The sequence below is a fragment of the Scomber japonicus genome, chromosome 15, assembly GCF_027409825.1.
Source record: "Scomber japonicus isolate fScoJap1 chromosome 15, fScoJap1.pri, whole genome shotgun sequence".
NCBI classification, from domain to species: domain Eukaryota; kingdom Metazoa; phylum Chordata; class Actinopteri; order Scombriformes; family Scombridae; genus Scomber; species Scomber japonicus.
Genome location: NC_070592.1, coordinates 2585319 through 2657407, shown reverse-complemented (window position 1 = coordinate 2657407; position 72089 = coordinate 2585319). Strand labels below are relative to the sequence as shown.

General features: G+C 37.4%; 2 long non-coding RNA genes across 2 annotated transcripts; both read left to right on the top strand.

Annotated features, from left to right (window-relative positions):
* The first annotated feature begins 13654 nt into the window (after positions 1-13654).
* Positions 13655-57325, top strand: LOC128374403 (uncharacterized). Its single transcript, XR_008322987.1, has 3 exons — positions 13655-13672; positions 55897-55953; positions 57259-57325. It is a non-coding gene; the product is annotated as an uncharacterized LOC128374403 (long non-coding RNA).
* Positions 57326-60348: 3023 nt separating this feature from the next.
* Positions 60349-60790, top strand: LOC128374404 (uncharacterized). The gene is made up of 3 exons (XR_008322988.1): positions 60349-60411; positions 60644-60725; positions 60756-60790. It is a non-coding gene; the product is annotated as an uncharacterized LOC128374404 (long non-coding RNA).
* Positions 60791-72089: the final 11299 nt, after the last annotated feature.

Below are 72089 nucleotides of genomic sequence, written 5' to 3'. Positions count from 1 at the left end.
CTGTTCAGAAGTGTTTTGAAAAGAGGGAAAAGAAAGTTAAATCACTTGTTTGTTTGTTTTTTGACTGTGTGGCGGGGCAGGAGTTTAAAAGGGCTTCAGGGCACGTCTGTGTCTGAAGTGGGGATGCTTGCGGGGTGGGGGGTGCTTACAAACACCTGTTTGGTTGTTTGGTTGTTTTCTTTTTTGTTGTCGTATTGTGGTTGTTGTGCTTTTTTTTTTTTTTTTTTTTCCCCCTTTTGTCACATGTACTACTCATATATATTACACTGTAATCTTTACTCACTTTTGCCTTAATGGAAAGTAGACACGCAATGAATAATATTCGCTTCATATCATGGAATGTCAAGGGCGCAAACCAACCTACTAAGATAAATAAGATTGTTTCTCATCTTCAAGTTCTGAAAGGAGATATAGTATTCCTGCAGGAGACCCATTTACATAGTGGTGAGACTATGCGAATCAAAAGGAGTAGGTGTTCAGCCAATTATATCATTCAAAATTTAGTGCAAGAGCTAGGGGTACAGCCATATTGGTCCAAAATAATATTCCATTTATAACAGAAGATGTTATTGAGGACTCGACTGGCCGGTTTGTTATTGTGTCAGGGACACTCTGTCACATCAAAGTCATCTTAGCTAGCATCTATGCACCTAATTGGGATGATGAACGATTTATTTCAAGGATCTTTACTTCTATTCCCAATATTGAAACATACCACATTATCATTGGTGGAGATTTCAACTTTGTACAAAATGCTGATTTGGATAGGTCTTCCAATAGACCGCACTCCATCACGAAGTCTGCTAAGCTATTAGCGTCTTTTGCAGAAGAGCTGGGCTTGACTGATCCATGGAGGCGTAAATTCCCTGAAAAAAAAACTTTTTCTTTCTTCTCACATGTCCACCACACCTATTCTCGAATAGATTTTTTTTTATAGATAAAAGACTGCTTTCAAATGTTTCCTCATGCGATTACCATAGCATTGTGATCTCAGATCATGCTCCCACCTCACTAGACATAAACTTCCCAGATCACAACCGTTCTTTCAAACCATGGAGATTTAATTCAAATTTGCTTGCCAATGATTCTTTGGTGGACTTCTTAAGATCAAACATTGAGCTATTTTTTGAAATGAATGACAAACCAGACGTGTCGAGGGGCACCTTATGGGAATCCTTCAAGGCATATTTAAGAGGCCATATAATTTCTTACACAGCCCACCTCAGAAAAATTACCATGTCTAGTCGAACTGAGCTAGCACAAAAGATTCTGGAAATTGATGATAGCTATGCAAATAATCCGGACCCTGCACTTTATAAAAAGCGTCTACAATACCAAACAGAGTTCAACCTTCTAACCTCAAATGATGCAGAAATTCAATTGCTTAAGTCGAGACAAAGAATTTTTGAGTCAGGGGACAAAGCTGGTAAACTCCTTGCTCAGCAAGCCAGAGCTGCGGCAGCATCTAGGTTCATTCCTAGTATTAAATCTTCATCAGGCGCCACTACCACTGACCCAAAGTCTATAAATGAAACATTCTCTAAATTTTACTCTGATCTATATGCCTCCAGCCACCCGAACACCAGTTCAGCAAGTGTGTTAAACACCATCGAGTTTCCTAAAGTGGATCAGGAGTTAGTTGAAAGTTTGGCTGAACCGATCTCCACATCTGAGATTATGAGGGCGATAACTACATTGCAGAGTGGAAAATCACCTGGTCCAGATGGATACACAGTAGAATTTTATAAGAAATTTGCCCCACTTCTCTCCACAGCTCTAAGTGACATGTTTAATGAGGCTTTGTCACTTGGCCGACTTCCTCCTACCTTGACCAATGCCACAATTACTCTTCTCCTAAAAAAGGACAAGGACCCCTTACTTTGTAGTAGCTTCAGACCCATATCATTATTAAATGTGGATTACAAAATTCTTGCTAAGATTTTAGCCCTCCGTCTTCAGAAGGTTCTGCCAGAGATCATTTCAGCAGATCAAACAGGCTTCATGCTGGGGAGGCACTCATTTCACAACACCAGGAGACTCCTGAACATTCTGACCATGCCGAGCGCCAGCACCCCTGAGATAGTGGTGTCGCTGGACGCTGAAAAAGCTTTTGATAGGGTGGAGTGGGAGTTTCTTTTTGAGATGATGGATAGATTTGGTTTGGGCTCAGGTTTTATATCATGGGTAAAGTTGTTATATTCATCCCCAGTAGCATCTATACAAACAAACAACGTGCTCTCACCCTCTTTTCAACTTCAACGTGGCACAAGACAGGGGTGTCCACTGTCCCCCTTACTGTTTGCCATAGCCATTGAGCCCTTGGCTATCTGGCTGAGATCTGAAGAAAATTTTGAGGGCATTTTACGTCAAGGAACAGTACACAAGCTATCTCTGTACGCGGACGACTTGCTTCTGTATGTGTCCAACCCTTCTACCTCTCTCCCTGTAATTCTAGATATCTTAAAACAATTTGGCCAACTGTCAGGATATAAACTAAATTTTGGGAAGAGTGAGTTGTTTGCAGTCAACAACTTAGTAGGTAAATTGCCAAACCATGTAGCCCCTTTTAAATGGGTGGACCAAGGTTTCAAATATTTGGGTGTTTTTATCACTGGGTCATTGGCAAATACTTTCAATAGCAATTTTGTCCCTTTGCTTAAAAAAGTTGAGGAAGACTTCAATAGATGGTCTACTCTACCTCTCTCCCTAGCTGGCAGGGTAAACCTAATCAAAATGACCATCCTCCCAAAGTTTCTTTACCTATTTCAACATATCCCGGTACTTATATCAAAGAAGTTCTTTGCCAAAGTAGATAAATTAATCTCTCATTTTCTTTGGGGCAATAAACCAGTGCGCATGCGGAAAAATATACTGCAGCTCCCTAAACGGTCTGGGGGGCTAGCCCTCCCCAATTTTATACATTACTACTGGGCGGCTAACATTCAAAAACTCCTATACTGGACAGTCGAAACCACCGCCAATCAGCCAGCCTGGGTCCAAGTGGAATTTTCTTCCTCTAAGACCTCATTACAGTCATGGTTATGCTCCCAGCTTCCTATGTCAACAACTGAAATTAGTGTTAACCCCGTCGTCATTCAATCGTTTAAAATATGGATGCAATTCAGAAAGCATTTTAGCCTGCAACATTCTTCTATCCATGCTTCAGTGTCCCGCAATCATAGTTTCAAACCATCTATTATGGATTCTGCCTTTCAACTCTGGAGTGACAGAGGTATCACAGCTATCAAAGACCTCTATGACAATGGTACCTTCATGTCCTTCACCGACCTGTCAGCCAAATTTCAACTTCCGTCTGCTCACCTTTTTCGTTTCTTTCAAATTAGGCATTTTGTACAAAAAAACTACCCTAATTTTCCAGGTCTCCCTCCAGAGACTTTGGTAGACACACTTCTGAAAATAAACCCCGATCAGAGGGGAGCTATTTCTTTTATCTATAAAGCCCTTGATTCCACCTTCTCTAATTTTCCCCAAAAAACCAGAGACTCATGGGAGCAGGACTTGGGGCATATTGAAGAAGAACAATGGGACCATATTCTGGAGTTAGTCCATGATTCCTCCATCTGTGCCCGGCACGGACTGATTCAAAGTAAACTAATACATAGGACCTACTACACTAATCACAGATTGTCCAAGTTTTACCCCAATGTTGCAGATGCTTGTAATAGGTGCAACCAATCTCCTGCAGACCTCATTCACATGTTTTGGTCGTGTCCAATGCTAGCGGACTTTTGGTCTAAAATATTTGACACTCTTCACACGGCCTACCACTGTGTAGCAAACCCACATCCTTTGTCTGCCCTTTTTGGTATACCATATGGCAACACTCTAACTGCTGAAGCACAACACTCTATGGCCTTCTGTACCCTGCTTGCCAGGCGCTTGATATTACTTAACTGGAAGCAGGCTCTGCCTCCGTCACATGACAGATGGATTAAGGAGGTTCTATATAATCTAAAACTTGAGAGGCTAAGATTCTCCCTTAGAGGCTCCTTGAGGAAATTTGATAAAACTTGGAGACCCTTGCTCTCCATCATAGACTCCCTAGACATCATACCTGATGAGTGAAATATTCTGAGTGAAATATATCATTTAGACTCACAGTGTAATTAACCACTAATGCAAAGGGGTTTTTTTTGTTTTTTTTGTTAGTGTTTATTTCTGTTGTTGTTGTTAGTTTCACTTTTGTTAGGTCCTGTTTTCCCCTTTTTTTTTTTTTTTTTTGTTTTTTTTTTTTTGTTTTTTTGTGTCTGTCACCTAAGAGTAGGGGAGTGGGATTTCAGGTAGGGGATAGAGATGGTATATTGGAGGGAGGAGGGAGAGGGGAGGAGGGAAGGGGGGGTGAAAAAATGGGAAAAAATGTGTGCACTGTCTCATATGTTCAAGCACTGTTTCACATTGTATACACGTTGTATGGTTGGTGCTCAATAAAACATATGTGAAAAAAAAAAAAAGTAAAACTCACCATTCACCATCATTTTTCATTCATGCCGCTATATTGAGTAATAATCATATCATATTGTATTGTAAATTCATCATCTATTCTTTGAAGTGATGCAGGGGATTATTGAACAGTAGAGCCACAATGTCAGAAATTTGACTGATGAACCAATAAACTAAGTAAATACATATTTCCTCCTAAACAAGGAGGTGGTGTCCCTGATAACGAGAGCTTATAAATTTAAACATCCAAAATTTCTACATAATACTATGATGCCCCGTGTGAGGTGTTTTTTAATGTCACTGTATTCACTTCAAAGAAAAACATGACGATTGAATCAACACCGATGGCATATCTCTGCTGTTGCTGACTTTCTGCTTGTTGCTGGTTAGTGTGTGAGCATCTTTCAATCTTAAAACCTGTAAACTCATGATTTAAACTAAGCATTTGAACTGTGAAGCTGAATGAAAATTAATTTTCTACGCGACACAAACAGATAAACAATGGAGGCGATGGTGTACTTTCTGCTGTATGTGGCTTTCTGTCTCACACAAAGCAAGAGAAGAGAAACCAATCACTGTAACGCTGTTGTTGCTATTTAAAAATTCCGCCTTGTTTCAAGGTTTGAAAGTCAAAATCAAAAGTAATCCATGCTGCGGCCATTTTTCAGTTCAAGCAGTGGTCAGAGGTTAGCATAGCTTTGGTTAAGGTTAAAGAGATCTGTACTTTTGGTGCATTCCTGCAGAACTTTCTCAGCAAACCACAAACCACCTACACACTAATGAAAGTGACGCACACAAAAGCATTCAATATCACTGTTTCTCTGTGATGACATCACATCATACGATACTGCAGATGCATTCATGACACTCTGCAGTCAGCTTCAGGAAGCTTCTACATAAACTAACTACAGTAGCAGGATTTCACTCCAAACGTTCAACTTCTCAAATCCATCGGTACATGTTGGAGCTGAATCTGCATTTCTACATACACTCATCTCAAGTGTAACATCAGACATCATAAGAGTAGTCTGTATCAATATAAGATCAGCTGAGTCAATGCCTTGGTTTAAAAAGCTTTTATTTTAATGTTTTATCTCTCTGTTTGACCAGTAATTGAAATCCTGCTTTAGTTGCATTTTCTGTTAATATTTATTGTTCATGATCTTTCATTTATATTTTATGGTTTTGTATTGTTTTTGTGGCCTTCTTGCATTTATTGTATTCATGTGGACAACGAAAGTAGAATACAGAGTTTTCCCACAATTCACCATCATGACAAACGTGACTTTGATACCATTGTGGTCAGATACGTGACTGTGATGTTCTGTTGAAACCACCAAAGTCTAAATATGTCTGTTAAACACGTCTCTAACTGTGTTCACTCTAAACGTGGTGGTTTGGTTTTTTCTTTGTGTGACAGCTCTCACTGTTCAGTTTGTTCCTGACAGTTGTTGAATGTCTTTTTGTTTCTTTGCTAAACATTAGTCACTGTTTCTATCTGCTCCTTCCACAGATCACCTTTCTGTTGTTGATGGTAAGTTTACTTTGAGTTTGTTTGACCTGCTCGTTACTCTGTTAGTGATTATGTGATAAAGAGATATATTAGAGATATATTTCTCAAGATTTCAAACTAGAGCTAAAAGAGACTAAATACTGGACTCAGACCAGGTGCATTTATAAATGCCTTCATGTACAAATCAAACGACCCATTCATCCATTTTCTGCCATTCATCCAGGGTCCAGTCATGGTGGCATCAGGCTGAGCAATGAAGCCCAGACATCCTTCTCACCAGCAACACTCATCACCTCCTGTTGGGCGATCCCAAGTCGTTTCCAGGCCAGGAGAGATATATAATCCCTTCAGCATCTTCTGGGTCTCCTCCCAGGTGGATGTGCCCAGAACTCCTCTAAAGGGAGGCGTCCAGGAGGCATCCCGACCAGGTGCCTGGACTACCTAAACTGGCTCCTTTGACAGCGAAGCAGAAGCAGCTCTACTCCTAGCCTCCCCCAGATGTCTGAACTCCTGACCCTATCTCTAAGACTGAGCCCAGACACTCTCTGGAGGAAACTCATTTTCACAGTTTGTATCCATGATCTCATTGTTTGTGTCACTACTCAAAGCTGGTGACCATAGATGAGGGTTGGGATGCAGACTGACTGGTGAATAGAGAGCTTCACCTTCAGCTCAACTCTCTCTTCACCAGAACAGTCCAGTACTACATCACTGCTGATGCTGCACCAATCAGATCTGAGGACAAACTACATACAAGATACCCCCCACCCACACACACACACACACACACACACACACACACACACACACACACATAATAAAACAATCAAATATTTTGAAAAATATCAGAGAGTAAAACTTTAAAATCTTCAGTTTAAAAACAATAATCACGAATATACAATAAGATCATTTAAGGTACTTTCTAACACTGGAGCTATAAGTGTTTAACATGATCACACTGTGTTCTTATAAAGGAAACATCAGTGTTCATTAACCAGAAACAGAAAAAGACTTTTCAGAAGTGATATACCACCATTTGAAGCTGAGTTCCTGTTCCTCTCTCAGATAGAAACTGTGGTCACTGACTGTCTCTTCAGTCTGGTTCAGTGTGTTGGAGGATGAACATCTACAGCTGCCTGTTGGCCTTACTGCTGGCCTGTAATGTGACAGCAGGTAAGAATTTATCTCTCATCATAATAATGTTTAATAATCATGTTTTTCTTTATTTTCACTGCTGTTTTCAGGCTGTAAGAATGCAGCAGACACATATAAAGTGTTTCTGGTGTTTTACGTATCGTTCATATCATAGTCTGAAGGTAAAGCTCAGTTTCTTCATACAGAGTTTAACTGATGTTCTGTGTCATAGTTTTATTGCCTGCAGCAAAAAGTGTTTTATAGAGATTTTAAAGCTTTGTTGGAGCATGTTCAAGTTCATTATTATTATATTTGAATAAAATTAAAAGTTCTTTGTTGGTCACGTACACAAAGCTCAATACAATGAGCAGTAAAATGATGTGATTAAAAACTAGATTAGTTTATAGCTGGTAAGTTAAATAATAAAGTAGAGCTCTGAGATCTACTGACTCAGGTCAGATAGTTGAGCCCAGAACTCTGAGATCTACTGAATCAGGTCAGATAGTTGAGCCCAGAACTCTGAGATCTACTGACTCAGGTCAGATAGTTGAGCCCAGAACTCTGAGATCTACTGACTCAGGTCAGATAGTTGAGCTCAAAGTTCAAACAAAACATGGTGAAGCAGCTTTTAGCTGTTACGCTGCACACAACTGGAACTACCAGCAGAACTGAAATCATTTTTAAATCCAGGTTAAAAACATTTCTCTTCTCCTGAGCTTATGATTGAGCTCTTTTAAAGCACTTTACATTTTAATCTTTCATTTGCACTCTATGTCCTTTTAATGATTTTAAAGCAAATCATTATTTTATGCTGCAATCTTATATTTAATGCTCTATTCTAACATTTTATTTCTCTCTTTCTATTTTTCTGTACTTTGTTTTTATTATTTGTGTGGGGGGATGGGGGGTTAACTGTATGTTTTAATGTTTCTCAAATTACATGTTTTTCTGTTTTATGTAAAGCACATTGAGTTGCCATTGTGTATGAAATGAGCTACATAAATAAAACTGCCTTGCCTAAAGATAAAAACTGTAAAAGATGAAAAGTAGATCAAAGATAAAATATTATATTACATATATAGTATATTACACTATACCCATACAAATGAATATTAATATAAACATATACTAACATAGTAAAAATGAGTGATAATATATGATCTTAAACACTTGATCACATGTATGATGTTAAATATCCACAGACTCACACAGAGACCAGAGACTGTGACGCACAAACAGTTTGTTACCAAGACAATAAAACCACACAGAAAACCACAAAGAGTGATGCAGTGCACTGTGACTGTGTTCAATAATATGTCAGACCCCAAAAACCTCTGACACATTTACTGATGGTGTGAATAATGTGTGAAGTTAGATGTTAAAGTGAAGTGATGCTTGAAGGTCTTCATGTTTCATGATTAGCAGTTAGCACTCGACAGCTAAATGTCCTTAATGTTGACATTCTGAAAATGGATGTTTAGTTATTATAAACTGTGTTTCTGTTGCAGAAATAATCTGTCAAGGAGTCGAGGAGAGGAACTTTGCCACCCTGCCTTGTCCTCACTCTGTGGAGGGTAAAGTGACGTGGAGCAGAGAGATTGATGGAAGGAAAGTTGATATATTTGCAGTTGATGGAGACAGAGAGATAAGATTCAATGATCCTCAGAGACGATACAGTTCAACAGCTGATAAGTCACTGATCATGTCCAGACTGTTTGTCTCAGACTCTGGAACATATTACTGTAATAATGAACCAGCTGCTGAACTGACGGTGATCCCATCAGGTAACATCAGACTCTGTTAAAGTTGTTCTGCTTTCTGCTTTCTCTTCTTGTTTCAGAGTCTCTGAGCTCAACTTTTCTTTCTCTAAACTTTGATTAAATACAAACATTAACTTATTAATGAAATGCTGCATTTCAGAGGTAAATGTGGTTTTAACCTCATTCAATTTTGACATTAATTTCTTGTTATTGTTCTTATTTAAATATTTCTGTGTATTTTTCTGTTAGTCTTTTTATTGTTCATGTGATGTGATTTACTTTGAGATAAAAATGTCTTTAAATTACTCTTTTATATTATTTCTATTTCTATTTTCCTTTAAAAGAGCTCATCTTGTTCAGTTACAGATAACAGCTCAATTAAATTATTTTCTCAAAAACTTTATTAAGGAACTAATAACTTACACATGAAACATGTAATTTAATTTTTTTATGTTTTTACTTAAAGGACATGTTCAGAAATTATTCAAGTGTGTCTTAAACCGACAGTCAAAGAAAAAAAGTTTTGATTGAAAAAAGCAGTTTTTCTGTCTGTAATGAGTCTTCCTGTTCATACTGAGCATTAGATCCTTCATCATGTTTACAATGGAAGTGATGGAGGACTAAATCCACAGTCCTCCTTCTGTGGAAACTTGGATTTAAAAGTTGATCTGAAGCTAATATGAAGCTTCAGAGTCCAAATGAGTCAAATCTTCATCTTCTATGTTTCAACGTTACAGTGTTTTTAGTAGCAAAGTCTTTTTGTTACTATACTTCCACCACAGCTCAACAGGAAACACTAAGAGGGAATCTGATGCTAAAAACACTGTAAATGTGTCAGATATCACTGATATGACTAACTCACACTGTTACCATAGTAACTATAATAACTATAGTAACTCACACTGATGAAGCTCAATAGAAGCTGATCATCTACTTTAAATGACTGTGTGGACTCACTGTGGATTTAGTCCTCCATCACTTTACATTGAAGGAGATCTTTTAATAGTCAGTATGAACAGGAGGAATGATTACAGAGAGGAAAACCTCTTTACTGTTCATATAAACACCTGACTACTGGTTTATTAATCCCAGTAAGGCAGCGAGCAGCCGACCCAACAAGTGTAAAAGTAACAGAGCATTACTGTGATTAGTAACTGTAATATAATTACTGAATATCAGATAGTAATCCATCACACTACACATTACTGTAAATGTAATATTACTGTGGTGTTACTGCTCAACACTGTTGGCCAATATATTAGTGCAGCTGTAAGTCAGACATTAATACAGTCAGAGCACTTTTAGTGACCTCACCACTTCTTCACTTTACTGTAGAAACAGAAGTTAGTTTCTTGAAGAAAATCTTGTTTTGGAACAAAACTCATTCATGTGTCTGCTGACTTTATCCTGAATACATTTATGATGACATGTTATAAAACATGTCTTACTTTTTACTTTCTGTTTGTTTGTTGTTCACAGGAACAGAAATCCTCCAACCTACAGAGAGGTCCAACATCACTCTGACATGTCCTCATGATGATGGAGGGTCACATGTTCCAACATGGAGCAGAGAGATTGGTGGATATCAAAAACCAATCAGGCTTCATGTTTCAACTGTAACCAAGACGTTGATGTTTCCCAACCTGCAGCCTGCTGACTCTGGACTGTACCTCTGTGATGGAAAACCAGCTGTGTATCTAAATGTGATCAAAGGTGAGTCGTCTGAGAGACAAGAACTCAAAGATATACACACAAATATGAAGGAGAAGAAGTTATTTAAAGGAATAATCTGACATCAGTATTTTCTGTTGATCAGTGTCAAAAAACATGAAAACCCTCTAAGAGTGAACACTTTTTACATTCACTGTATATTCTGTATGTAAAATATTTACATAAACATCTTGTAAATGTAAAATAACTATAATAACACTGAATGGTGTTTTTCTCCATAATGATCATTTTCCTTCTGATTCTTTATGAGAACATGTTGTACGGTGGTATTACTACTGTTACTGAAGTTAAAGATGTCAGTACTCCTTCATCCTTACATGGATACCACATTCATATCTGTCCATTAAACATGAAGCTGCAGCCAGCAGTCAGTTAGTTTAGCTTAGCTTAGCTTAGCTTAGCATAAAGGCTGAAACAGAAGGAAACAGTGAGTCTGGTGTTACAGAGAGTTATATGCAGAAATATAACAACACACAAGGCTGAACAAGAGCAAATATAACCAGTTCAAATAAGAAGGAAATTTTAATGCTGCTTCAAATGAAACAAACAGTTTCCTCTACATTCAACTGCTTTAAGTCCTGAGTTTATAACTCACCACAAAACTGGTCTTCACCTTTTTCCCTGTTTCACAATTCATCATTTCGTGACTTTCTGTGGTAAAATGTATTTTGCTGTTCTGTTCTTTATATTTCCTCCATCTCACACAGAAGAAAAGAGGACGCCAACAACCTCTACTACAACACTTACAAGAAGACAAACAACAGCAGCAACAACAAGAACTTCGACTACAACAAAGAAACCAAGTAAGATGAAACAGATGTCAATGTTAAATTATTGAACAGATTAAAAGTTGATTGATCTAAACAAACTAAACAGCAGAAAACATTTTAACTGCAGTTATTAATCAAACAGATGCAGAGATATCAGAGCCTGGGAAACTTTTAACACTGTGTTCAAGTGAAGCTGAAGTTTCTATGTGAGAAGTCGAGTTCACAACATGTTCAACATTCAAATGGTTTTTATTTATAGAGCTTGAACTGTTGATGATGACTCAGCACTAATATTAAAGTAGCATCGTCCTTTTTTAAATACTGTGAATCATTTTGTGACTCAGTGACAGTTCCTCATCCAGATCACTGACCTACATTTCAGTGAGTACCAGTCAACGGGTGTGTTTATAACTCACCACAAAACTGGCCTTCAGCTTTTTCCCTGTTTCACAATTCATGATTTCATGACTCTCTCTGGTAAAATGTAATCTGCTGTTCTGTTGTTTATATTTCCCCCATCTCACACAGAAGAAAAGAAGAATTATTTATAGAGCTTGAACTGTTGATGATGACTCAGCACTAATATTAAAGTAGCATCCTTCTATTTTAAATACTGTGAATCATTTTGTGACATTCAGTGAACAACTGTAGTGAAATATATTGTCTGTCTTGTAATACATATTTTCTCTATCCTGCACAGAACGTAAAAAAACAACAGCTTCTACAGCATCACCTACAACATCAGCACCATCTGCAGACACAGATATGACTACAACAAGTAAGTGAAGAAACTCAAAAATGAAAAACATGGCGCACAATCAAGTAATCAACACTTTAAATTCAGTTATTAAACAAACAGATGCACAGATTAAGAGTCTTACAGAGGTTTAATGTTGTGTAGTAAAATAAATCTTCTGCCCTGTGATATATATTATTTCTATTCTACACAGATGGAAAAACATCGTCTACAACAACTTCTACAGCATCAGCACCATCTGCTGGCAAAGGTATGACTGTAACACATGAGTCACATCAAGAAACCCAAAAAGAAAATTAGTAAGATAAAAAAAAATGAAAATAAATAAAGGACTAAACAATAACGTAATTAACACTTCAAATTAAGTAATTAAACAAACTGATGTAGAGATATAAGAGTGTTATAGAGGTTTAATGTGTAGTAATAAATATTTCCTCTATTCTGCACAAAAGTTAAAAAACAACAACCAAGTTAAGAAACCCAAAAAGTTAAATATTTATTTTCTCTAACAAATAGGATGCAACCATCAATTTCATGTAGATACAAATCCACTAGGGGTGCAACGAATCAAAAAACTCACGGTTCGGATCGTTCCTCGGATCAGAGTCACGGATCGGATCATTTTTCGGATCAGCCAAAAAAAAATAGACGAGCGCGAGTATAAGGAAACAGACGTAGCACGAGAGGCAGCAGTTATCGTTACAGTAGTCACCGAAGTCTAGCCTACTTTTATTTTCCATGCCCACTGTTCTACGTGTTGTACACTGAGGACAATAAATCACAACGAGCCATAGTTTGCTTATTGAAAAGGGAACTGTTGCAGACTTTTACCCAGAGCGTGTTAAGTAGCTCTGTCCCTGGAACTAGCAGGAATGGTTACAGCTGTGTGTGGACTGAACATGCGCACATTTTTTTTTTTTTTTTCATAAATCAATCCGCGTATCATGCGTGTGCCGAACCGAAATAGATGGTCCGAACGGATCACGGACCAATGATGATCCGTTGCAGGCCTAAAATCCACTGTATGTAATTATACAAATTATATATATACTATGTATCAGTGGAGCATATTTAATGTGTTTAACATGTTTTTTCCTTTAAGGTGAGTTGCCTGAAAACTCAACTCTGCTGTGTTTAAAATCGTTCCTTACATTATCCGGCGAGTCTTGAGTCGTAACATTAAGGAGATTGTTTGAAATGTGAAGAACACTTCCTGAACCAACAACTCTGTTAGATGGCACAACAGATGATTCCTTAATGTTTCAGCCTGATTTACTAAAACCTGAAACTAGTCAGTCACTGAGAGTTTAGGAAGAACTTTACAAATAAACTTAGTGATGGATTTATGATTAGCTGGTGCAGCCGGCTCCTGTACTGATTATGAATGTTGGGATGCACTATGTCTGTTTTACATTTTTACTTTGTCTTCCACTTTCTGTTGAAGGAAAGACTTTTGTTTTGATGGTGAGGATAGCTTTTACGTCTGTCTTCATCATCATCATCAGCATCACCTGCTGTACCTGGAGACGAAGATTTAAAAGACGAGGTAAATAAAGTCTGACCTGGAAATTTACCATCACATTCAATTTTGATGAATATATGAAAGATGCTCGTAAATTTAATGTTTATGGTATTTAATAAAAAGTATGATTGCAATACATTAACCTAACCAAACATTTACTTATGCTTCACTCAGAGTATGGTTTATTTGCTTTTTTATACTTAAAATATATTTCTTACTTGATGTCTCTTTTAGGAAATGTTCATATGTATTGTTTTGTTTTTTTTATTAATAAATATTATGAAATTAAACCATCAACTTTCATGTCAACATTTTGACTTTAGAGATAATCTCAGAACTTTTTTTTCCTGTCATCTTACACTTCCATACACAGAAGAAATGATCTCATTACACTTTAAAGATGAAAACTGAAACTATTTTAAATCAGAGAAGCTGTTTGTTTTTCTGTATCACCAACGATGATGTCATGCTACACCTCTATGCAAACATCATTTTATGAGACATTTCTTTTTATACCTAGTCATCAGAGTCAATCTCAGAGTTTAAAACAGGTTATTAATAGATGATTATTTAAAAATTAAGTTATTCGCTCATTTTGTTTTCCTTCCTGCTGGGACAGAGGAAGAATACCCGATCTATGATGACATTCAGGATGGAGGACTGCAACTTCAACAGCGTGAGAAATTAGAAATGTTCTTTTTTTAAATTACAACTTCCTCTTTCTGTCATGAAAACATCAAATCATCTTGATGCTTCTTTTTGGCAGGTGTGGAAAGTTCTGGCGGACCTTCTACTACATACTGCATGGTGGATTCCCCAGGTAAATGATCAGATATTTTCCCACCTTTGACACCAAACTTAAGTATTTTTTGTGTGTTTCTTGGGAGAGAGCGCACACTCTATAGAATTTAAAAAATTTACTTTAGTATCTTGTAACTCACCATCTTGTAACCTTCGTGCTGGGACAGAGGAAGAATACTCGATGTATGACGACATTCAGGATGGAGGACTGCAACTTCAACAGCGTGAGAAATTGGAAATGTTCTTTTTTTAAATTACAACTTCCTCTTTCTGTCATGATTGAGACTGTTTTCCTATCCTACGCTGTGCTCTATGTGCTGTCACCATTGTGATCTTTAAATCATTCAACTGTTACTGAGAGGAACTTGCAATATTAGTACATTATCATTATACTCAAATCAGAAAGTTTCCACAGCCTCTGAGAAACTTCTAAAAGTCTCTTCTCATCATCTGGATAAAAATATAATGAATACAATGCACACCAAACACAATTTCTTGCCTGGTTCCTCAGGTGTAATTTAATTTCTTACTTTAATCAAATAAAGACGGGAGCCATAACAAACAGTTACATCCCAAAGGCTGTTTTAAATCATTTACACCAACATGATGATGTTTTATCTACTACATGAACATTATTTTCCTTTTTTAAATCATCAAATCATCTTTATGCTTCTTTTTGGCAGGTGTGGAAAGTTCTGGCGGACCTTCCACTACATACTGCATGGTGGATTCCCCAGGTAAATGATCAGATATTTTCCCACCTTTGACACCAAACTTAAGTATTTTTTGTGTGTTTCCTAGGATAGAGCACACACTGTATAGAATTTACAAAATGGACTTTAGTATCTTGTAACTCACCATCTTGAAATTGTGAAATACTGCTGTCATCACTGAGAGGTGTGGCTTATTTACTGTGATGGCTGAGTCAGTTAAGATGCAGCATACAAAGTTTTAGCCTGCGTTTAGCTGGTGGTTCTGGTCTCGGTCCAAGGCGGGGGGTGATTGGTCTAGTCAGCAACAGCAGAGCAATCAGGACGCTTTCTCTTTCTGCTTGACAGTCACACACACGCAGTCACTCACTCCAGATTCAGGATTATTGTATCCAATTTTTGGGCCTCAGGGAGCCGCTATAAATATGCAGTAAACTTCCGGGAGAGTTGGGATGTCTGATGTTAGCTCACAGCCTCACAGAGCTGCTAGCTGTCTTTTCCTTGTGTCATTAACTCTTCGCCAGGCTTCAAGAAACAAATTATCCAAACAGCATCAGCTGTTATTAAAACCTGTTTCACCTTAAAATTAGATCAACTGATCAGTCACTGAAATTGACAGTCAGCTCAAAAGTTAGAATAGTGTATGAATACCTGTAGTGTGAAAGGTCAGGTAGTTCTGTATAATAAATGTTTGTGTGTAAATGTTTTAAAAGGTGAATCAAACCAAAATGATGCCACATGTTACACCTTCCCTGATCTTCCACCAATGGGCAACAGAACTGGTAAAGTCTGAGCTGTCATCTACATTTACAATTTTACAGTTTGACCAGATGTTGTAGAGCTATATCTGTGGTTAAACACATAATATATGAATTATATTTTGCTTCTTCTTACAAATACATCTCTAACTAATGAGGTTCCATATTTCTCAAGCTGAATGATCAGAAGTGTTTCTTACTGAAACTCGAGAACAAATAACTAATACCTGCATTTTGTTACGTCAACATTTTGCTTCTGTCGGGTTTAAAGTTTTGTAAAAATGTCTGAAAGTTGGTTTGTTGAAAAAAAAAGAAAGAAAAAGAAATGCTTTTTAATAAGTTTTGGAAATCAAAACTGTTTCAGTGGGACTTTAGTATATTATATTATTTTTTTATGATAGTCTTTATTATTCTTAATTCTAAAATATTATAGTTTTTTAACTGAACTGTTTCTCCTGTTGATGTATTTGTTTATAACTTAGCAATACACATCTGTACAATACAATGTTCATTCTGCATAATCACAGCATTTATTTCCCTTTTTTTGTTTTATTTTCTATAATCTGAGCAGTGAATGTCTGTCTGGGTGTAAATGTGCCTGTTCTATATTAATAAATAATTTTTTTTACCATGAAAAATGTGTCTCCATTTTTCCCAAATATGAAGAGTCTCAGAAAGGCCACTAGATGGCGACATTGCTCCTTGCTCTAAGGCCCAACTTTCTACCAGATATCTTTAAAATCAAAGAAGTGGCTTTTGAGATATTATCATAAGTAACAGACAAACAAAGCTGGAAGACATTAACATCTATGTCATGTTTCTCATCACTGTAACCATTAACATAAACATAATGCTCTATTTTAAATGTGAGACACTGACTGATGAAAATGCAACACAAGTGAACTGAAAATATCTTTAATCATCTTTATGTTTCCCTTCTCTCTGTTGCAGCTCGACAGATACAGAAACGACACACAGCAGAAACAGAAAATCATCTCTGATCCTCCATCACACAGAAACAAGAGCAGTAAAAACTGACCGCTCAACAGTTTGCATCCACATCCAGTCTGTCAAGAAACAGTCATTCAGTCTATGCGGTTGTTTAGGGCCACAACCACTAGGGGGGGGGGGCACGATCAGTGACTTTATATTTTGCCAGCTCTTCACAATACAGTGCGGTATAAATGATAAACCATTACATTTAAGCCCTTCCCAAACGAGTTAACACAATACCGATTACGCCTATCACTGCCATATCAGTCTCTGTAGTTCACATTATCTTCAGTCTGTGGAACTTCTCTCTTCGTCTGCGAAGAAGCTAACTTCCGGTTAGCTATCTGCTAACTTCAACGCGAAAGAAATAATTTAATTGTGCGGCTCTTCAAACTGTCCAGATGTTACCGGACAGATGGATAAATTCTGCTTATAACGATACGAGTCGTTTCGCGGGAGTTATATGATGTTCAAACTATTTATTTACTGTTTTATAGCCGCAGCAACGAAGTCTGTGTAACCATGGTAACTGAAATACACAGTAGGTAATGCTACGGTAAGGATGTTATAAGGACTATTAAGACTTACATGACTTACATTAATTTAATCAACTATATAAATGTGATATTTAAACACTTGTGGTGTTTTAATGTTTCATAAATCACTTTTAAATCCAAATGAAGAAGAGAGGAGAGCCTCTGCTGTCCAGGAGGGAGAGTGTGTGTTTCTATCAGCAGCTGCTCTGAACGGCCAAAGAAGAGAAAACTGGAAATAGAAAACTATCACAGTATAAAGGTTTGTTATTGTTTATTGAATCTGATTAAATGAGCTGACAGTCATTTTCTTGCATATTATTATTTTTAGCTGAAACATTTAGCACATCAGTAGGACTGTCACCTCATTTATAATTCATAACGGCGAGCTTTACTAGCACCCAATGTTCTCTTCTAACATTAAAGTGGTGGTTTGATTTATTATTTGTATTTATATCGATCTAACCTCGTGTGTCGTGTGTTTCAGGCTAACATTATTTTTCTAGTTATGTTAAATTGTATTTCTGTAGAACACATTTGGACATATTTAGATAACTGGATCATTTGAATATTTTGATAAAATTGTATTTGTTGTGTGGTTAATATATAAGTCTGGAAGATACATGTAATGTACCTTTGTAATGTCTTCCAGCCTATATTTAGATATGAATAATAATGTAATGTATAATCTTTTCTTTGCATACTGCAGCAGGAGCATGTAGCTCATCAGCTGACTGCTGCAGAGGGAACATGGTCAGAGACTTCAGGCTCATCTCCTCCTCTGATGTGACTGCAGCTCCAGAGCTCATAACTGCTGAACCAACATCCGGTACCAGCACTACCTAAACATCCATTACACACATTTAATACACTTTGGTTTTCAACTAAAGTCAGAGAGTTGTTGTTAATTCATGTTCCATCTCTAGTGTGTGTGTTCATGTTGGTTCAGTTATAAGCAGTGTGTGTAGTTTGGTGCTTGTGTCTCAAGTGTTTTGGGGCCACAAACTGAATTTTGTTTAGGGCCACCAAAATCCTAGGGCCGGACCTGCAATGACCATATTACAGCGCAGTATGAAAACAGAATATACTTTAATAATAGTCACAAAACCTATCTTACTGTAGTGATATTGGCTTACTAATGGGTATGGGCCTGAGCAGGTCTGATGAGACCTTTCCCCTGGTGGAGGTCCCCTCACTTTTCGTTGCTGTGGTGACGACGGTACCGTGTGGTGTGGGTTGGTGCATATAAGGGTGTTTATTATTTGTCACCTCTCTTGTCTAGTTCCCCTTTGCTCCAGGAAGCCCCCCACTCAATTTAGTATTTGGCAGTTAAATCTTGTTAGGGCCTTTTGGACAGTGCAGTATATATTTTTATGTATGGCAAATTGAACTAATTGTTTTCTAATATTGTTAATAAAGTTTGTATTTTGTAGAATCATGACCTTGCTTCCAGTGTTCAATTCGAACTTGTGTAACCTTTCTGTTCAGTTTCAGGGGTCGTGGGCTCCATTTTAACGATCTATACCACATGGCTATAGATGGCATTTAGCTGAAAAGAAAGTTGGCTGATGAGCTGCTAACCTCACATTTAATTCATATAAAGGAAGAATATGAATATATAACCAACCAGTGTGATGAGTGTAGAGGTGTGTGTAGTTATAACCAGTGTGATGAGTGTAGAGGTGTGTGTAGTTATAACCAACCAGTGTGATGAGTGTAGAGGTGTGTGTAGTTATAACTAACCAGTGTGATGAGTGTAGAGGTGTGTGTAGTTATAACCAGTGTGATGAGTGTAGAGGTGTGTGTAGTTATAACCAGTGTGATGAGTGTAGAGGTGTGTGTAGTTATAACCAGTGTGATGAGTGTAGAGGTGTGTGTAGTTATAACCAACCAGTGTGATGAGTGTAGAGGTGTGTGTAGTTATAACTAACCAGTGTGATGAGTGTAGAGGTGTGTGTAGTTATAACCAGTGTGATGAGTGTAGAGGTGTGTGTAGTTATAACTAACCAGTGTGATGAGTGTAGAGGTGTGTGTGGTTATAACTAACCAGTGTGATGAGTGTAGAGGTGTGTGTAGTTATAACCAACCAGTGTGATGAGTGTAGAGGTGTGTGTAGTTATAACCAACCAGTGTGATGAGTGTAGAGGTGTGTGTAGTTATAACCAACCAGTGTGATGAGTGTAGAGGTGTGTGTAGTTATAACCAACCAGTGTGATGAGTGTAGAGGTGTGTGTAGTTATAACCAGTGTGATGAGTGTAGAGGTGTGTGTAGTTATACTGCAGCAGCCTGGTGTCATCAGCTGATTTAATAAACAGTGAGTGGCTGTGCGTAGTGGCACTGTGCTCTGTGCAGCATCTCAGAGGCTACAGGTTTTCTCATTTAATTTATTTTTTACAATTAATTAAATCTTTTAAATATTTTGACTAACTGATATGTCATGTATTTTTAATATGTTGATGTAAATCATAATAGGAATTCACATTGTGGTCCTTTAATTTGTAATGTTTTGCATGTTTGTGTGCTGCTGCGCGTCCGTGTGGTAACAAGCACAGTGTCTCCGCCTATATACCCCCTTATATACCCCCCTATATACCCACCTATATACCCCCCTATATACCCGCCTATATACCCCCCTATATACCCACCTATATACCCGCCTATGTAGGAGCATATTGGACTTTTGATAATGCGCCCCTTAAATAACAGTAACATATGCGCCATTGACTTTAGACCTGGTTTTTTTGGTCAGTAGCTCAAAATAGCAATGCACCACCAATGAACCTGACCACACCTCATTCTGACACCAACACGCCCATAGGCGCACAGACTGGTGCAAGTGCATTTGCTATTTAGACAACGTGAGCGCAGGGTAAGAAAATTGCACTGGGGGAAACTAACAAACGCATGAGCCACGCCCGCCATCCGCTGTGCACCGACCACAAGATAGGGCCCTGAATGTTGAATACTCTCAACCAAGTTTAACCGTCGCTGCCTTGCCACATTAGCATGTAAAGTAAGTAAATTGCACATGAAGACACCAAAGAAACAGTATCATGAAAACAATAAAGTAACTTCTAGCATCTAAACAAATACATGTCTCTCATACACAGAAATGCAAAGACCACCACTCGTTTCATGCTGCTGCTGCTTTTGGTTTTGTTTCTACAGCAGAGAACCACATACATCAGTTCATGGTGTAACTGTATATATCGTTCATATAAATAGTGTGGAACATGTCAGTGTGTGAAAACAGGAAATCATTGAATCGAGTTCTTGTATTTTTCATCATTGTAGCCATATTACAGCACAATATGAAAACAGAAAATAATTACAAAACATAGGCTTAATTTTGATTTTATGCAGTAATGTTAGTCTAAACTGTTACTTTGCATTAAACAGAGCAGATAGAATAAACTTCTGCTCTCAATGTAACATCTACGTGTTTATCTATGCCTAATTGCCTATGCATTATTTTAAGTCACGTACATTAATCAATTTTTACTGATAAAAGGAAGATATTTTAAGAATGTGGCTTTATGTTAGACCACACGTATAATCAGACAGCTGAGTTCCTGTTCAGACACAAGCTGTGGTCAGTCCTGATCTCTACGAGGCTGAGATTCTGTCACTGCCTGTTGGCCTTTGCTCCAGGCTGTACCATCAGTGCAGGTTAAGAAATGCTATGTTATGACTTACTTTAACATATTTCTTATTGTTTAGAGTTTTTCCACATGCTCACTTGGGATAAAGTGATAGATTTCATACGTTGCACAAGTAATTGTGATTATAAAAATTGTCAATCTTATTGTTTATCACAAATTCTAAAATTCCTGTGTTCTGGAGTTGAAGGTTGGGTCAGTTTATCAATCTACTAACAGAAGGAATCTGTCCGTATTCACGCTTGGAACCAGAGCAGATACTAAAAAAGTAGCAGGTACCAGTTACTATCCCTGATGGAAAGACAAAAAAAAAAACGAGCTGAGTAGTGCTAGAATTGTATAGTGGAAAAGTACCACATTATTTCATTCCCTATTTCTATTTTTGTGCACTAACTCTGAATAAAGTTATGTAGGAGTCATTTCTGCCTCATGTTTTGTGTGATTTTCTTATTCTTGTGAACTTTTAACTTGATCATATCACCTTGTTTCCAGGTTTGAAAGTCAAAATCAATAGTAATCCATGCTGCGTCCATTTGTCCGTTCAAGCAGTGGTCAACAGCATCTGCAAAGGTTAGCATAACTTTGGTTAAGGTTGAAGAGATCTGTACTTTCGTTGCACCTCTGCAGAACTTTCTCAGCAAACCACAAACCACTTACACACTAATGAAAGTGACGCACACAAAAGCATTCAGTCTGTAACACTGAATACACCATCAGTGTGTCTGTATGTAGCGTTAGCGACCTGACCAATTAAGTTCACTTTTAAAGACAATTAACAAATATAATAATGAATATGCTTTAAAGCCACAAAGCTTCAGCTCTGTTTTTGTGGCTTTCTTGCATTTATTGTATTCATGTGGACAACGAAAGTAGAATATACCTTGATACCAGTATGGTCAGATACGTGACTGCGATGTTCTGTTGAAACCACCAAAGTCTAAATATGTCTGTTAAACATGTCTCTAACTGTGTTCACTCTAAACGCGGTGGTTTGGTTTTTTCTTTGTTTGGCAGCTCTCACTGTTCAGTTTGTTCCTGACAGTTGTTGAATGTCTTTTTGTTTCTTTGCTAAACATTAGTCACTGTTTCTATCTGCTCCTCCCACAGATCACCTTTCTGTTGTTGATATTAAGTTTACTTTGAGTTTGTGTGACCTGCTCGTTAATCTTTCAGTGATTATGTGATAAAGAGACAGATATTTTTCTCAAGACTCCAAACCAGAGCTAAAAGAGACTAAATACTGGACTCAGACCAGGTGCATTTATAAATGCCTTCATGTACAAATCAAACCATCCATTCATCCATTTTCTGCCATTCATCCAGGGGCGAGTCATGGTGGCATCAGGCTGAGCAATGAAGCCCAGACATCCTTCTCACCAGCAACGCTCATCACCTCCTGTTGGGGGATCCCAAGGTGTTCCCAGGCCAGGAGAGATATATAATCCCTTCAGCATGTTCTGGGTCTCCTCCTAGGTGGATGTGCCCAGAACTCCTCTAAAGGGAGGCGTCCAGGAGGCATCCCGACCAGGTGCCTAGACTACCTAAAGTGACTCATTTGACAGCGAAGCAGAAGCAGCTCTACTCCTAGCCCCCCAGATGTCTGAACTCCTGACCCTATCTCTAAGACTGAGCCCAGACACTCTCTGGAGGAAACTCATTTTCACAGTTTGTATCTATGATCTCATTGTTTGTGTCACTACTCAAAGCTGGTGACCATAGATGAGGGTTGGGATGCAGACTGACTGGTGAATAGAGAGCTTCACCTTCAGCTCAACTCTCTCTTCACCAGAACAGTCCAGTACTACATCACTGCTGATGCTGCACCAATCAGATCTGAGAACAAATTACATACAAGATACCCACACACACACACACACACACACACACACACACATTAAAACAATCAAATATTTTGAAAAATATCAGAGAGTAAAACTTTAAAATCTTCAGTTTAAAAACAATAATCACGAATATCCAATAAAGTCATTTGAGGTACTTTCTAACACTGGAGCTGTACGTGTCTAACATGATCACACTGTGTTCTGACAGAGGATACAGCATTAATTTACCACAAACAGAAAAAGACATTTCAGAAGCAATAGTACAGAGCTTTGAAGCTGAGTTCCTGTTCCTTGCTCAGATAGAAACTGTGGTCACTGACTGTCTCTTCAGTCTGGTTCAGTGTGTTGGAGGATGATCATCTACAGCTGCCTGTTGGCCTTACTGCTGGCCTGTAATGTGACAGCAGGTAAGAATTTATCTCTCATCATAATAATGTTTAATAATCATGTTTTTCTTTATTTTCACTGCTGTTTTCAGGCTGTAAGAATGCAGCAGACACATATAAAGTATTTCTGTTTTTTTACGTATCGTTCATATCATAGTCTGAAGGTAAAGCTCAGTTTCTTCATACAGAGTTTAACTGATGTTCTGTGTCATAGTTTTATTGTCTGCAGCCAAAAGTGTGCTTTGTTGGAGCACGTTCAAGCTCATTATTATTATTATATTTGAATAAATTATGTTAAAAAAATAGACAAAAACTAGTGATGCTTTAAGGTCTTCATGTTTCATGATTAGCAGTTAGCACTCGACAGCTAAACGTGATTCTGACTCTGATGAAGAACTTTTGTGTTTATTAAAAAATTAGAAATGCTGACATTCTGAAAATTGATGTTTAGTTATTATAAACTGTGTTTCTTTTACAGGAATAAACTATCATGGAGCCATGGAGGGGAAGTTGGTCTATCTGTCTTGTCCTCACTCTGTGGAGGGTAAAGTGACGTGGAGCAGAGAGATTGATGGAAGGAAAGTTGATATACTTGCAACTGATGGTAAAAAAGAGGAAATAATATATGATCCTCAGAGGAAACGATACAGTTCAACAGTAGATAAGTCACTGTTCATCTCTGGAGCTGCTGTCTCAGACTCTGGAACATATTACTGTAATAATGAACCAGCTGCTGAACTGACGGTGATCCCATCAGGTAACATCAGACTCTGTTAAAGTTGTTCTGCTTTCTGCTTTCTCTTCCTGTTTCAGAGTCTCTGAGCTCAACTTTTCTTTCTCTAAACTTTGATTAAATACAAACATTAATTTATTAATGAAATGCTGCATTTCAGAGGTAAATGTGGTTTAACTTCATTCAATTCTGACATTATTTTCTTGTAGTAACTTAAATATTTCGGTGTATTTTTCTATGTTCATCTTTATGTGATTTACTTTGAGATAAAAATGTCTTTAAATTACTCATATATATTATTTTTATTTCTATTTTCCTTTAAAAGAGCTCATCTTGTTCATGTAGAGTTACAGATAACAGCTCAATTAAATTATTTTCTCAAAAACTTTATTAAGGAACTAATAACTTACACGTGAAACATGTTATCAAAAAGCTGCCTCATAATTAAAGGACATGTTCAGAAATTATTCAAGTCTGTCTTAAACCAACAGTCAGGAGCTCAAATGAATATTAAAACAGTTTTGCTTGCTGTAATGATTCCTCCTGTTCATACTGACCATTAGAAGATCCTTCATAATGTTTACAATGGAAGTGATGGAGGACTAAATCCACAGTCCTCCTTCTGTGTAAACATGGATTTAAAAGTTGATGTGAAGCTGATATGAAGCTTCAGCGTCCAAATGAGTCAAATCTTCATCTTCTATGTTTCAACGTTACAGTGTTTTTAGTAGCAGTCTTTTTGTTACTATACTTCCACCACAGCTCAACAGGAAACACTAAGAGGGAATCTGATGCTAAAGAGACTGTAAATGTGTCAGATATCACTTGATATGACTAACTCACACTGTTACCATAGTAACTATAATAACTATAGTAACTCACACTGCTGAAGCTCAATAGAAGCTGATCAGAGACTTTTAAATGACTGTGTGGAAACACTGTGGATTTAGTCTTCCATCACTTTACATTAAAGCACATTTGAAGGAGATCTTTTAATATTCAGTATGAACAGGAGGAATGATTACAGAGAGGAAAACCTCTTTACTGTTCATATAAACACCTGACTGCTGGTTTATTAATCCCAGTAAGGCAGCGAGCAGCCGACCCAACAAGTGTAAAAGTAACAGAGCATTACTGTGATTAGTAACTGTAATATAATTACTGAATATCAGATAGTAATCCATCACACTACACATTACTGTAAATGTAATATTACTGTAGTGTTACTGCTCAACACTGTTGGCCAATATATTAGTGCAGCTGTAAGTCAGACATCAATACAGTCAGAGCACTTTTAGTGACCTCACCACTTCTTCACTTTACTGTAGAAACAGAAGTTAGTTTCTTAAAGAAAATCTTGTTTTGGAACAAAACTCATTCATGTGTCTGCTGACTTTATCCTGAATACATTTATGATGACATGTTATAAAACATGTCTTACTTTTTACTTTCTGTTTCTTTGTTGTTCACAGGAACAAAAATCCTCCAAACTACAGAGAGGTCCAGCATCACTCTGACATGTCCTCATGATGATGGAGGATCACATGTTCCAACATGGAGCAGAGAGATTGGTGGAAAACAACAACCAATCAGGCTTCATGTTTCAAATGTAACCAAGACGTTGATGTCACGTCGCCTGCGACTTACTGACTCTGGACTGTACCTCTGTGATGGAAAACCAGCTGTGTATCTAAATGTGATCAAAGGTGAGTCGTCTGAGAGACAAGAACCCAAAGATATTTGAAGGAATAATCTGACATTTTGGCCAATATTTAAGGTTTTACTTTCTTACTGAGAGTTAGAAGAGAAGATCAGTCAGTGATGGATTGTAACTAAATACATTTACTTAAATACAGTTTTGAGGCATCACACCAGCTCATCATTGATAGGTTTCTTGCTTGTAGCCAAAAGTATTTTATAGAGATTTTTAGGCTTTTTGAAGCATGTTTAAGTTCATTATCATTAGATTTAAACCACGTTCAAAGTTCTTTATTGATCATGCAAACAAAGTTCAATACAATGTGCAGTGAAATGATGTGTGAAACCAGATTAGTTTATAGCTGGTACAACTAAATATTGAATATAAAAACTGTAAAAGATGAAAAGTAGATCAAAGATTTAAAAATTATTATATATACAGTTATTACACTATACCCATATAAATAAATATATTATAGACAAATAATAATTGTAAAAATGAAAAGGTGAAAATCTTCTACATATGAAAACACTGCAGTGAACTGTGACTGTGTTCAATAATATGTCAGCTCGACACATTTACTGATGGTGTGAATAATGTGTGAAGTTAGATGATAAAATAAAGTGATGCTTTAAGGTCTTCATGTTTCATGATTAGCAGTTAGCACTCGACAGCTAAATGTGATTCTGATTCTGATGAAGAACTTTTGTGTTTATTGAAAAATTAGAAATGCTGACATTCTGAAAATGGATGTTTAGTTATTATAAACTGTGTTTCTTTTACAGGAATAAACTATCATGGAGTCAAGGAGGGGAATGTTGCATATCTGTCTTGTCCTCGCTCTGTGGAGGGTAAAGTGACGTGGAGCAGAGAGATTGATGGAAACAAATTTGATATATTTGCAACTGATGGTAACAAAGAGGAAATAATATATGATCCTCAGGGACGATACAGTAAATATCTAGATAAACTGTGCATCTCCAGACTGTTTGTCTCAGACTCTGGAACATATTACTGTAATAATGAACCAGCTGCTGAACTGACGGTGATCCCATCAGGTAACATCACACTCCGTTAAAGTTGTTCTGCTTTCTGCTTTCTCTTCCTGTTTCAGAGTCTCTGAGCTCAACTTTTCTTTCTCTAAACTTTGATTAAATACAAACATTAACTTATTAATGAAATGCTGCATTTCAGAGGTAAATGTGGTTTTAACTTTAATAACAAATATACTGAGAATTAATATCATCATTACTTATTTTAATAACTCAAAGTCAGATTTTAATTCCACTTCATTGACTGTTAAAAATATTTAATTGTAGTACTGTAGTTACAGTATTTTTCTATGTTTGTCATTTTATTTATTTTTCATATGATGTGCTTCATTCTGCAGTAAACTTTTAATATTTTAAATTACTCTAAATTTTTAACACCTTTTTCCAAGTCCTTTTCTCTAAAACATTATTAAGGTACTAATACATTACCTGTGAAACTCTTTTTAAATCAGCTGCTTCATATTTAAGGGTGGTTTCAGAATTTTTAAAATCTTCAACCAATACTCAGGAACCCAAATGAACATTAAGTGTGTTTTTCTTGCTTTAATGATTCCTCCTGTTCATACTGAGCATTAGATCCTTCATAATGTTTACAATGGAAGTGATGGAGGACTAAATCCACAGTCCTCCTTCTGTGGAAACATGGATTTAAAAGATGACATGAAGCTAATATGAAGCTTCAGCGTCTGAATGAGTCAAATCTTCATCTTCTATGTTTCAACGTTAGTGTTTTTAGTAGCAAAGTCTTTTTGTTAGTATACTTCCACCACAGCTCAACAGGAAACACTAAGAGGGAATCTGATGCTAAAGAGACTGTAAATGTGTCAGATATCACTTGATATGACTAACTCACACTGTTACCATAGTAACTATAATAACTATAGTAACTCACACTGCTGAAGCTCAATAGAAGCTGATCAGAGACTTTTAAATGACTGTGTGGAAACACTGTGGATTTAGTCCTCCATCACTTTACATTAAAGCACATTTGAAGGAGATCTTTTAATAGTCAGTATGAACAGGAGGAATGATTACAGAGAGGAAAACCTCTTTACTGTTCATATAAACACCTGACTGCTGGTTTATTAATCCCAGTAAGGCAGCGAGCAGCCGAGCCAACAAGTGTAAAAGTAACAGAGCATTACTGTGATTAGTAACTGTAATATAATTACTGAATATCAGATAGTAATCCATCACACTACACATTACTGTAAATGTAATATTACTGTAGTGTTACTGCTCAATACTGTTGGCCAATATATTAGTGCAGCTGTAAGTCAGACATCAATACAGTCAGAGCACTTTTAGTGACCTCACCACTTCTTCACTTTACTGTAGAAACAGAAGTTAGTTTCTTAAAGAAAATCTTGTTTTGGAACAAAAGTCATTCATGTGTCTGCTGACTTTATCTTGAATACATTTATGATGACATGTTATAAAACATGTCTTAGTTTTTACTTTCTGTTTGTTTGTTGTTCACAGGAACAGAAATCCTCCAAACTACAGAGAGGTCCAGCATCACTCTGACATGTCCTCATGATGATGGAGGGTCACATGTTCCAACATGGAGCAGAGAGATTGGTGGAAAACAACAACCAATCAGGCTTCATGTTCCAACTGGAACCAAGACGTTGATGTTTCCCAACCTGCAGCCTGCTGACTCTGGACTGTACCTCTGTGATGGAAAACCAGCTGTGTATCTAAATGTGATCAAAGGTGAGTCGTCTGAGAGACAAGAACTCAAAGATATACACACAAATATGAAGGAGAAGAAGTTATTTAAAGGAATAATCTGACATTGTTTACTTTCTTACTGAGAGTTAGAAGAGAAGATCAGTCAGTGATGGATTGTAACTAAGTACATTTACTTAAATACAGTTTTGAGGTATCATGTGATGCTGATGATCCACTCCTCTATATCTCAGAGAGGAATATTCTACTTTTTACTCCTATATTTTACGAATAAAACATATTATGTATTTTATATTTATAATTGCTTAGATCACTTTGTATTGATCTGTATATGTAAAATATTTACATATATAAACATTTACAAAACATCTTGTAAATGTAAAATAACAATAATAACACTGAATGGTATTTTTCTCCATAATGATCATTTTTCCTTGTGATACTTTATGAGAACATGTTGTACGGGGGTATTACTACTGTTACTGAAGTTAAAGATGTCAGTACTCCTTCATCCTTACATGGATACCACATTCATATCTGTCCATTAAACATGAAGCTGCAGCCAGCAGTCAGTTAGCTTAGCTTAGCTTAGCTTAGCATAAAGGCTGAAACAGAAGGAAACAGTGAGTCTGGTGTTACAGAGAGTTATATGCAGAAATATAACGACACACAAGGCTGAACAAGAGCAAATATAACCAGTTCAAATAAGACGGAAAGTTTAATGCTGCTTCAAATGAAACACAAACAGTTTCCTCTACATTCAACTGCTTTAAGTCCTGAGTTTATAACTCACCACAAAACTGGTCTTCACCTTTTTCCCTGTTTCACAATTCATGATTTCATGACTTTCTGTGGTAAAATGTATTTTGCTGTCTTGGTGTTTATATTTGCTCACACAAGAAAAGAGGACGCCACCAACAACCTCAACCTTAACTACGACTACAACAAAAACAACAACAACTACTACTATTACAAGAAGAGAAACAGCAGCAGTAACAACAACAGCTATGGCTACAACAAAGAAACAAAGTAAGATGAAACAGATGTAAATGTTAAATAATTAAACTGATTAAAAGTTGATCGATCTAAACAAACAAAACAGCAGAAAACATTTTAACTGCAGTTATTAATCAAACAGATGCAGAGATTTTCTCTATCCTGCACAGAACATAAAAAGTCAACAACCTCTACAACACCAGCACCATCTGCTGGTAGGTATGACTGTAACACATGAGTCACATCAAGAAACCCAAAAAGAAAATTAGTAAGATGAAAAATGAGTTTAAGATCTGAAATAACTGAAGGACTAAACAATAATGTAATTAACACTTCAAATTAAGTAATTAAAGAAACTGATGTAGAGATATAAGAGTGTTATAGAGGTTTAATGTGTAGTAATAAATATTTTCTCTATTCTGCACAAAAGTTAAAAAACAACAACCAAGTCAAGAAACCCAAATAGTAAACTAAGTGAAACTAGTTAGTCACTGAGAGCTTTACAAATAAACTTAGTGATGGATTTATGATTAGCTGGTGCAGCCGGCTCCTGTACTGATTATGAATGTTGGGATGCACTATGTTTGTTTTACATTTTTACTTTGTCTTCCACTTGCTCTTAAAGACAATTCTCTTCATTTGGTGTTGGGGATAGTTGTTCCCTTCATCGTCCTCGTTATCATCATCGCCTACTGTATCTGGAGACGAAGATTTGAAAGACGAGGTAAATAAAGTCTGACCTGGAAATTTACAATCATATAAAATGTTGATGAATACAAGAAAGATGTGCTGCTAACTGAAATGTTTATGGTATTTAATAAGAAGCATATCCAACACATTAACCTAACATTTATTTACACCTCACCAACAGTATGGTTGATTTGATAGATTTCTTACTTGATGTCTCTTCAACATCATCAATTTTCATGTCAGATTTTTGACTTTAGAAGATTTTTCTAGTCACCTCACGCCACCTCTCATTACACTTTAAAGATGAAACTGAAACAATTTTAAACCAGAAAAGCTGTTTGTTTTTCGGTATGATGTAGCTCCAACTATCAATGATGTCATGCTACACCTCTGCAATCTGACATAATTTTATGAGACGTTTTCACAGTTAAATTCAAATCACAGCAACAGGTCATTAATTGGTGATTATTCAGTAATAATTCAATTATTCACTAATTTTGTTTTCCTTCCTGCTGGGACAGAGGAAGAACACCCGATCTATGAAGAGATTCAGGATGGAGGACTGCAACTTCAACAGCGTGAGAAAAGAGAAGCGTTCTTTTTTTAAATTACAACTTCCTCTTTCTATTATGATTGAGACTGTTCTAAAATTAAATCCTATGCTGTGCTCTATGTGCTGCCCCCATTGTGACCTTTAAATAATTTGATTTCTGAGATGAACTTGTAGCGTTACAAGCCTTGGTTAATACAGTACATTATCATTATATTCAAAGCTCTTCTAGCCATCTTAATAAAAGAAGTATGAATCTACTGCACAACAAACACAACTAGTGCAAGGTGCAATTTCATTTGTTACTGTACTCAAACAAAGATTGGAGCCATAACAACTACTCATGTTTTTACACAAAATTTTTGATGTTTTTTCCTCTGTATGAACACGTTATTCTATTATTATTTTCTATTTATTTTTCTTTCAAGAGCAAAAAGTCACCAAACATCAAATCTCCTTTTCTCTTCTTCTTGGCAGGTGTGGATGGTTCTGGCAGACCATCAGCTACATACAGCCTGGCGGGTTTTCCAGGTAAATGAGCAAATATTTTGTCACCACCACAAACTCAATTTGGACAGTTTTACAGTTTAACCAAATGTTATAGAGATATATCTCTGGTTAAACACGTAATATATGAATTATATTTTGCTTCTTCTTACAGATACATCTCTAACTACCGTAAATTCTGGACTATAAGCCGCTACTTTTTTCCCACACTTTGAACACTGCGGCTTTTACTACGGTGCGGCTAATGCATGTTTTTGTTTTTTTTTCATGGGTGTTGTTGTTACGTACTTTATTATTTTTTCACTTTGCTTCATGTTTGATACACGTTGTTGTCCGACTCGTTCATAGGAGAAAACGGGAGAGTTCGCTCAGTAGGTTTTAATTCAAAGTTTTCCAATACAAGATGTAGGCTACAATGACAGGTGCCAACGAGGTAGATTACTCCAGTAAAAGTAAGACTTAGTTTAATGACTTAAGAGTCGCCAAATGACTTTAACGAATTTCGTTAGTTTATATAATGCAGATTGTAAAATATTACTTTTATGAGGGCCACAGTCACAGACAATAAACTTACCATTTGATAATTGTGGTAGCAGCGGTGCAGCAGATGTAATGAAGTCCACACAGCACGCTGGATGCAAACTAATATTAAGCCAATAGCCTATTCATTATAATGTCCATGGACATAAATTTAGTTATTTTGCCTTAATGATGATAAAATAATACACAATAAATGGTCGGATTGGGAACCCATATATGAATAATGTCTCCGTGTTACATTAGTGTTGCTTGAAATGACCAGGGCTCAGCTAATGTTGCCTTTCAAAATATCGTCGATTCCCTGGAAAATTGGCTTCTTCTCCCTCAAGCAGGGTACACTTGCACTCACACTAGCCAAATAATCCGGATTTTAGGGGGCAAACGTGCTTGGGCACGGTACGATTGTCTAGTGCACCCTAAATGAACAGTGTGTAGTCAGAGTAGCCGCGGGGGTTGCGTGCAATCGCAGATGGACACCCCATCGGCAATGGCTGTCAGGCATCGCCGATCGGACCAACCCTAGCTAATATCTCATATTACAACGTGGGACACCTGCGGCTTAAAATCCGGTGCGGCTTGTACAAGTACAAAATTGATTTTCTTTCTAAAATTAGAGCATGCGGCTTTTAATCAGGTGCGCTCTGTAGTCCGGAATTTACGGTAATAAGGTTCCATATTCCACAAGCTGAATGAAACTCATAGCGCCCGAGAACAAATAACTAATACCTGCATTTTGTTACGTCAACATTTTGCTTCTGTCGGGTTTCACGTTTTGTAAAAATGTCTGAAAGTTGGTTTGTTGAAAAAAAAGAAAGAAAAAGAAATGCTTTTTAATAAGTTTTGGAAATCGAAACTGTTTCAGTGGGACTTTAGTATATTATATTATTTTTTATGATAGTCTTTATTATTCTTAATTCTAAAATATTTGTTTTTTAACTGAACTGTTTCTCCTGTTGATGTATTTGTTTATAACTTAGCAATACACATCTGTACAATACAATGTTCATTCTGCATATTTTTCCCTTTATTCAAATCATTTTACATGTAGTTTGTGTGCTTGGAAATAAAGTTTGTTCCTCTAGATATAAAACAAGAGAATAAGAAGTTACAATACAGTATAGATTAAGCCTAAAATTTGGATTTAATAAAAAGAAGTCACAAACAGAAAAGTCTTCAGCCTTGATTTTTAAGAACTGAGAATTGGAGCAGACCTGCAGTCTTCTGGGAGTTTGTTCCAGATGTGTAGAACATAAAAACTGAACGTTGCTCCAGGTTTCTCCAGGTTTAGTTTGGACTCTGGGAACAGAAAGCAGACCTGACCCAGACCAGCTGAGAGGTTTAGATGGTTTATAAATGTATTTTGGCCCTAAACCATTTAGTGCTTTATAAACCAGCAGCATTATTTTAAAGTCTATTCTTTGACAGACAGAAGCCAATGTGCAGCTCTGTGATAGACTTTTTAGGGAGACCTGTAAAGTTACAGTTGTTGAGTTTGCTGAAGTCTGACATAAGTCCTTTAATTCTTGATATATTCTTCAGGTGATAGTAGGCTGACTTTGTAATTGCCTTATTATGGTTGTTGAAATTTAGGTCAGAGTCCATGACTACACCAAGGTTTCTGGCTTGTTTTGTGGTTTATAACATGACTGACTGAAGCTGAGTGCTGACCTTTAATCATTCTTCCTTGGCACCAAAATCAAATACTTCAGTTTTATCTTTGATTAATTGGAACATCCAATCATTGATTTCTTTAATGCACTTACTCAGTGCTTGGATTAGACCATCGTCCCCTGGTGATATGGTTATAAATATTTGAGGTTGGTCTGCATAACTATGGTGAGATTTTTTGTTGATAAATCAATTTTTGTTGTTAATAAATCAATTTTTTACCATGAAAAATGTGTCTCCATTTTTCAGCAATCATAACCCAAATATGAAGAGTCTCAGAAAGGCCACTAGATGGCGACATTGCCATATTGCCACATCCAGTGTGTCACGAAACAGTCATTTAGTCTATGCTGTTGTTTAGGGCCACAGCCACTGGAGGGTACACACGATCAGTGGGACTTTATATTTTGCCAGCTCTTCACACTACAGTGCGGGATTTTTACATATAAATGATAAACTATTACATTTAAGCCCTTCCCAAACGAGTTAACACAATGCCGATTACGCCTATCACTGCCATATAAATCTCTGTAGTTCACATTATCTTCAGTCTGTGGAACTGCATTCCTGAACTGGCTGGATGAATGTACGACTGCGAAGAAGCTAACTTCCGGTTAGCTATCTGCTAACTTCAACGCGGAAGAAATCATTTAATTGTGCGGGTCTTCAGACTGTCCAGATGTTACCGGACATATGGATAAATTCTGCTTATAGCGATACGAGTCGTTTCGCGGGAGTTATGTGATGTTCAAACTATTTATTTATTTACTGTTTGACAGCCACAGCAACGAAGTCTGTGTAACCATGGTAACCTAGATACACAGTAGGTAATGCTACGGTAAGGAGTTTATAAGGACTATTAAGACTCACAGACCTCATTATATTAACTTCATCAACTATATAAATGTGATATTTAAACACTTGTGGTGTTTTAATTTTTCATAAATCACTTTTAAATCCAAATGAAGAAGAGAGGAGAGCCTCTGCTGTCCAGGAGGGAGAGTGTGTGTTTCTATCAGCTGCTCTGAACGACCAAAGAAGAGAAAACTGGAGATAGAAAACTATCACAGTATAAAGGTTTGTTATTGTTTATTGAATCTGATTAAATGACCTGACAGTCATTTTCTTGCATATAATTATTTTTAGCTAAAACGTTTAGCATTAACAGCTAACATCAGTAGGACTGTAACCTCATTTATAATTCATAACGGCTAGCTTTACTAGCACCCAATGTTTTCTTGTAACATTAAAGTGGTGGTTTGATTTATTATTTGTATTTATTTTATTATTTTAATTCACCTACCTATCTAACCTTGTGTGTCCAAAACGCCCCAAATAGTTTCAGGCTAACATTATTTTTCTAGTTATGTTAAATTGTATTTCTGTAGATCATATTTGGACATATTTAGATAACTGCATCATTTGAATATTTTGATGAAATTGTATTTGTTGTGTGGTTAATATAAAGGTCTGGAAGATACATGTAATGTACCTTTATAATGTCTTCCAGGCTATATTTAAATATGAATATGTAATGTTTCATCTTTTCTTTGCATACTGCAGCAGGAGCATGTAGCTCATCAGCTGACTGCTGCAGAGGGAACATGGTCAGAGACTTCAGGCTCATCTCCTCCTCTGATGTGACTGCAGCTCCAGAGCTCATAACTGCTGAACCAACATCCGGTACCAGCACTACCTAAACATCCATTACACACATTTTAATACACTTTGGTTTTCAACTAAAGTCAGACAGTTGTTAATTCATGTTCCATCTCTAGTGTGTGTGTTCATGTTGGTTCAGTTATGAGCAGCGTGTGTAGTTTGGTGCTTGTGTCTCAAGTGTTTTGGGGCCACAAACAGAATTTTGTTGAGGGCCACCAAAATCCTAGGGCCGGCTCTGCAATGACCATATTACAGCGCAGTATGAAAACAGAATATACTTTAACAATAGCTTCAAAACCTATCTTACTGTAATGATATTGGCTTACTAATGGATATGGGCCTGAGCAGGTCAGATAAGACCTTTCCCCTGTTGGTGGCTGTGGTGACGACGGTACCGTGTGGTGTGGGTAGGTGCATATAAGGGTGTTTATTATTTGTCACCTCTCTTGTCTAGTTCCCCTTTGCTCCAGGAAGCCCCCCACTCAATTTAGCATTTGGCAGTTAAATCTTATTAGGGCCTTTTGGACAGTGCAATATATATTTTTATGTATGGCAAATTGAACTAATTGTTTTCTAATATTGTTAATAAAGTTTATATTTTGTAGAATCATGATCTTGCTTCCAGTGTTCAATTCAAACTTGTGTGACCTTTCTGTTTAGCTTCAGGGGTCGTGGGCTCCATTTTAACGATGTATAGCACATGGCTATAGATGGTATTTAGCTAAAAAGAAAGTTGGCTGAAGATCTGCTAACCTCACATTTAATTCATATAAAGGAAGAATATGGAGATATAACCAACCAGTGTGATGAGTGTAGAGGTGTGTGTAGTTATAACCAACCAGTGTGATGAGTGTAGAGGTGTGTGTAGTTATAACCAGTGTGATGAGTGTAGAGGTGTGTGTAGTTATAACCAACCAGTGTGTTGAGTGTAGAGGTGTGTGTAGTTATAACCAGTGTGATGAGTGTAGAGGTGTGTGTAGTTATAACCAACCAGTGTGATGAGTATAGAGGTGTGTGTAGTTATAACCAGTGTGATGAGTGTAGAGGTGTGTGTGGTTATAACCAACCAGTGTGATGAGTGTAGAGGTGTGTGTAGTTATAACCAACCAGTGTGATGAGTGTAGAGGTGTGTGTAGTTATAACCAGTGTGATGAGTGTAGAGGTGTGTGTAGTTATAACCAGCCAGTGTGATGAGTGTAGAGGTGTGTGTAGTTATAACCAGTGTGATGAGTGTAGAGGTGTGTGTAGTTATAACCAACCAGTGTGATGAGTGTAGAGGTGTGTGTAGTTATAACCAGTGTGATGACTGTAGAGGTGTGTGTAGTTATAACCAGCCAGTGTGTTGAGTGTAGAGGTGTGTGTAGTTATAACCAGTGTGATGAGTGTAGAGGTGTGTGTAGTTATAACCAACCAGTGTGATGAGTGTAGAGGTGTGTGTAGTTATAACCAACCAGTGTGATGAGTGTAGAGGTGTGTGTAGTTATACTGCAGCAGCCTGGTGTCATCAGCTGATTTAATAAACAGTGAGTGGCTGTGTGTAATGGCACTGCACTCTGTGCAGCATCTCAGAGGCTACAGACTTTCATAGGTCATTTAAGGCTCATTTTCATTTAATTTATCTTTTACAATTAATTAAATCTGTTAAATATTTTAACACTGATATGAAATGTATTTTTAACATGTTGATGTAAAACATAAAAGGAATTCACATTGTGGTTCTTTTATTCGTAATGTTTTGCATGTTTGTGTGCTGCTGCGCGTCCGTGTGGTAACAAGCACAGTGTCTGCGTGCAGCTCACCCGCCTATATACCCCCTATATACCCGCCTATATAGGATCATATTGGACTCTTGATGATGCCCCTTAAATAACAGTAACATATGCGCCAGTGACTTTAGACCTGGTTTTTTTTGGTCAGTAGCTCAAAATAGCAAGGCACCACCAATGAACCTGACCACACCTCATTCTGACACCAACACGCCCATAGGCGCACAGACTGGTGCAAGTGCATTTGCTATTTAGACAACGTGGGCGCATGGTGAGAAAATTGTACCGGGGGAAACTAACAAAGACACATGAGCCACGCCCGCCATCCGCTGTGCACCGACCGCAAGATGGGGCCCTGAATGTTGAATACTCTCAACCAAGTTTAACCGTCGCTGCCTTGCCACATTAGCATGTAAAGTAAGTAAATTTCACATGAAGACACCAAAGAAACAGTATCATGAAAACAATAAAGTAACTTCTAGCATCTAAACAAATACATGTCTCTCATACACAGAAATGCAAAGACCACCACTCATTTCATTCTCCTGCTGCTTTTGGTTTTGTTTCTACAAAAGAGAACCACATACATCAGCTCATGGTGTAACTGTATATATCGTTCATATAAATAGTATGGAACATGTTAGTGTGTGAAAACAGGAAATCATTGAAACAGAGGTGTGAATTCTGTTGACATGCTTTGACATTTTTAATAGTATAACAATTAAAAACATAGAAAATACTTAATAACAAAACTTAGGCTTAACTTTGTTTATTTTATGCAGCAATGTTAGCCTAAACTGTTACTTTGCATTCAACAGGCGTATTTTGGTATTAGCACCACCAAGTATTCTGTATTATACATACATTATAGTCCAGTATTTGGTGACAACCCAATCAGCCTTATGACATCTGCAAGAGCAGATAGAATATACTTCTGCTCTCAATGTGACATCTACGTGCTTATCTATGCCTATGCATTGTTTTCAGTCACGTACACTAAATGGAAACATCAGTTTGTACTGATAAAAGGAAGATATTTTAAGAATGTGGCTTCATGTTAGACCACACGTATAAGCAGACAGCTGAGTTCCTGTTCAGACACAAGCTGTGGTCAGTTCTGATCTCTATGAGGCTGAGAGTCTGTCACTTGGCCTTTGCTCCTGGCTGTACCATCAGTGCAGGTTAAGAAATGCTATGTTATGACTTATTTTAACATATTTCTTATTGTGTAGAGTTTTTCCACATGCACAACTAGGATAAAGTGGTACATTTCATCCATTGCACATGTAATTGTGTAAACAAAAAGTGTCAATCTTATTGTTTATCACAAATTCTAAAATACCTGTTTAAGAACTTTTTGTTGAAATAATTGAAAAGTATTATTTAAGTTTACTCTCAAACTATAATTTTAGTTATTGTCCTGAAGTCCATCTGGTCTACACTAAACTGTGAGGTTACCTGTGTTCTGGAGTTGAAGGTTGGGTCAGTTTATCTACTAACAGATGGAATCTCTGTCTGTATTCATGTTTGTGTATCTCTTGAGCTGTTCATCAGATCACCTCCACACTTAGATCAAGAAAGGGAGTGCAGTGTCGTATTTTGTGCAATTTTGAGTTTTTCCTTTGCGTGATGTCACCCTCTCCACCCAACTCTGCACTACTCACCACTGACTATTGGCACTTTTCCACCCTACAGTTCCAGCTCTACTCGACTCGGTTTGGTACCAGGAACCCTTTTCCATTACTATAGTTCCTCCTCAACGTGGGCGGGGTCACCATAGCAACACTGCACGAAACTGCCATGACTTTGTTTTCTACACGACACAGACCCATAAACAATGGAGGACACGGTGGCGATGGTGTTCTTGCTGCTGTATGTGTCTTTCTGTCAAACACAAAGCAAAGAGAAGAGAAACTGAATCTCTGTAACGCTGTTGTTGGTATTTAAAAATGCCGACTTTGATTCTAGTGTGGGATGGCTCATGACTCTTCCAGCGACTCTCTGACCAATCAGAGGCCGGCAGTCTGTTGACGTCACATTTAGTATCGGCTCGGCTCGCTTGGAACTTCGGCAGAGCAGAAACTAAAAAAGTAGCAGATACCAAGTACTATCCCTGATGGAAACGCAACAAAAAATGAGTAGAGCCGAGTAGAGCTAGAACTGTATAGTGGGAAAACGCCATGATTTCCTTCCCTATTTCTATTTTTGTGCACTAACTCCTAATAAAGTTATGTAAGCGTCATTTCTGCTTCATGTTTTGTGTGATTTCCTTATTCTTGTGAAATTTTAACTTGATTAAATCACCTTGTTTCCAGGTTTGAAAGTCAAAATCAAAAGTAATCCATGCTGCGTCCATTTGTCCGTTCAAGCAGTGGTCAACAGCAGCTGCAAAGGTTAGCATAACTTTGGTTAAGGTTAAAGAGATCTGTACTTTCGTTGCACCTCTGCAGAACTTTCTCAGCAAACCACAAACCGCCTACACACTAATGAAAGTGACGCACACAAAAGCATTCAGTCTGTAACACTGAATACACCATCAGTGTGTCTGTATGTAGCGTTAGCGATCTGACCAATTAAGTTCACTTTTAAAGACCATTAACATGAATATGCTTTAAAGCCACAAAGCTTCAGCTCTGTTTTTTGGCCTTCTTGCATTTATTGTATTCATGTGGACAACAAAGGTAGAATACAGAGTTTTCCCACAGTTCACCATCATGACAAACGTGGCCTTGATACCAGTATGGTCAGATACGTGACTGTGATGTTCTGTTGAAACCACCAAAGTCTAAATATGTCTGTTAAACACGTCTCTAACTGTGTTCACTCAAAACGTGGTGGTTTGGTTTTTTCTGTGTTTGGTAGCTCTCACTGTTCAGTTTGTTCCTGACAGTTGTTGAATGTCTTTTTGTTTCTTTGCTAAACATTAGTCACTGTTTCTAACTGCTCCTTCCACAGATCACATTTCTGTTGTTGATATTAAGTTTACTTGGAGTTTGTGTGACCTGCTCGTTAATCTTTCAGTGATTATGTGATAAAGAGACTGATATATTTCTCAAGACTCCAAACCAGAGCTAAAAGAGACTAAATACTGGACTCAGACCAGGTGCATTTATAAATTCCTTCATGTACAAATCAAACCATCCAGTCATCCATTTTCTGCCATTCATCCAGGGGCGTGTCATGGTGGCATCAGGCTGAGCAATGAAGCCCAGACATCCTTCTCACCAGCAACGCTCATCACCTCCTGTTGCGGGATCCCAAGTCGTTCCCAGGTCAGGAGAGATATATAATCCCTTCAGTGTGTTCTGGGTCTCCTCCCAGGTGGATGTACCCAGAACTCCTCTAAAGGGAGGCGTCCAGGAGGCATCCCGACCAGGTGCCTAGACTACCTAAACTGGCTCCTTTGACAGCGAAGCAGAAGCAGCTCTACTCCTAGCCTGCCCCAGATGTCTGAACTCCTGACCCTATCTCTAAGGCTGAGCCCAGACACTCTCTGGAGGAAACTCATTTTGACAGTTTGTATCTATGATCTCATTGTTTGTGTCACTACTCAAAGCTGGTGACCATAGATGAGGGTTGGGATGCAGACTGACTGGTGAATAGAGAGCTTCACCTTCAGCTCAACTCTCTCTCCACCAGAACAGTCCAGTACTACATCACTGCTGATGCTGCACCAATCATATCTGAGAACAGATTATATACAAGACACCCCCCCCACACACACACACACACATTAAAACAATCAAATAATCTTCTGTTAAAAAACAATACTCATGAATGTACAATAATAATCAATTAAGGTACTTTCTAACTCTGGAGCTGTACGTGTTTAATATGATCATACTGTGGTCTGACAGAGGAAACAGCGTTCATTGACCACAAACAGAAAAAGACATTTCAGAAGCGATAGAGCAGCGCTTTAACCTGAGTTCCTGTTCCTCTCTCAGATAGAAACTGTGGTCACTGACTGTCTCTTCAGTCTGGTTCAGTGTGTTGGAGGATGAACATCTACAGCTGCCTGTTGGCCTTACTGCTGGCCTGTAATGTGACAGCAGGTAAGAATTTATCTCTCATCATAATAATGTTTAATAATCATGTTTTTCTTTATTTTCACTGCTGTTTTCAGGCTGTCAGAATGCAGCAGACACATATAAAGTATTTCTGGTGTTTTACGTATCGTTCATATCATAGTCTGAAGGTAAAGCTCAGTTTCTTCATACAGAGTTTAACTGATGTTCTGTGTCATAGTTTTATTGTCTGCAGCCAAAAGTGTTTTATAGAGATTTTAAAGCTTTGTTGGAGCACGTTCAACTTTCTTATTATTGTATTTGAATCAAATTAAAAGTTCTTTACTGGTCACGTACACAAAGCTCAATACAATGAGCAGTAAAATGATGTGATTGAAAACTAGATTAGTTTATAGCAGGTAAGTTAAATAATAAAGATAAAAACTGTAAAAGATGAAAAGTAGTTAAAATATAAAATATTATATGTACAATATATTACACTATACCCATACAAATGAATATTATTATAAACAAATACTAAGATAGTAAAAATGAGTGATAATATATGATCTTAAACACTTGATCACATGTATGATGTAAAATATCCACAGACTCACACAGAGACCAGAGACTGTGACGCACAAACAGTTTGTTACCAAGACAATAAAACCACAAAGAGTGATGCAGTGCACTGTGACTGTGACACAGTGCACTGTGCACCCCCACCCCCACCACACACACACACACACACACACATTTGTCAATAGTGTGAATGTGTGAAGTTAGACGTTAAAAGTGAAGTGATGCTTTAAGGTCTTCATGTTCATGATTAGCAGTTAGCACTCAACAGCTAAATATTAACGCTGACATTCTGAAAATGGATGTTTAGTTATTATAAACTGTGTTTCTTTTACAGAAAAAATCTATAAAGGAGTCGAGGAGAAGCAACATGTCTCTCTGTCTTGTCCTCACTCTGTGGAGGGTAAAGTGACGTGGAGCAGAGAGATTAATGGAAGTAAAGTTGATATATTTGCAATTGATGGAGACAGAGACCAAAGATTATATGATCCTCAGAGACGATACAGTTCAACAGTAGATAAGTCACTGTTCATCCTCAGACTGTTTGTCTCAGACTCTGGAACATATTACTGTAATAATGAACCAGCTGCTGAACTGACGGTGATCCCATCAGGTAACATCAGACTCTGTTAAAGTTGTTCTGCTTTCTGCTTTCTCTTCCTGTTTCAGAGTCTCTGAGCCAAGTTTATTGTAGTTTTGAAATTTTCTTTGGTTTTTATTTTTATTTAGTTTTTCAGTTTGCTTTTTTATTTCAGTTTAGTTTTAGTGAGTTCATCAAGTGATTTAGTAGTTTAAGTTTAGTTTTTATTTTGATGAATTGACTAATTTCAGTTTAGTTTTTATTTAGTTTTAGTTTTTCAGGTATTAAGAGAAAGCCTTGACTTGTAGAAACTGAAAAGAATGAAAGAATGTGTGACACCAAATATGTTTTATCATCAAGTCCTTTTTACTTTCATTCTTTAACCACGAAGCATAGCGGCTGCTGCAGGACAGGAAGTAACCGAAGGAGAAAACAAAGCTGAATTTATCTGCAATTCAGTTTAGTTTGAGTTAGTTTTACATTGTTCATTGTAGTTTTTATTTAATTTTCGTTTTTGTTTTAATTGTAGTTTTTATTTTAGTTTCAGTTAACTAAACTATTTTTTCATTGCTAGTTTTAGTTTTCGTTAACTATAATAACCCTGGTCTGAGCTCAACTTTTCTTTCTCTAAACTTTGATTAAATACAAACATTAACTTATTAATGAAATGCTGCATTTCAGAGGTAAATGTGGTTTTAACTTCATTCAATTCTGACATTACTTACTTATCTGTCATTTACTTTGAGATAAAAATGTCTTTAAATTACTCTTTTATATTATTTTTATTTCTATTTTCCTTTAAAGGAGCTCATCTTGTTCATGTAGAGTTACAGATAACAGCTCAATTAAATCATTTTCTCTAAAACTTTATTAAGGAAATAAAAACTTTACACGTGAAACATGTTATCAACAAGCTGCTTCATAATTAAAGGACATGTTCAGAAATTCTGTCATAAACAGTCAGGAGCCCAAAAGAATATTAAAGCAGTTTGTCTTGCTGTAATGATTCCTCCTGTTCATACTGAGCATTAGATCCTTCATAATGTTTACAATGGAAGTGATGGAGGACTAAATCCACAGCCCTCCTTCTGTAGAAACATGGATTTAAAAGTTCTAATGTTTACAATGGAAGTGATGGAAAGACAGAACCAAAATCTCAATCACACAATGGCTCGATTATAGAACAGCTGACCTCCACAATAAAAGACAAAACTGAACAATATAATGAAAACTGGCTTCTATTTATTAACCTCATAAAGGAGAGATGAATACGCTTCTCCCACAGTCAGACATCAATACAGTCAGAGCACTTTTAGTGACCTCACCACTTCTTCACTTTACTGTAGAAACAGAAGTTAGTTTCTTAAAGAAAATCTTGTTTTGGAACAAAACTCATTCATGTGTCTGCCAACTTTATCCTGAATACATTTATGATGACATGTTATAAAACATGTCTTAGTTTTTACTTTCTGTTTGTTTGTTGTTCACAGGAACAGAAATTCTCAACGCTACAGAGAGGTCCAACATCACTCTGACATGTCCTCATGATGATGGAGCGTCACATGTTCCAGCATGGAGCAGAGAGATTGGTGGAAAACAAAAACCGATCAGGCTTCATGTTTCAAATGTAACCAAGACGTTGATGTCACGTCGCTTGCGACTTACTGACTCTGGACTGTACCTCTGTGATGGAAAACCAGCTGTGTATCTAAATGTGACCAAAGGTGAGTCGTCTGAGTGACAATAACTTAAAGATATACACATAAATATGAAGGAGAAGAAGTTATTTAAAGGAATAATCTGACAGTTTTTACTTTCTTACTGAGAGTTAGAAGAGAAGATCAGTCAGTGATGGATTGTAACTAAGTATATTTACTTAAATACAGATTTGAGGTATCATGTGTTCCTGATGATCCACTCCTCTATATCTCAGAGAGGAATATTCTACTTTTTACTCCTACATTTATTTAATAATAATGCATTTTATTTAAAGGCGCATTTCAAAGCACTGAAGTTCACCTTACAAGGCTCATATAACACAACAACAGCACATCAAACAATATAAATCAGGTGACACTTAGTGCAAAGATAAAGAATAAATATGAATGTGACTACAAAGTGCATTAGTACAATAAATAAACAAGAACTTGATTGCATATTTAGTGAGAGACAGAGTATGCCACTCTGAATAGGTGCGTTTTCAGGCGGGATTTAAAGGTGGAGACAGAGTCTGAAGTGTGAATGTCTGGTGGGAGAGAGTTCCTGAGGCGGGGGGGGTTAGGGTTAGGGTTGGGGGGGGGGGCCAGATCGGCTGAATGCTCTTGACCCCATGGTGGTTAAGTTGGCAGATGGGGCAAAGAGCTGGTTGGCAGAGGAGGATCGGAGAGTTCGAGAAGGTGTGTAGATGTGAATAAGCTCAGAGAGATATGATGTTGCCAGGTTGTGAAGGATCTTGAACGTGAGGAGCAGAATCTTAAAGTCAATGCAGGATTTGATCGGGAGCCAATGAAGTTGCTGCAGGGCAGGAGTGATGTGTTCAATAGAGGGAGTTCTGCTTATGATACGAGCGGCTGCGTTCTGTACCAGTTGGAGTTTGTGGAGAGATTTCCTTGGAAGACCAAAGAGGAGAGAGTTACAGTAGTCCAGACGGGATGTGATCAGGGTGTTTACCAGGATAGCGGTGCAGGTTGGTGAAAGTGAGGGACTGAGGGGATTGATGTTACGTAGATGGAAGTATGCAGACTGAGTAACGCTATTGGTGTGGGCTTCAAAAGATAGTGTGCTGTCCAGGATGACACCCAGGCTCTTTACCTGAGGGGATGGAGGAACAGTGGAATTGTTGATGGACATGGAGAAAGTGTTGAGTGTTGCTAAGGTTGATTTGGTACCAATGAGGAGGACCACAGTTTTTTCGCCATTGAGTTTAAGAAAATTGAGAGAGAGCCATGATTTAATTTCCAGTAAGCAGTCGGATGGAGCTATGGGTGGCAGAGTGAAAGTAGGCTTAGTGGAAAGATAGAGTTGGGTATCATCAGGGTAACAGTGGAATTGTATTTCAAATTTCCTGAGAATGTGACCAAGAGACAGAAGATAAATAATGAACAGGAGGGGGCAAGGGCGTAACAATGGTGTTGACATTGGTGGGGACATAATGTGTGCGTATGTTGATGCTGTTTAGCGGGCGGGTCTGGGGGTCCTCCCCCAGGAAATTTTGCATTTTTTAGATGCAATTTCCAGCATTTTAACCAATTCTGGGGTGGATAGTCCCAAATCCCTTTTGATTCACAAGGGACAAATTGGCAAGATTGAGAATTAGGTTTTTTTGGTAAGCAAATCATTAAAGTGTCAGGAGACTTGTTGTTGTGTATGTTAACCATTCACAAACAAAGAAAAAAAGGCAAACGGCCATTCAAACATAGTAAGAACGTGAAATCCTACAAAGAAGTCTATTTTATTGAGTTTGTAGCTTAAGCCTACTTGAGCCTGACCTGAGCTATTTACTACCCAAATCTTGCATGAAGGAGCCAAATGCATGGCGCCGCTGGTCATTGACACAGATAAACTGCTGGCATATTTCTTTTATGTTAATACTAGCCAACCTGTCCTGGTGGATATGGCAGACGGCAGCATGGTTCAACCGTGCCTGCGTCATTGTTGTCCTGAGCCATGTTTTCAACCTCCTCAGAGCACTGAAACTTCGCTCAGCCTCTGTTGACGACACAGGCATAACCAATAAAAGCCTCAAAAGGGTTTCCACCTGATCAAACAAGCCCCTGACCTCAACAGTCATGCTTCTGAACAGATCAGCTGCATCTGAAATGGACTGTACTTTGTATTTGGAATGAAACATAGACAGCTGTACTTTTAGAGTGATGCTGTCAAGCTCTGGGTAGTCATTTGTCACTGAACTCACTGCTCCAGTGAGAAGGACATTCTCAAGTTCCTGTAAGACTTTCAAATCACGCTGGCTGAATCTCGCTTCAAACTGGGTGTCTACAGAGTTCATTAGTTTGTAATATTCTGCCCTGTACCACTCCTCTGCTGTCGCAACGTGCTGGCTTGCTGCCCCAGTATAACGCTTTGGGGGGGCCCTTTGGTGGGATACTTGAATGGGTTCAATCCCCAGGGAATCAATCATCTCCTCTGTTTTGTCAAAGATCTCCCTGAATTTCGCCTCACTCCTATTGGCCCTTAGAGAATCTCTGACACAACCAATTGCACTCATCATGCCAGCAACTGTCTCAGTCCGCTTCTGGAGAGACTTGTTCAAAGCCTCAAGTCTTTCAATCACCTCAAGCACTAAATTAAGGCCAAGGACTGTTTTCCCCTTCTCAAATCTGTCTCTCAGCCCATTTGCTTTAGCATTGTTGGCCCCCATCTCCTCTAAACTGCTCAGGACACAATCATATTGTTAAAGTACCGCTCTAACAGCAGGCCCCCTCACTGTCCATCTAGTTGGACAGAGAGGTCTGAGTGAGGCAGAAGGTCCCTCCGAGGCTGCTACTGCTGCAGAGAAGGTAGCTTTGAATTTCCCTGATATCTTGCTCAAGGTCCCCAGGTCATGCACCCACTGCAGCGCATCCCTGATTAAAGGGCTGGACTGGCATGCTGCCTACGTAATTAGGTTGAGGCAATGGGCTCCGCAATGCAAGAACAGAGCCACGGGCTGCTGTTTCTTTATCTCGGCTTGCATGCCAGAGTGAACACCTGCCATGTTGGCTGCCCCATCATAAGTTTGGCCCCTTAATCCAGTAACAGGGATGTTTAGCCTTAACAGCACATCCTTGGCTACCCGCGCGATTGCCTCCCCTGTAGTCCCCGAAAGCTCATATAACCCTATGAAAACTTCATGTGGCACCAGATCGTGGTCAACATATCTAATACAAATACACTCCTGCTCTACACCAGAGATGTCTTGTGTGCCGTCAATTATAATTGAATATTGTAGTACAGGTAAAGCCTGTATGGATTTTGCAATGTGTCTGACTATACTATTGCCTAACAATTTCAGAATTTCATTTTATACGAGGGGAGATGTATAATCGAAAGACCGGGAGAGCCAGTCAGTGAGGCGAGCATCTTCTTTGGCTTTATGTTTCAAAAGTTGGTAAAAATTACCTTCATCATCACTGTGCCCGCGCCCCTGTCTCGCAAGGAACTGAATAGTGCCTACAATGCTTTCAAGGCAATGTCGGTTGTTTTCTTGCTGTCTTGCTAATGCAGTCGACAGTTGTGCATCAACTGGGGTTCCTTCTTGGCTACAGACTGTGACTGCATGGTGGTGAGCTTTGCTACTTTGATGACACTGAAACCTAAGGAGGGCATTTTTCCAATTGGTGAAACCTTTTGAGGAGAAGGCTGGGTCTGCCTTTTTGGACAGCATGCTCTTGTTTATGGTGTATGTTTTTACACAATGAAAACACAAAATTCCCTTTACTGTGGGGCTATAATGAAGCCATGGATAACGCTTGTACCATTGTTCCTGGAAACGGAGGACTTTCTCAGGAAGTTTCTGAACAGGAATGCATTCAGGGTGAGGCTGATTAGGCTTGGACTGAATATCCAGGCTGTACCCTGCACTACTCTGCTCTTCACTGCTGTCTCCTTCCCTGCTGTCACATTCACCGCTGTCTCCCACACTACTCTCTCTGATGCTATCTGGAACACTTTCCTTAGAAAAAAAGACCACACTCAATTAAAAAATGGCCTTGTTTAAAAATATGAAAAGTAACCTAAGCTTACATTGTAGTATATATCTTATATTAATGGCTCACCTGAGACTGAACCTGAGACTCCATCTGAGACTCCAACTGTCATCTATCTGAACTACAACCCGGCACACTTGCTGTTGGAGCATCCTATTCAAATAACACAATGTCCAAAATGGCCTTGAATTGTACGATACATTATACAATAACAGTACATTTAAGCTGTCAACATTTGAAAGCCACATGAAATACAGTAGGCCTATACCTGTCTGGCCGGTAGAGATTGGTTTGCAGAGCTGTTGTGGTGTGGCTGTAAAACACAATGTATGATAATGAAAGATTTTTTTTTTTTTTTGTCTTTGGTACCCAATTAATAATAATACTACAAATAATAATAACACAGTTTACGTCTGCTGTTGGTGCATCCTATTCAGGTAGCACAATGTCTGAATTGGCCTTCAACATTACGTGATTATAACAGTACATTTAAGCTGTCAATGACACATTTGAAAGCCACATGAAATACAGTATACCTGTCTGGCTGGTGGAGATTGGTTTGTAGAGCTGTTGTGGTGTGGCTGACCTGCAGAGCTGTTGTGTTGTGGCTGTAAAACACAATGTATGATAATGAAAGATATATATTTTTTTGTCTTTTGGTACCCTATCAATACTTTTGTAGCATTAATACCGAATACAGGATTTCTTCATAAACGTCAAAAACAAGACTGATCAGATCAGAGTAATGAGGTCTAAACGAGTACAATCAGTTCGTTGTGCATTTCTACATCAATCCGTGGAAGCCACGACATTTACAGCCACTTATAGACAGCATAAATTAAACAAAAGTTAGATGTCATTTTAGCTGCTCGGACGTCCGCCTCCACAGTGTGTGAAGCGACATTTCACTGAAGGGGGACGTGACCGAACACGTTTTTACAAGACTGTTCTGTGATAAACTTACTGTTGATTTTGTGAAATAGCCTCTGATGTCCGTCAGTTTCCTTTTCCTGCCCGAGGCAGACATGATGACTCGTCGTAGACCAGTAGACAGTAGACAGTAGTAGACCGAAAGTAGACCGTCCCTTGTCAGATGTTATTCCGTTATCTCTAATATTTCTGTTATTCTCTCAGCTGTTATCCTGCTGTCACCGCGCGCTTAGCTACCAACCTAGCAACGATAACTAGTGAAGGAAGATGAGCCAATCACAGATAGCAAGGCTGTCCCCACCAATGACACGCCGTCTTTGATAGAAGGTACGCATGAGGGTAAAATTAACCATTTATTTACCGAATGCCGTGCAATTACCCATTCAAAATTGGTATGGACATTTTAAACGTATCCAAATATTGGTATGGACACGTCCATAGTGTCCATACGCAATTTTACGCCCTTGGGAGGGGGCCAAGGACAGAGCCCTGGGGAACACCACTAGAGACTGGAGAGGAGCTGGATCTCAGGTTCTTGATTTGAACAAACTGTGTGCGACCAGAGAGATATGATGTGAACCAAGCCAGTGGGATGTCAGTGATTCCAATAGAGGCTAATCTGTCCAGGAGGATGTCATGAGAAATGCTGTCGAAAGCTGTGCTCAGGTCGAGGAGAACCAGAATGGAGAGAAGACCAGTCAGATGCAATCAGGAGGTCATTGGTGATTTTCACTAGGGCTGTCTCCGTGCTGTGGAGGGGACGGAAGCCTGACTGAAATTGTTCATAGAGATTGTTGTCAGACAGGTGAGTGTGGACCTGAGCTGCAACAGTTCTTTCTAGTATTTTGGAGAGAAATGGCAAGTTTGAGATGGAAGTTGTTCAAGTCATTCGGATCAGCGCCAGGTTTCTTGAGTGTTCATGTTATTGCGGCAGTCTTTAGTGATGATGGAACAACACCAGAAGTCAGTGAGGAATGAATGATGTCAATTATTGACGCGGACAGGGCAGGTAGGCAGATTTTTACCAGGTGGGTAGGTAGGGGGTCTAACTGGCAGGTAGATGACTTGGATTTATGGATGAGACAAGTTATTTCAGAGACAGTTGGCAGTTGAACACAATCTTTCCAGATCTATATTTTATTAATAAAACATCTGATGTGTTTTATATTAGTAAATAATTTAGATCACTTTGTATTGATCTGTTTTTACTTTGACACATCAGAGTATTTTCTGTTGATCAGTGTCAAAAACATGAAAATCTTCTAAGAGTGAAAACTTTACAATCACTGTATATTCTGTACGTAAAATATTTACATAAACATCTTGTAAATGTAAAATAACAATAATAACACTGAATGGTGTTTTTCTCCATAATAATTTTTACTTGTGATACTTTATGAGAACATGTTGTACGGTGGTATTACTACTGTTACTGAAGTTAAAGATGTCAGTACTCCTTCATCCTTACATGGATACCACATTCATATCTGTCCATTAAACATGAAGCTGCAGCCAGCAGTCAGTTAGCTTAGCTTAGCTTAGCATAAAGACTGAAACAGAAGGAAACAGTGAGTCTGGTGTTACAGAGAGTTATATGAAGAAATATAATGACACAAAAGACTGAACAAGAGAAATGTCACACCAAGAAACCCAAAACAAAAAGAAACAGAGGGTTAGGGTTAGATAGAAAGATGAAACAGATGTAAATATCAAATTGTTAAACTGATTCAAAGTTGATCGATCTAAACAAACAAAAATCAGAAAACATTTTAACTGCAGTTATTAATCAAACAGATGCAGAGATATCAGAGCCTAGGAAACTTTTAACACTGTGTTCAAGTGAAACTGAAGTTTCTATGTGAGAAGTCGAGTTCACAACATGTTCAACATTCAAATGTTTTTTATTTATAGAGCTTGAACTGTTGATGATGACTCAGCACTAATATTAAAGTAGCATCGTTCTATTTTAAATACTGTGAATCATTTTGTGACTCAGTGACAGTTCCTCATCCAGATCACTGAGATACATTTCAGCGAAGGCCAGTAGACAGGTGTGTTTAACTTATGTTTGAATGTGACTCAAACCTCCTGCTCATCATTTGCAGCCAAAAGTATTTTATAGAGATTTTAAGGCTTTATTGAAGCATGTTTAAGTTTATTATCATTAGATTTAAACCACGTTCAAAGTTCTTTATTGAAAGTGCAAACAAAGTTCAATACAATGTGCAGTGAAATGATGTGTTAAATCAGATTATTTTAAAGCTGGTACAACTAAATAATGAAGATAAAAACTGTAAAAGATGAAAAGTAGATCAAAGATTTAAAAATTGTTATATATGCAGTTATTACACTACACCCATATAAATAAATATATTATAAACAAATAATGATTGTAAAAATGAAAAGGTGAAAATCTTCTACATATGAAAACACTGCAGTGAACTGTGACTGTGTTCAATAATATGTCAGCTCAACACATTTACTGTTGGCGTGAATAATGTGTGAAGTTAGATGTTAAAATAAAGTGATGCTTGAAGGTCTTCATGTTTCATGATTAGCAGTTAGCACTCGACAGCTAAATGTGATTCTGACTCTTATGAAGAACTTTTGAATTTTATGAAAAATTAGAAATGTTGACATTCTGAAAATGGATGTTTAGTTATTATAAACTGTGTTTCTTTTACAGAAATAATTTATCAAGGAGTCAAGGAGGGGAAGTTGGCCTTTCTGTCTTGTCTTCACTTTGTGGCGAGTAAAGTGACGTGGAGCAGAGAGATTAATGGAAGTAAAGTTGATATATTTGCAATTGATGGTAACAAAGCAGAAAGATTCAATGATCCTCAGGAACGATACAGTTCAACAGTAGATAAGTCACTGTTCATCTCTGGAGCTGCTGTCTCAGACTCTGGAACATATTACTGTAATAATGAACCAGCTGCTGAACTGACGGTGATCCCATCAGGTAACATCAGACTCTGTTAAAGTTGTTTTGCTTTCTGCTTTCTCTTCCTGTTTCAGAGTCTCTGAGCTCAACTTTTCTTTCTCTAAACTTTGATTAAATACAAACATTAACTTATTAATGAAATCCTGCATTTCAGAGGTAAATGTGGTTTTAACTTCTATGAGAAATATATTATAATAATTAATATCATCATTACTTATTTTAATAACTCTAAGTCAGCTTTTAATTCCACTTCATTGACTGTTAAGAATATTTAATTGTAGTACTGTACTTACAGTATTTTTCTATGTTTGTCATTTTATTTATTTTTTATATGATGTGCTTTACTTTGCAGTAAATGTGTAAACATTTTAAATTACTATACATTTTTAACACCTTTTTCCAAGTCCTTTTCTCTAAAACATTATTAAGGAACTAATACTTTACCTGTGAAACACATTTTAAATCAGCTGCTTCATATTTAAAGGACAGGTTCAGAATTTTTAAAATCTTAAACCAACAGTGAGGAGCCAAAATTAACATGAAGTGTGTTTATCTTGCTGTAATGATTCCTCCTGTTCATACTGAGCATTAGATCCTTCATAATGTTTACAATGGAAGTGATGGAGGACTAAATCCACAGTCCTCCTTCTGTGGAAACATGGATTTAAAAGTTGATCTGAAGCTAATATGAAGCTTCAGCGTCCAAATGAGTCAAATCTTCATCTTCTATGTTTCAACGTTACAGTGTTTTTAGTAGCAAAGTCTTTTTGTTACTATACTTCCACCACAGCTCAACAGGAAACACTAAGAGGGAATCTGATGCTAAAAACACTGTAAATGTGTCAGATATCACTGATATGACTAACTCAGACTGATGAAGCTCAATAGAAGCTGATCATCTACTTTAAATGACTGTGTGGAAACACTGTGGATTTAGTCCTCCATCACTTTACATTAAAGCTCATTTGAAGGAGATTTTTTAATATTCAGTATGAACAGGAGGAATGATTACAGAGAGGAAAACCTCTTTACTGTTCATATAAACACCTGACTGCTGGTTTATTAATCCCAGTAAGGCAGCGAGCAGCCGACCCAACAAGTGTAAAAGTAACAGATTACTGTGATTAGTAACTGTAATATAATCACTGAATATCAGATAGTAATCCATCACACTACACATGACTGTAAATGTAATATTACTGTAGTGTTACTGCTCAACACTGTTGGCCAATATATTAGTGCAGCTGTAAGTCAGACATCAATACAGTCAGAGCACTTTTAGTGACCTCACCACTTCTTCACTTTACTGTAGAAACAGAAGTTAGTTTCTTAAAGAAAATCTTGTTTTGGAACAAAACTCATTCATGTGTCTGCTGACTTTATCCTGAATACATTTATGATGACATGTTATAAAACATGTCTTACTTTTTACCTTCTGTTTGTTTGTTGCTCACAGGAACAGAAATACTCAACGCTACAGAGAGGTCCAACATCACTCTGACATGTCCTCATGATGATGGAGGGTCACATGTTCCAACATGGAGCAGAGAGATTGGTGGAAAACAAAAACCAATCAGGCTTCGTGTTTCAACTGGAACCAAGACGTTGATGTTTCCCAACCTGCAGCCTGCTGACTCTGGACTGTACCTCTGTGATGGAAAACCAGCTGTGTATCTAAATGTGATCAAAGGTGAGTCGTCTGAGAGAAGAACTCAAAGATACACACACAAATATGAAGGAGAAGAAGTTATTTAAAGGAATAATCTCTTACTGAGAGTTAGAAGAGAAGATCAGTCAGTGATGGATTGTAACTAAGTACATTTACATAAATACAGATTTGAGGTATCATGTGATGCTGATGATCCACTCCTCTATATCTCAGAGAGGAATATTGTACTTTTTATTTCTATATTTTACTAATAAAACATATCATGTATTTTATATTCATAATTGCTTTAGATCACTTTGTATTGATCTGTTTTTACTTCTTTTAATTATGTATATGTAAAATATTTACATAAACATCTTGTAAATGTAAAATAACAATAATAACACTGAATGGTGTTTTTCTCCATAATGATAATTTTTACTTGTGATACTTTATGAGAACATGTTGTACAGTGGTAATACAACTGTTACTTAAGTTAAAGATGTCAATACTCCTTCATCCTTACATGGATACCACATTCATATCTGTCCATTAAACATGAAGCTGCATCCAGCAGTCAGTTAGCTTAGCTTAGCTTAGCGTAGCATAAAGGCTGAAACAGAAGGAAACAGTGAGTCTGGTGTTACAGAGAGTTTATGCAGAAATATAACGACACACAAGGCTGAACAAGAGCAAATATAAGCAGTTCAAATAAGAAGGAAAGTTTAATGCTGCTTCACATGAAACACAAACAGTTTCCTCTACATTCAACTGCTTTAAGTCCTGAGTTTATAACTTACCACAAAACTGATCTTCACCTCTTTCCCTGTTTCACAATTCATGATTTCATGACTTTTTGTGGTAAAATGTATTTTGCTGTTCTGTTCTTTATATTTCCTCACACAGAAGAAAAGAGGACACCACCAACAACAACAATAAAAACAACACCAACATCAACTATGATTACAACAACTGTGCGTACACCTACAAGAAGACAAACAACAGCAGCAACTTCGACTACAACAGAGAATCAAAGTAAGATGAAACAGATGTAAAAGTTAAATTATTAAACTGATTAAAAGTTGATCGATCTAAACAAACAAAACAGCAGAAAACATTTTAACTGCAGTTATTAATCAAACAGATGCAGAGATATCAGAGCCTGGGAAACTTTTAACACTGTGTTCAAGTGAAACTGAAGTTTCTATGTGAGAAGTCGAGTTCACAACATGTTCAACATTCAAATGTTTTTTATTTATAGAGCTTGAACTGTTGATGATGACTCAGCACTAATATTAAAGTAGCATCGTCCCTTTTTAAATACTGTGAATCATTTTGTGACATTCAGTGAACAACTGTAGTGAAATAGATTTTCTGTCTTGTAATACACATTTTCTCTATCCTGCACAGACGATAAAAAATCAACATCACCTACAACAAATTCTACAACAACTTCTACGGCATCACCTACAACAGCTTCTACAATATCAGCACCATCTGCAGACACAGGTGTGACTGCAACAAGTAAGTGAAGAAACTCAAAAAGGAAACAAGTCGGCCTAAAATGAAACACATGAAGCACAATCAAGTAATCAACACTTTAAATTCAGTTATTAAACAAACAGATGCACAGATATAAGAGTCTTACAGAGCTTTAATGTTGTGTAGTAAAATAAATCTTCTGCCCTGTGATATATATTATTTCTATTCTACACAGATGGAAATGCATCATCGCCTACAACAAATTCTACAACATCAGCAGGCCCAGGTATGACTGTAACACATGAGTCACATCAAGAAACCAAAAAAGAAAATGGATAAGTAAATGAGTAAACTGAGTGAAACTAATCAGTCACTGAGAGTTTAGGAAGAACTTTACAAATAAACTTAGTGATGGATTTATGATTAGCTGGTGCAGCCGACTCCTGTACTGAATATGAATGTTTGGATACACTATGTTTGTTTTACACTTTTATTTCGTCTTCCATTTGCTCTTAAAGAGACTTCGTATTTGGTGTTGGGGATAGTTGTTCCCTTTGTCGTCCTCATCATCATCATCACCTACTGTACCTGGAGACGAAGATTTAACAGACGAGGTAAATAAAGTCTGACCTGGAAATTTACAATCATATAAAATTTTGATGAATACAAGAAATATGTGTTGCTAAATGAAATGTTTATGGTATTTAATAAGAAGCATATGATTCCAACACATTAACCTGACATTTATTTACACCTCACCAACAGTATGGTTTATTTGATAAATTTCTTACTTGATGTCTCTTTTTTCAGAATTTTATAAATTAGACCATCATCTTTCATGTCAGATTTTTGACTTTAGAAATAATCTCAGAATATTTTTCACCAAGAATTTCTCTCATTAAACTTTCAAGATGAAAACTGAAACTGAAACCAGAGAAGCTGTTTGTTTTTCTGTGTGACCAACGATGATGTCATGCTACGCCTCTGTGCAACGTGAAATCATTTTATGAGACATTTCTTTTTACAGCTAGATGGCATCAAAGTCAGTCTCAGAGTATAAAGCCAGTAGTAAATGGGTGATTATTCAGTAATAATTCAGTTATTCACTAATTTTGTTTTCCTTCCTGCTGGGACAGAAGAAGAACACCCGATCTATGAAGAGATTCAAGATGGAGGACTGCAACTTAAAAAGCGTGAGAAAAGAGAAGCGTTCTTTTTTTAAATTACAACTTCCTCTTTCTATTATGATTGAGACTGTTCTAAAATTAAATCCTATGCTGTGCTCTATGTGCTGCCCCCATTGTGACCTTTAAATAATTTGATTTCTGAGATGAACTTGTAGCGTTACAAGCCTTGGTTAATACAGTACATTATCATTATATTCAAAGCTCTTCTAACCATCTGAATAAAATAAGTATGAATCTACTGCACAACAAACACAATTTCTGCAAGGTGCAATTTCATTTCTTACTGTACTCAAACAAAGATTGGAGCCATAACAACTAGTCATGTTTTATTTTATCATTTACACTTATTCAATTATTATTTTCTTTTTCTTTTTTTTTCAAGAGCAAAAAGTCCCCAAACATCAAATCTACTTTTCTCTTCTTCTTGGCAGGTGTGGATGGTTCTGGCGGACCTTCAGCTATATACAGCCTGGCGGGTTTTCCAGGTAAACGATCAAATATTTTCTCACCACCACAAACTTGAGTATTTTTTTGTGTTCATCTTGGGACAGAGCGCACACTGTACAGAATTTTATTTGTAACTCATCATCTTGTAACTGTGAGATCCTTCTCTGGTAATTATGAAATATTTCTGTCATAACTGAGAGGTGTGGCTAATTATGATGGCTGAGTCAGTTCAGATGCAACATAGCCTGTTTTGTTGTTGAACTGAATGAAAATGCAGTGAGCAGCTCAAAGATACAGCTCTCGTATGAGATGCTACGTCGCGTTGTGGACGTTATAATTATTACATAACATTTTTTTCCCTGAATTAATGCAACTTGTTTTTGTAGACCTTTATTAGTTTTCTCAGTGGCAAACAGTTGGAACTCGTGCAGTCTGAATCTGTTTGTCAATTTGTACAGATATTCATGTTTTCTAAAGGATGAAGCATGAATTTGGTGATTTGGTGCTAACTTTAGCATGCTAACACCCAAAATCAGCAAGTCATTATCATTATGTTAGCATGTTGATGTTAGCTCACAGCCTCACAGAGCTGCTAGCATGGCTGCAGACTCCTAATTTGAACATGGAGTGCAAAGGCCTTTACCTGAAAATGTATTTTTATTGTGTCATTAAGTCTTCGCCAGACTTCAAAAAACAACTTATCCAAACAGCATCACAGCTGTTATTAAAACACCTGTTTGGCCTTAAATTGGATCAACCGATCGGTCACTGATGTTTAAATGTTGGAATAGTGTATGAATACCTGTAGTGTAAAAGGTCAGGTAGTTGTGTATAATAAATGTTTGTGTGTAAATGTTTTAAAAGGTGAATCAAACCAAAATGATCCCACATATCACACCATCCCTGATCTTCCACCAATGGGAAACAAGACTGGTAAAGTCTGAGCTGTCATCTACATTTACAGTTTTACAGTTTAACCAAATGTAATAGAGATATATCTCTGGTTATACACATAATATATTAAATATATTTTACTTCTTCTTACAGATACATCTCAAACTAATGGGTCGCCATATTCCATGATCACTGATCCTTTGCCTGATGGTAATAAACAAGGTAAATCATTGACTCTTCTTTTTGGGTTGGAGGGTAATTATGTGTTACCTTGTAGGTATTGGACGTTTTTACAAATAACTAGCATGTTGACGTTAGCTCACAGCCTCACAGAGCTTCTAGTCGATTCCTTACTTTGTCCAAAAATGCAACAATCAGAGTGCACAAGGACTTGGACGTGCAGTGCAAAGGCCTACCTGAAAATGTATTTCTGTCATCAAATCCTCACTAGGATTCAAGACACAAACCATCCAATCAAACCAAAATGATCCTACATATCACACCATCTCTGATCCTGCACCAACAGGAAACAGAACTGGTAAAGTCTGAGCTGTCATCTATTACAGTTTTACACTTTACCAAATGTTACAGAGATATATCTCTGGTTATACACATAATATATTAATTATATTTTGCTTCTTCTTACAGATGCATCTCTAACTAATTAGTCGACGTATTCCTTGATCACCAGCTGAATGACCAGAAGTATTTCTTACTGAAACCCATGAACAAATAACTAATACCCGCATGTCTTCTGTCGGGTAAAAAAATAAATAAAAGTTTCTCAAAGTTTGGTGATATGGTTATAAATTAAGTTGATATATTTTGTTGTTTTCTATAATGTGAGCATATTAATAAATCAGTTTTTAACCATGAAAAATGTGTCTGCACTTTTCTACAATCATGGCCTAAAATATGAAGAGTCTCAAAAAGGCCACTAGATGGCGACATTGCTCCTTTCCCCAGGTCCAACTGTCTACTTTTTGAGATATCCTCATAACTAACAACACACAGCAGAAACAGAAATGATACACAGCAGAAACAGAAAATCATCTCTGATCCTGATGATCCACGATGAACAGAACAACCAGGAAATAATGAAAATCCTAAAGGTTGCGTCAAAGTTGAGAAACTTGTTTGAACCGTGAGAGCTGGTGGACGACCTGCACAACTAAACCGTTTAATCTCTTTTCCACACTGACTAAACTTATTTGAGTTTAGAACTAAATTAATATTGACAACGTCTGACAAACATACAACCAATAATTTAAATGTTCCTGCTGCTTCTGGTTCCTCTTTCCTGAACTGACTGGATGAAAGTACGTCTGTCGGTTGACAAGCTAACTTCCGGTTAGCTATCTGCTAACTTCAACGCCGAAGAAATCATTTAATTGTGCGGCTCTTCAGACTGTTCAGATGTTACCGGACAGATGTGACGTTCAAACTATTTATTTACTGTTTTACAGCCGCAGCAACGAACTCTGTGTAACCATGGTAACCTAGATAGTAGGTAATGCTACGGTAAGGATGTTATAAGGACTATTAAGATTCACAGGCCTCATTAGATTAACTTCATCAACTATATAAATGTGATATTTAAACACTTGTGGTGTTTTAATTTTTCATAAATCACTTTTAAATCCAAATGAAGAAGAGAGGAGAGCCTCTGCTGTCCAGGAGGGAGAGTGTGTGTTTCTATCAGCTGCTCTGAACGGCCAAAGAAGAGAAAACTGGAGATAGAAAACTATCACAGTATAAAGGTTTGTTATTATTTATTGATTCTGATTAAATGACCTGACAGTCATTTTCTTGCATTTTATTATTTTTAGCTGAAACGTTTAGCATTAACAGCTAACATCAGTAGGACTGTAACCTCATTTATAATTCATAACAGCTAGCTTTACTAGCACCCAATGTTTTCTTATAACATTAAAGTGGTGGTTTTATTATTTGTATTTATTTTATTATTTTAATTCACCTACCTATCTAACCTTGTGTGTCCAAAATGGCCCAAATAGGTTCAGGCTGGGTAAAGGGTAAAGGTCTGGAAGATACATGTAATGTACCTTTGTAATGTCTTCCAGCCTATATTTAAATATGAATAATAATGTAATGTTTCATCTTTTCTTTGCATACTGCAGCAGGAGCATGTAGCTTATCAGCTGACTGCTGCAGAGGGAACATGGTCAGAGACTTCAGGCTCATCTCCTCCTCTGATGTGACTGCAGCTCCAGAGCTCATAACTGCTGAACCAACATCCGGTACCAGCACTACCTAAACATCCATTACACACATTTAATACATAAAGTCAGAGAGTTATTGTTCATCATGTTCCATCTCTAGTGTGTGTGTTCATGTTGGTTCAGTTATGAGCAGCGTGTGTAGTTTGGTGCTTGTGTTTTGGGGCCACAAACAGAATTTTGTTTAGGGCCACCAAAATCCTAGGGCCGGCTCTGCAATGACCATATTACAGCGCAGTATGAAAACAGAATATACTTTAATAATAGTTACAAAACTTATCTTACTGTAATGATATTGGCTTACTAATGTGGGCCTGAGCAGGTCTGATGAGACCTTCCCCCTGGTGGTGGTCCCCTCACTTTTTGTTGCTGTGGTGACGACGGTACAGTGTGGTGTGGGTCGGTTGTAAGGGTGTTTATTATTGGTCACCTCTCTTGTCTAGTTCCCCTTTGCTCCGGGAAGCTCCCCGCTCAGTTTAGTATTTGGCAGTTAAATCTTGTTAGGGCCTTTTGGACAGTGCAATATATATTTTTATGTATGGCAAATTGAACTAATTGTTTTCTAATATTGTTAATAAAGTTTGTATTTTGTAGAATCATGACCTTGCTTCCAGTGTTCAATTCGAACTTGTGAGACCTTTCTATTTAGCTTCAGGGGTGGTGGGCTCCATTTTAACGATCTATAGCGCAAGGCTATAGATGGTATTTATCTGAAAAGAAAGTTGGCTGATGAGCTTCTAACCTCACATTTAATTCATATAAAGGAAGAATATGGAGATATAACCAACCAGTGTGATGAGTGTAGAGGTGTGTGTAGTTATAACCAGTGTGATGAGTGTAGAGGTGTGTGTGGTTATAACCAGTGTGATGAGTGTAGAGGTGTGTGTAGTTATAACCAGTGTGATGAGTGTAGAGGTGTGTGTAGTTATAACCAGCCAGTGTGATGAGTGTAGAGGTGTGTGTAGTTATAACCAGCCAGTGTGATGAGTGTAGAGGTGTGTGTAGTTATAACCAACCAGTGTGATGAGTGTAGAGGTGTGTGTAGTTATAACCAACCAGTGTGATGAGTGTAGAGGTGTGTGTGGTTATAACCAGCCAGTGTGATGAGTGTAGAGGTGTGTGTAGTTATAACCAGTGTGATGAGTGTAGAGGTGTGTGTGGTTATAACCAGCCAGTGTGATGAGTGTAGAGGTGTGTGTAGTTATAACCAGTGTGATGAGTGTAGAGGTGTGTGTAGTTATAACTAACCAGTGTGATGAGTGTAGAGGTGTGTGTAGTTATAACCAACCAGTGTGATGAGTGTAGAGGTGTGTGTAGTTATAACTAACCAGTGTGATGAGTGTAGAGGTGTGTGTAGTTATAACCAGTGTGATGAGTGTAGAGGTGTGTGTAGTTATAACCAACCAGTGTGATGAGTGTAGAGGTGTGTGTAGTTATAACCAACCAGTGTGATGAGTGTAGAGGTGTGTGTAGTTATAACCAACCAGTGTGATGAGTGTAGAGGTGTGTGTAGTTATAACCAACCAGTGTGATGAGTGTAGAGGTGTGTGTAGTTATAACCAGCCAGTGTGATGAGTGTAGAGGTGTGTGTAGTTATAACCAGCCAGTGTGATGAGCAGAGCCGGACAGTAACGGAGTACATTTACTTGAGTACAGTACTTAAGTACAATTTTGAGGGATCTGTACTTTACTCGAGTATAATTTTTGGGGAGTACTCATGACTTTACTCAAGTACATTTGAGAGGCAAATATTGTACTCTTTACTCCACTACATTTCTATCCATAACCGTGAGTACCCGTTACTTCTACACCTTCTGCCAAAGTCAACTCCATGGTCAAGTTAGATGAGAGAGGAAACCATAGAGGAAAGGAAGGAGAGAAGGAATGCTGAAAGGAAGGAAGGAAGGAAACCATGGAGGAAAGTAAGGAGAGAAGGAATGGTGGAAGGAAGGAAGGAAACCATGGAGGAAAGTAAGGAGAGAAGGAAGGGTGGAAGGAAGGAAGGAAACCATGGAGGAAACAATGGAAGAAGACGGAGCAGGTCCATCTCGGCCTGGGATGAAAATGACTTGATTTTACTTTCAATTCCTTTTACATTCTCCCTCCCTCCTTTCCTTCCTTCCTTCCTTCCTTACTCCCTCCTTTCCTTCCTTCTCTCTTCTCCAAGGTATTAACATTAACATTAGTCATAACTCCATCTAGGACATTTCTATACATAAATGTAAGCACTGTGGCAGTAGTAATGCAATATTTAGAAAATGTACTCTTGTACTCTTGATACTCAAGTACTTTTAAAAACAAGTACTTCAGTACTTTTACTTAAGTAGACATCTGACCGTAGTACTTTTACTTGTACTTGAGTAAAATTTAGCAAGGGGTATCTGTACTTTTACTCAAGTAAGGAAGCTGTGTACTCTGTCCGCCTCTGGTGATGAGTGTAGAGGTGTGTCTAGTTATAACCAGCCAGTGTGATGAGTGTAGAGGTGTGTGTAGTTATAACCAGTGTGATGAGTGTAGAGGTGTGTGTAGTTATAACCAACCAGTGTGATGAGTGTAGAGGTGTGCTGCAGCCTGGTGTCATCAGCTGATTTAATAAACAGTGAGTGGCTGTGTGTAATGGCACTGCGCTCTGTGCAGCATCTCAGTGCTGCAGACTTTCAGAGGTTGTTGGGACTGTCCGCAGCAGCACTCTCCAAGGTGCTGACTCCTGCAGTTTTGTGTGATTTTCAAATTCTCGTGGCCTTTTAACTCGATTATATCACCTTGTTTTTCCAGGTTTGAGAGTCAAAATCAAAAGTAATCCATGCTGCGTCCATTTGTCAGTTCAAGCAGTGGTCAACAGCATGTGCAGAGGTTAGCATAGCTTTGGTTAAGGTTAAAGAGATCTGTACTTTCGTTGCACCTCTGCAGAACTTTCTCAGCAAACCACAAACCACCTACACACTAATGAAAGTGACGCACACAAAAGCATTCAGTCTGTAACACTGAATACACCATCAGTGTGTCTGTATGTAGCGTTAGCGACCTGACCAATTAAGTTCACTTTTAAAGACCATTAACATGAATATGCTTTAAAGCCACAAAGCTTCAGCTCTGTTTTTGTGGCCTTCTTGCATTTATTGTATTCATGTGGACAACAAAGGTAGAATACAGAGTTTTTCCCACAGTTCTCCATCATGACAAACGTGACTTTGATACCAGTGTGGTCAGATACGTGACTGTGATGTTCTGTTGAAACCAACAAAGTCTAAATATGTCTGTTAAACATGTCTCTAACTGTGTTCACTCAAAACGTGGTGGTTTGGTTTTTTCTTTGTGTGACAGCTCTCACTGTTCAGTTTGTTCCTGACAGTTGTTGAATGTATTTTTGTTTCTTTGCTAAACATTAGTCACTGTTTCTATCTGCTCCTTCCACAGATCACATTTCTGTTGTTGATATTAAGTTTACTTTGAGTTTGTGTGACCTGCTCGTTAATCTTTCAGTGATTATGTGATAAAGAGACTGATATATTTCTCAAGACTCCAAACCAGAGCTAAAAGAGACTAAATACTGGACTCAGACCAGGTGCATTTATAAATTCCTTCATGTACAAATCAAACCATCCATTCATCCTTTTTCTGCCATTCATCCAGGGCGAGTCATGGTGGCATCAGGCTGAGCAATGAAGCCCAGACATCCTTCTCACCAGCAATGCTCATCACCTCCTGTTGCGGGATCCCAAGGCGTTCCCAGACCAGGAGAGATATATAATCCCTTCAGTGTGTTCTGGGTCTCCTCCCAGGTGGATGTGCCCAGAACTCCTCTAAAGGGAGGCATCCAGGAGGCATCCCGACCAGGTGCCTAGACTACCTAAACTGGCTCCTTTGACAGCGAAGCAGAAGCAGCTCTACTCCTAGCCTCCCCCAGATGTCTGAACTCCTGACCCTATCTCTAAGACTGAGCCCAGACTCTCTCTGGTGGAAACTCATTTTGACAGTTTGTGTCCATGATCTACAACTACATCACTGCTGATGCTGCACCAATCAGATCTGAGAACAGATTACATACAAGATACCCCCCCCCCACACACACACACACACACACACATTAAAACAATCAAATATTTTGAAAACTATCAGAGAGTAAAATTTTGGAATCTTCAGTTTAAAAACAATAACCACGAATATACAATAATAATTATTTGAGGTACTTTCTAACACTTGAGCTGTACGTGTCTAACATGATCACACTGTGTTCTCATCAAGGAAACAGTGTTCATTGACCACAAACAGAAAAAACCTTTTCAGAAGCAATAGTACAGCGCTTTAACCTGAGTTCCTGTTCCTCTCTCAGATAGAAACTGTGGTCACTGACTGTCTCTTCAGTCTGGTTCAGTGTGTTGGAGGATGAACATCTACAGCTGCCTGTTGGCCTTACTGCTGGCCTGTAATGTGACAGCAGGTAAGAATTTATCTCTCATCATAATAATGTTTAATAATCATGTTTTTCTTTATTTTCACTGCTGTTTTCAGGCTGTAAGAATGCAGCAGACACATATAAAGTATTTCTGGTGTTTTACGTATCGTTCATATCATAGTCTGAAGGTAAAGCTCAGTTTCTTCATACAGAGTTTAACTGATGTTCTGTGTCATAGTTTTATTGTCTGCAGCTAAAAGTGTTTTATAGAGATTTTAAAGCTTTGTTGAGGCACGTTCAACCTAATTATCATTATATTGGAATAAATTAAGTTCAAACTTCTTTACTGGTCACGTGCACAAAGTTCAATACAATGTGCAGTGACAACATATTACACTATACCTATATAAATAAATATTAATATAAACACATACTAACATAGTAAAATGAGTGATAATATATGATCTTGAACACTTGATCACATGTATGATGTAAAATATCCACAGACTCACACAGAGACCAGAGACTGTGACGCACAAACAGTTTGTTACCAAGACAATAAAACCACAAAGAGTGATGCAGTGCACCGTGACTGTGTACTGCACCACCACCACCACCCCCCCACCCCCACCACACACACACACACACACACACACATTTGTCAATAGTGTGAATGTGTGAAGATAGACGGTAAAAGTGAAGTGATGCTTTAAGGTCTTCATGTTTCATGACTAGCAGTTAGCACTCGACAGCTAAATATTAATGCTGACATTCTGAAAATGGATGTTTAGTTATTATAAACTGTGTTTCTTTTGCAGAAATAATCTATCAAGGAGTCCAGGAGAAGCAACACGTCACTCTGTCTTGTCCTCACTCTGTGGAGGGTAAAGTGACGTGGAGCAGAGAGATTAATGGAAGTAAAGTTGATATACTCACAACTGATGGAGACAGAGACCAAAGATTCAATGATCCTCAGAAACGATACAGTTCATTAGCACATAAGTCACTGCACATCTTCAAACTGTCTGTCTCAGACTCTGGAACATATTACTGTAATAATGAACCAGCTGCTGAACTGACGGTGATCCCATCAGGTAACATCACACTCTGTTAAAGTTGTTCTGCTTTCTGCTTTCTCTTCCTGTTTCAGAGTCTCTGAGCTCAACTTTTCTTTCTCTAAACTTTGATTAAATACAAACATTAACTTATTAATGAAATGCTGCATTTCAGACGTAAATGTGGTTTTAACTTCATTCAATTCTGACATTAACTTCTTGTTATTGTAGTTACTTAAATATTTCTGTGTATTTTTCTATGTTAGTCTTTTTATTTTTTATGTGATGTGATTTACTTTGAGATAAAAATGTCTTTAAATTACTCTTATATATTATTATTATTTCTATTTTCATTTAAAGAGCTCATCTTGTTCATGAAGAGTTACAGATAACAGCTCAATTAAATCCTTTTCTCTAAAACCTTATTAAGGAACTAATAACTTACACGTGAAACATGTTATCAACAAACTGCTTCATAATTAAAGGACATGTTCAGAAATTATTAAAGTCTGTCTTAAACCAACAGTCAGGAGCCCAAATTAATATTAAAGCAGTTTATCTTGCTGTAATGATTCCTCCTGTTCATACTGACCATTAGATCCTTCATAATGTTTACAATGGAAGTGATGGAAAGACAGAACCAACATCTCAATCACACAATGGCTCGATTATGGAACAACTGACCTCCACAATAAAAGACAAAACTGAACAATATAATGAAATCTGGCTTCTATGAACCTCGTAAAGTAGAGATGAATCCTCTTCTCCCACATCTACTACAGCAGAAGGATACACAATGGACACAGTGAATGAAGGACATCAAACATGAACGCACGCACACACACACACATACATACACACACACACATGCACTTAACACACACACGCACACACACCCTACTCTCCCTTCCATTTTTCCACTCCTTGCTCTCTCTTTCTCTGTTTTTTTTGTAATTCAATCATTTATTCATTTCCTGTCAATTACCTACATCTTTGTAGTTGTTTTGTCATTTATTAACACTAGTGTAACGCTGGGTGTAAGGTTAGCGTCACCTTAATAGAATCTATTTCGGGTCGTAAGAAACCACACAGGAAGATCTTCTTCAGAGCAACTTACTTTTAACTCTGTTCAAGAAACAGACAAGTGGCACCAGCAACAAACTTCATACATGACCTTAGTGTGCAGCGTATCACTCAAATCTAAAATACAGTAAAAACTATGGACAAACTACATAGGAAGAAGTAGTAAGCAAAAAAAAGTAAGTGATGGAGGACTAAATCCACAGTCCTCCTTCTGTGTAAACATGGATTTAAAAGTTGTAATATTCAGTATGATCAGGAGGAATGATTACAGAGAGGAAAACCTCTTTACTGTTCATATAAACACCTGACTGCTGGTTTATTAATCCCAGGAAGGCAGCGAGCAGCCGACCCAACAAGTGTAAAAGTAACAGAGCATTAGCCTACTGTGATAGGTAACTGTAATATAATTACTGAATCCTCAGAGAGGAATATTGTACTTTTTATTTCTATATTTTACTAATAAAACATATCATGTGTTTTATATTTATAATTGCTTTAGATCACTTTGTATTGATCTGTTTTTACTTCTTTTAATTCTACATATGTAAAATATTTACATAAACAGCTTGTAAATGTAAAATAACTATAATAACACTGAATGGTGTTTTTCTCCATAATGATCATTTTTCCTTCTGATTCTTTATGAGAACATGTTGTACGGTGGTATTACTACTGTTACTGAAGTTAAAGATGTCAGTACTCCTTCATCCTTACATGGATACCACATTCATATCTGTCCATTAAACATGAAGCTGCAGCCAGCAGTCAGTTAGCTTAGCTTAGCTTAGCATAAAGACTGAAACAGAAGGAAACAGTGAGTCTGGTGTTACAGAGAGTTATATGCAGAAATATAACGACACACAAGGCTGAACAAGAGCAAATATAAGCAGTTCAAATAAGACGGAAAGTTTAATACTGCTTCACATGAAACACAAACAGTTTCCTCTACATTCAACTGCTTTAAGTCCTGAGTTTAAAACTCACCACAAAACTGGTCTTCACCTTTTCCCGTTTCATAATTCATGATTTCATGACTTTCTGTGATAAAATGCATTTTGCTCTTCTGCTCTTTATATTTCCTCACACAGAAGAAACGAGGAAGCCAACAACAACAACAACAACAGCAACTGTGCGTACTACCACAAGAAGAGAAACAACAGCAGCAACTTCGACTACAACAGAGAATCAAAGTAAGATGAAACAGATGTGAAAGTTAAATTATTAAACTGATTAAAAGTTGATCGTTCTAAACAAACTAAACAGCAGAAAACATTTTAACTGCAGTTATTAATCAAACAGATGCAGAGATATCAGAGCCTGGGAAACTTTTAACACTGTGTTCAAGTGAAACTGAAGTTTCTATGTGAGAAGTCGAGTTCACAACATGTTCAACATTCAAATGGTTTTTATTTATAGAGCTTGAACTTTGATGATGACTCAGCACAAATATTAAAGTAGCATTGTTCTATTTTAAATACTGTGAATCATTTTGTGACATTCAGTAAACAGCTGTAGTTAATAGATCTTCTGTCCTGTAATATATATTTTCTCTATTCTGCACAGAAAATAAAACAACAGCTTCTACAACATGTGTGAAATTACACATGTACTATGTATCAGTGGAGTATATTTAATGCTCATGTTTTTTCTTTTAACATGACTTATCTGAAGAAACAACTCTGCAATGTTAAAAATCATTCCTTACATTATCCAGGCGAGTCCTGAGTGTGTAACATTGAGGAGATCGTTTAAATAAAATTAAATAAAACATTAAATAAAAAATACTTCCTAAAGCGGTTTCTCACACTTCACAACTCTGTTAGATGGCACTACAGATGATTCTTTGTTTTACTGAAGTGTTAATGTTAAATTTAGCCTGATTTACTAAAAACTGAAACTAGTTAGTCACTGAGAGTTTAGGAAGAACTTTACAAATAAACTTAGTGATGGAATATGAATGTTGGGATGCACTATGTTTGTTTGACATTTTTACTTTTGCTCTTAAAGAGACTCTGTATTTGGTGTTGGGGATAGTTGTTCCCTTTGTCGTCCTCGTCTTCATCATCATCACCTGCTGCATTCGGAGACGAAGGTCTAAAAGACGAGGTAAATAAAGTCTGACCTGGAAATTTACAATCATATAAAATGTTGATGAACACAAGAAAGATGTTCGTAATTTAAATGTTTATGGTATTTAACAAAAATAATTACAACACATTAACCTAACATTTACTTATACTTCACCCACAGTATGGTTTATTTACTTTTTTGTCAACTTTCATGTCAACATGTTGACTTTTAGAAATAATCTCAGAACAACATCAGATGAAAACTGAAACTATTTTAAACCATTATTCACTAATTTTGTTTTCCTTTCTGCAGGGACAGAAGCAGAATACGCAGTCTATGAAGAGATTCAGGATGGAGAACTGCAACTTAAAAACTGTGAGAAATTAATATTATTCTTTTTTAAATGATAACTTCCTCTTTCTATTCTGATTGAGACTGTTCTAAAATTAAATCCTGCGGACTATATCTGTGTTGGCCCCTGTATACTCCAATCCTCTGTTCATCGCCTCTGTGATTGACAAGACTTTTTTAATCTGGAGGGACCAAGGGATTGTCTCCATTAAGCATCTATACATTGACAGTACATTTGCTTCCTTTGAACAGTTAGCTCATGTATTCCATTTATAGTTGACTAATTTCTTCAGATACCTACAAATAAGAGATTTTGTTCGTAGTCGTTTCCCTGTCATCCTCCCCTTCACCTTCACTGATATCATATTACAAACTAATCCCTTCCTTGAAGTTACTATTTCAGTACTGTATAACACTCTTCTCACACACCAGTCCTCAGCCTCTGATGTTTTACACAGGACATGGTCAACAGATCTTAATATAGAGATAGACACATGGACTTTTACAATGCAAAGTGGTTCATAGAGTCCCCTGGTCTAAAAGGAAGCTAGCCCGTATCTATCCTGGCACTGATTCAAACTGTGACAAACGTCATCTAGGACCAGTCGATCTTTGTTCTGGAAGGGTGTTTTTGACTCTCTCTCTCAGCCATTACATCTGCCAACATCTGCCCCTCACCACTAGTTGCCCTGTTTGGTGTCCTACCCATTGGCCTTTCTCACACTGTTGGCCAATTTTAGCATGTTAACACACCACATGAGCAAGTCATTGTCATTATGTTAGCATGTTGATATTAGTTCACAGTCTCACAGAGCTGCTGCAGATTCCAAATTTGGACATGGAGTGCAAAGGCCTTTACCTGAAAATGTACTTTCATTGTGTCATTAGCTCTTCGCCAGGCTTTAAGAAACAAACCAACCAATTAAAACCTTAAAATTAGATCAACCGATCAGTCGCTGATATAGCTCAAAGGTTGAAATAGTGTATGAATATGTGTGAAAGTGTGCAAGGTGTATAATAAAGTTGTGTATAATAATTGTTTGTTTGTAAATGTTTTAAAAGGTGAATCAAACCAAAATGATCCCACATATTACACCATCCCTGATCTTCCACCAATGGGAAACAAGACCGGTAAAGTCTGAGCTGTCATCTACATTTACAGTTTTACACTTTATCCAAATGTTATAGAGATATATCTCTGGTTACACACGATATATTAATTATATTTTGCTCCTTCTTACAGATTCATCTCTTAATTGTGAGTCGTCGTATCCCATGATCACCAACCCTTTGCCTGATGGTAATAAACAAGGTAAATCATTGACTGTTCTTTTTGGGTTGAAGGATATTTATGTGTTACCTTGTAAATACTGGAAGTTTTTAGAAATGAAAGCACCATGTAACATAAGTGTAAAAATGATCAATTCACTCTTAATTTAAGAAACAATAACTGCAACCCAAAAGTATTAACACTCCAATATATGACAAAGAACTAGAATGTAAATAAATGCAATTTGCCTCCAAAATAACAGCTGAGGTAGGCCTGTCCTGTTACTGACCGTAATTTGGTTTGAGTTTCTTATTTTTGGTCTCTTTAATTACTTTGCAGTAATTGAACAAATGTACCTGATAGACAGCAGATGGTAGTAATGTTCCCTGCCATGAATTCTGTTCCCTCATTCATGTTTACCAGAGGATGAAACCTGAGTTTGATGATGTTCTGACTCTCTGTCTAGTGCCACCATAAGGTCATCACTTTTGATTTGACATTTGATGAGTCAAATGTCTCAACATCTATTAGATCAGTTGGATGATTTATTGGAGTTTCATATTACATCAAAAGTTGGAATAGTGTATTAATACCTGTAGTGTAAGGGGTGAGTGTGTTCTTTATAATAATTGTTTGTCTTTAAATGTTTTAATAGATGAATCAAACCAAAATGAGCCCACATATTACACCATCGCTGATCTTCCACCAAGGGGAAACATGATAGGTAAAGCCTGAGCTGTCATCTATATTTACAGTTTAATCAAATGTTATAGAGATATATCTCTGGTTACATATAGAATATATTAATTATATTTTGCTTCTTCTTACAGATACATTTCTAACTAATGAATCTCCCAATTCCTTGATCACCAGCTGAATGACCAGAAGTAGTATTTCTTACTGAAACCCAAGCGCCCAACAACAGATAACTAATACCTGCATTTTGTTACATCAACATTTTGCTTTCTGAAGATTTCTGAAAGTTTGTTTGTTGAAAAAAAAATCAGGAGAAATGCTTATTCATAGGCTTTGGAGATCGAAACTGTTTCAATGGGACTTTAGTGTATTATATTCTTCCTGTAATCCTTTTAGAATAGAATGGTTATATAAATTTGAGGGTGTTTTGCATATTTGAGATATTTTGTTGTTTTCTATAATGTGAGCCCTAAATTTCTGTCTGGGTGTAAATGTGCCTATTCTATATGAATAAATAAGTTTTTAACCATGAAAAATGTGTCTACACTTTTCTACAATCATGGCCTAACATATGAAGGGTCTCAAAAAGGCCACTAGATGGCGACATTGCTCCTTTCCCCAGGCCCAATTTTCTACCCTGTGAGATCTCCTCACAACTAACATAACCCCACAGAAACAGAAACGACACACAGCAGAAACAGAAAATCATCTCTGATCCTGGTGATCCATGATGAACAGAACAACCAGGAAATAATGAAAACCCTAAAGGTTGAGAACAAAGATGATCCAAATGTTACCGGACATATGGATAAATTCTGCTTATAGTGATACAAGTCGTTTCGCGGATTTCGCGGGTTATTTATTTACTGTTTTACAGCCAGCAATGAACTCTGGGTAACCATGGTAACTAAACTACACAGTAGGTGTAACCCTGGTAACCTAGATACACAGTAGGTAATGCTACGGTAAGGATGTTATAAGGACTATTAAGACTCACAGGCCTCATTAGATTAACTTCATCAACTATATAAATGTGATATTTAAACACTTGTGGTGTTTTAATGTTTCATAAATCACTTTTAAATCCAAATGAAGAAGAGAGGAGAGCCTCTGCTGTCCAGGAGGGAGAGTGTGTGTTTCTATCAGCAGCTGCTCTGAACGGCCAAAGAAGAGAAAACTGGAGATAGAAAACTATCACAGTATAAAGGTTTGTTATTGTTTATTGATTCTGATTAAATGAGCTGACAGTCATTTTCTTGCATATTATTATTTTTAGCTGAAACGTTTTGATAAAATTGTATTTGTATAAAAGTCTGGAAGATACATGTAAAGTACCTTTATAATGTCTTCCAGCTTATATTTAAATATGAATAATAATGTAATGTATAATCTTTTCTTTGCATACTGCAGCAGGAGCATGTATCTCATCAGCTGACTGCTGCAGAGGGAACATGGTCAGAGACTTCAGGCTCATCTCCTCCTCTGATGTGACTGCAGCTCCAGAGCTCATAACTGCTGAACCAACATCCGGTACCAGCACTACCTAAACATCCATTACACACATTTAATACACTTTGGTTTTCAACTAAAGTCAGAGAGTTGTTGTTAATTCATGTTCCATCTCTAGTGTGTGTGTTCAT